This window comes from Grammomys surdaster, unplaced genomic scaffold (genome assembly GCF_004785775.1).
Source record: "Grammomys surdaster isolate TR1022 unplaced genomic scaffold, NIH_TR_1.0 126048, whole genome shotgun sequence".
NCBI lineage: Eukaryota > Metazoa > Chordata > Mammalia > Rodentia > Muridae > Grammomys > Grammomys surdaster.
Genome location: NW_021620860.1, coordinates 2311967 through 2374490, shown reverse-complemented (window position 1 = coordinate 2374490; position 62524 = coordinate 2311967). Strand labels below are relative to the sequence as shown.

General features: G+C 48.6%; 1 protein-coding gene across 1 annotated transcript; it reads left to right on the top strand.

Moving 5' to 3' along the window:
* The first annotated feature begins 5268 nt into the window (after positions 1–5268).
* On the top strand, positions 5269–41551 carry Socs7 (suppressor of cytokine signaling 7). Its single transcript, XM_028755133.1, has 10 exons — positions 5269–6239; positions 15832–15896; positions 18740–18844; positions 19281–19382; positions 20198–20328; positions 20699–20867; positions 23556–23684; positions 32609–32744; positions 33313–33462; positions 37847–41551. Exons 1-9 carry the CDS (start codon positions 5269–5271, stop codon positions 33431–33433), a joined length of 1929 nt encoding a protein of 642 aa, XP_028610966.1. The 3' UTR covers positions 33434–33462; positions 37847–41551.
* Positions 41552–62524: the final 20973 nt, after the last annotated feature.

The following is a 62524-nucleotide window of genomic DNA, read 5'->3' as shown; positions in this document are numbered from 1 at the left end:
CACACACACACACACACACACACACACACACAAGTGCTCCATCTGCCTATACATCTGAATACCAGAAGAGGACACCAGATCTCATAATAGATGGTTATGAACCACCACATGATTGGTGGAATTGAACTCTGGACCTCTGGAAGAGCAACCAGAGCCATCTCTCCAGCCCCCTCTTGTATATCTTCTAACAAAAGAGATGTGAAGGTGTGATGGTTGCTTTTAAAGTTGACTTGTCACAAATCAGAATCACCATGCAGGAGCCTCACCCAAGGAGTTATCCAGATTGCTGCAACTGATATGGGAGAGAAGCAGCCCACCCACCAGAATGTGGTGTGGCTGTTTCAGGTAGCAGTCCATGGCTGAATGAAGAGTGGGTTTTACTCAGTTGACCTTCTCTGGAGTTCGTTTACTCTGTTGCTGCAGCTGCTCCTGTCCCTTGACTGATTTTGAACTAGCATTTGTAGGCTTTCATCATTGACCGGTCAACAGCTAATCCGGTTTTTGGTGCGAGATTGGGACTGCTCATGTACCCAGGCCCAGGGACCGAGCAGCTATGCGGTTCTCAGCCTTTCAGGTGTGAGACAACTGTTGTTACTATTTCACTATAAGCTTATTTAATAAATTCTTTTTTTTTTTCCGAGACAGTGTTTCTCTGTATAGCCTGGGCTGTCCTGGAACTCACTCTGTAGACCAGGCTGGCCTCGAACTCAGAAATCCGCCTGCCTCTGCCTCCCAAGTGCTGGGATTAAAGGCGTGCGCCACCACCACCCGGCTAAATTCTTTATATATACATATATGATGTATATTTGATATTACACACACATATATACATATAATTTTAAAAATTATATTGGTTCTGTTCCTCTAGAGAACCCTGGCAAGGCACTTCAAGCTGGGGGTCTTAGAGGCAGGAGGATCAAAGGTTCCATGCCAGTCTTAGATGCATGGGGAAACCTGTCTCAAAACAAAGCCCAACTTAACTGTAATCAAAATCACACAAAAGTTTCTTTTAAATTTATTTCTCTACTTTTTTTTTTTTTTTTGGTTTTTTGAGACAGGGTTTCTCTGTATAGCCCTGGCTGTCCTGGCCTCGAACTCAGAAATCCACCTGCCTCTGCCTCCCAAGTGCTGGGATTAAAGGCATGCGCCACCACTGCCCGGCTTCTCTACTTATTTTTGATACAGGGTCTCACTATGTATCCGTGGTCATCCTGGAACTCAAACTCACAAAAATTCTTGAGTGCTAGGATTAAATTAAGGTTCCTTTCAAAATACTTTCCCCAGACAAGGGATATAGTCCTGAACTATTAAGGAAGTAGAGAGAGGTGATATTTCTTTTCTCTGTTCCCCCCCACCACCAAGAACTGTAAAACCCCAATTACCCCATGGCTGACACAGGCAGCCTCTTGGGGTGCAAACAAATAAGATGGACAGCAGAGGGTGCTGTAGAACTGTGGTCCTTGCCTTCACAGACTGCTCTCTCTCTTGCCTGAGCCAGGGATCCTGGTTTTTATTTTAGGCAGCTAGTGTTCTGGGGTTTTATAGCACCTAACATTCTTTCCTTTTCTTTCTCTCTCAATCTTCTTTCTGTTTTCTTTTCTTTCCTTCCCGTCTAGAAATCTTGAGTGAGATGAGAAGTAGCTGAGGGAGCAAGGGTAGAGAAGAAAATCTTTGCAGTCAGACGACTAGCTGTAAACTCCACTGCATTCTTTTGAACTGATTGACTATAGCTGAATACGTCCCTACGTGTCAGTTTATTTCTTCATTTACAAGAGTGGCTGCTAATTCTGTTGTTCAGAATCCGAGGTGGGTCTGAATCATGGGTCGCTCATGAGGCTTAAGGTTGTCCAACAATTCTGTATTTTTATATCCAGGGCCTACTCCATGTCAGTCATTGGCATGACACTCTGCCATTAGAGAGTACATGAGGTACAGAGACAAACATATCCTTCTGGAACTTATATTTTACTAGGGGAGGCAGATTTTTATTTTTAAGATTTTTTTTTTTGTGTGTGTGTTTTTTGTTTGTTTGTTTTTCGAGACAGGGTTTCTCTGTATAGCCCTTGCTGTCCTGGAACTCACTCTGTAGACCAGGCTGGCCTCAAACTCAGAAATCCACCTGCCTCTGCCTCCCAAGTGCTGGGATTAAAGGCATGCGCCACCACTGCCCGGCTTAAGATTTATTTTTTATTATTGTTATTTTTGGTTTGTTTGAGACATGGTCTCACTATGTAGCTCAGGCTGTCCTGGAACTCACTATGTAGACCAGGCTGGCTTTCAATGGACAGAAATCCACCTGCCTCTGCCTCCTGAGTGCTGAGATTAAAGACGTGCATTACCATACCCTGTTGGTTTTTTTCCCCCCTAAATCCTTTTTATGCTTATGATAGCTATTGTATTTTTTTTTTTTTTTTGGTTTGGTTTTTTGAGACAGGGTTTCTCTGTGTAGCCCTGGCTGTCCTGGAACTCACTCTGTAGACCAGGCTAGCCTCGAACTCTCGAACTCAGAAATCTGCCTGCCTCTGCCTCCCAAGTGCTGGGATTAAAGATGTGCGCCACCACCGCCTGGCTTGATAGCTATTGTATTTGCTTGTCTATTTACCATGTGTGAGTCTGGTGCTAAAGGAGTCCAGAAGAGGGCATCTGATCCCATGGAGCTGGAATTAGACCTTTGTGAGTGTAGGTGGTGAGAATTGAACTGTGATCCACAAGAAGAGTAAGTAGTGCTCTGAACTGAGCCATCTCTCCAGCTCCGGGACTCCAGCTCCGGGACTCCAGCTCCGGGACTCCAGCTCCGGGACTCCAGCTCCGGGACTTACTTTATTTTCATTACCTTTGTGTGGGTAAGCCCATGTGAAAGCTAGAGGGAACTGGGGTCACAGGCGGCTGGCTGTGAGTTGCCTGGTGTGGGAGCCGGGAATTGAACTTGGGTCTTCTGGTAGAGCAGTTTGTGCTCCTAACTGCTGAGCCATCTCTCTAGTCTGGACAGAATTTTAAATCAAATTACACATGTGCAATTAAGTGTAACAAAGACTTGGTCTTCAAGTTCAGAGAGAAGGTACATCTTCCTGGTGTCGTGAGGAGAGAGTTCAATCTGAAGGCTGGCCAGTTCGCCAAGCACGCAAAGAGGAGAAAGTGATCTGAGAAAGGCGATTAGTTAGACAGGATGTGTTGCTCACTGGTCGAGCTACAGTTTTGCTTTGGAAGTATAAACACTGGATTTGCTTCCTGACACTGCAGAAAAAAAAACGGTGTGGCAAATAACAGATGAAATGCCTATCTATGTTGAAAATGGCGGTCAGTGTCAGCGGAACTGAACTGCAGGGGATAGACAAGATACAGCTTGGTGGGCAATGTGTAAGACATAGGCAGTGGGGAGACCATCAGGGCCTATATGTCCCACAGAGGAGCTTTCTCTCTATCCTAAGCATGCACAGTTACAATTACAGGTTGTGGGGCTGGAGGGATGGCTTAGTGGTTAAGAGTGCTGGCTGTTCTTCCTAGAGGTCCTGAGTTCAATTCCCAGCATGCCACGTGACAGCTCACAACCATCTATAATGGGTCTGATGCTGTCTTTGGTGTGCAGAGAAATATATGTAAATAAATCTTTACAATCACAGGCTGTGAGCAAACTTCTATTTCAAAGTGGCCCCATGGGCTGGGAAGACAGCTCTGTAATGTGCCTGTTCCTCATTCTGGAGCTCATCAGTTTGACTAGGTTGGCTGGTCATCGAGCTCCAGGTGATCCACCCCACCGCAAGTGCCAAGCTCACAGACATGTGCTGCTCTGCCTGGCTTTTATCCTGTGCTGGGGATCCAAACTCAAGTCCTTATACTTGTGAGAGTCCCTGTCTTAAAAACAAGAGGAGTGTAGGGAGCTGAGTGGTGATGGCACACAGCTTTATTCCCAGCACAGACATGTTTCTGAGTTCGAGGCCAGCCTGATCTACAGAGTACAGCTATGCAGAGAAACCCTGTCCATAAACAAATTCAGCAGACAGCAGCTTGTCCTGCTCTAGCAGAGGGTCAGAACTCAGTTCACACCCATGTCCAGTGACTTACGGCCGCTAATAATTACAGTTCTAGGGGATCTGATGCCTTTCTGGGGTTCTGCACACACATGTGCAAACACATACATTTTCTAAGTGATGGAGATTATGAGGGCGGTTCTGATTTACATCTCCTGTATAATCTGTAGGTGTTACATTAGGAAAAGCACAAAACGTTGAAGAAACTCTCCCAGTCACTGAAACCAATTCTGACTCAGCAAAGTTGCCCCCATGATTGACGATTTGATCAGGTTTTGCTTTTTTCACTGTCCTCTTGCATCAACAAAGGAAAATATTAGTAAAAATTCTGGTTACAATTACACTCTTTGGTCACTCACTTGTCACCAGTTTGGGAAGGGCTGGGAATGAGGTCTGGTGGTCCAATTGCTGCTTAGCACGAGCCACGTCTTGGAGTCTATCCTTAACATGACACATGCACTATGACAACAGCCAGTGTAAGTAGCATCTGGCAACCCGTTATACAGAATTGGCTATTGTATATTTTTATTTCTTGGAACCTATGTACTCTACATCCTTTATTTCAGTCAAATTCATGGTGAGATTATGTTAACTGTATACACACTCTGTCTTCCCCCAAAGAACCAGTTGTTTTAGCATGGAAGAGCACACTGCAGGACCTACAACACATTTTTATGTAGTCATTCCACAATTCATCGGATGCTAGCAAAGAAGATTCAGATTTATGAAATGACTTGGCCAAGGTCACACACCCCAGGCAGCGTAGATGGGACAAGACCCACAGACAGTGCCAAGGGCCGCGACCCTCTTCCAGGTCCAGACCCGGGTCCCAAGGCCTGCACTGCTCTACACAGGAGGGTGGACAGGGCCTGGGCGCCCAGGAAGTGAAAAGGCAGGGGTCGGTGCCGGAGACCAAGGAGGCCACAGAAGCAGCAGACGGCCAATAGCTACCAGGCCCGAGAGCAACGTCAGGCATAGTGGAGACCGACGCTGCGTACCCTGGGGAAGGGGGCGGGACCTGGGCAGGAAGTGACGTCTCGGGGCGGTCCTCGGCGGCGGCGGCGCGCGGCCTGGGCTCGCGCTGGGCTCCGCGCGCCCCCCGCCCCCTCTATGAGGCAGAGGCCGCGGCGGCCGTTAGCGCTGTCGCTCCGGGGGCCGCGGCGGGCGGGGCTCCGGCGGGGCCCGGCCTAGTCCCCACCCAGCCCGGCTCCCAGCCGCCCGCCCTCCCTCCCTCACCCCGATGCAGGGGGCCGAGCTCCGGGACGGCGAGGCGGCGGCGGCGGCCGCTTCGTACCGGGTCCTGAGCCGCCTCCTCGGCTATGGAGAGGCGGCCCCTGAGCCAGGCCCGCCGCCGCCGCCCCCGGGCCATGGCCCGTCGCCGCCACCCTTCCTCGCACGGCCCGGCTCGCGGGGCGCCCGGCCGCCGCAGCTGATGGTGTTCCGCAACGTGGGGCGGCCGCCGGAGGAGGAGGACGCGGAGGCGGCCCCGGAGCCGGGACCCTCGGAACTGCTGTGTCCCCGGCACCGCTGTGCGCTGGATCCCAAGGCCCTCCCGCCGGGCTTGGCGCTCGAGCGGACCTGGGGTCCGGTGGCTGGACTAGAGGCGCAGCTGGCGGCCCTGGGGCTCGGACAGCCGGCCGGGCCGGGGATCAAGACTGCCGGCGGAGGCTGCTGTCCGTGCCCGTGCCCCCCGCAGCCGCCGCCGCCGCAACCCCCGCCGCCTGCTGCCGCCCCGCAGGCCGGGGAGGACCCCACGGAGACGAGCGACGCGCTGCTGGTCCTGGAAGGCTTGGAATCGGAGGCCGAGAGCCTGGAGACTAACAGCTGCTCGGAAGAGGAGCTCAGCAGCCCGGGCCGTGGAGGAGGAGGAGTGGGTGGCCGGCTGCTGCTGCAGCCTCCGGGCCCCGAACTACCCCCGGTGCCCTTTCCGCTGCAGGACTTGGTCCCTCCAGGGCGCCTGAGCCGAGGGGAGCAGCAGCAGCAACCTCCCCCACCGCCGCCGCCTCCCGGGCCCCTCCGGCCCCTGGCAGGCCCTTCTCGGAAGGGTTCCTTCAAAATCCGCCTCAGTCGCCTGTTTCGCACGAAGAGCTGCAACGGCGGCTCGGGCGGTGGGGATGGGTCCGGCAAGAGGCCTTCGGGAGATCTGGCAGCTTCAGCTTCGAGCCTGACAGACATGGGAGGCTCTGCGGTCCGGGAGCTGGATGCGGGGAGGTGAGATTGGCTTAGCGGGGGTGGGGGCGGGGGGGGTGGCCAGGCGACAAAGTTCCATTTCTTGTTTCGTTTCCCTCGTTTCCCCTACTGCTAACACGATGCTATCAGTTCTCAAGCTGTGGACTTCAGGAGGAGGCAGACACTTGGGACTAAAGGTGGTGACATCTCGCATTAGATCAGAGCTAATTGTGGAAACAGCTTTCACTCTTGGAGAGTTCACACTCTGTGACACTTCTCAGTGGGTTAGCGTCTCTTGCTGGGGATGATTTGAAGCCCGGCCTCACCTTTCATCCCTGGACTGGCCCCACTTTTTAAGCACCCCCTCCCATGTCTGTTATTACTAACGTTGCTGGGAGGTTGCTGGAAATGTGTAGCCTTGGGGCGAAAAGCTGGTGTCAATCACCTGCCTGTTATTATCTTGATCATCTTGCTTGTTCTCCCTGTGCACCTGCCTCCACTCTCTTCACAAGTACATGCATGCAAATAGCCTGAGGAATCTGGCCAGCGATTAGCTGGGCACCTCCTTTCTTATTCTCCTGGTTGTTCCTAGATATTTGCTGTCTGAAGCCTGTGTGCTGACCACTTTGTGAGAAGGGCTTTATGCTTACTGTCTCACAGATGTGAGCATTCTAGGGGAGGTAGACCCATTGACTTCTAGGCCAATTAATGGCAATTCCAAACTTAAATGTTGAGTTGTTTCCTCTGAATTTCTAAGAAGTGGCTAGACTTTTGACTGGAGCATAGTTCTGTAATGTCAGTTTAGAAAGCTGTCAGGTTTTGCAGCCATGAATGAGTCTTACCTTGTGGTATAACATTGTGAATTGTAGTTCTGAATCTGCTTAGACTTGAATTGGTGGCTTTTGTTTTGTTTTTTAGACAAGGTTTTATTATGTTGATCAGGCTTGCTTTTAATTCACTAAGTAGCACAGACTGGTCTGGATCTCTCGATCTTTCTTCCTACCTCCTCCCAAGGGCCAGGATTACAGGCCTGCTGCCATTGTGCCTGACTGGAATTGGTCTTGGTATGGTTATGTGATGTATTCTTGAAACATACAGAGACAGACTAAGGGCAAAGGGCAGACAAGTTGATAACTTTACTGAGCACTAGACTCTTGGAGGGTAGGGGGAACGTTGAAAGATAAGTATGGCTGGGCCCAGTCTTAATTTTTTTAAAGCTCCCTAGTTTATCCTCCTTCACAAACCATCCATTCTTGGACATGGATTCTCAAGGGAACTTGAATACTCCAAGATAAGATATTTTGGCTTTGTTGTCATTTCTGAACATCTGTGCCGTGGGCCAAACCACATCCCTGGTTGTTTGCCCCCATGTGTACCCCTTTTGGTAGGGCCTGTTTTATTTTTATTATTTGTGTGTGATGTGTGTGATGTGTGTGTGTGATGTGTGTGTGTAAATTCCTGCTGAGAGCTCAGGTCTTGAAAAGTGTGTGGTTACTGAAACAGTTCCCTGTGCCCCCGGGCCCCCCCCCCCCCCAGTAGGTTCTGTATCTGAGCTCCACTTCTCAGTGTGGATGACATGTGCACTCACTGAGGGTGAGGGCAGGCCTGGAGCTGTGGGGAAGGGCATAGGATGGATTGATCATTTTCTTGTGGTTTGTCTTGCCTTTGTTCCACATTGACCAAGACTTGCTCTAAGATTCCCGAGATGACAAGTATGAGGTGTGGCGTGAAATTAGCTGCTACATATAATAGATTAGGAAGTGGAAAAGGCATATACCATTATATAGAATGTAATGGTCATTGGCTGCTCTGTCACCAACCCTTACTCTAAGCGCAATACAGGTTTCTGCTGCAGAGCAAATTTGGCTGTACCTCTGCAAAGAAGCTTAGTTCAGGGCAGTGGAGAAATACATTTTTTGGTCCAAGAGCTTTTTCTGATGAATTGGAGAAGAGCTAGGTATTTGTGTGTAAACATTTGGTTGACTGCTATTTGCAGGCAGCATGCTGTATAGAGAATTAGGAAAGTCTGGGTTCTGTTTGGAAGTTGAGCATTAGCTGTGGTATGGAGGGCAGACTTGTCATCTTTGTCTTCCCCTTTCATCTGTGAAGTGGGACAGCTGTGAATTGTCCTGTTCATGTCCTTACAGGAGCAGAGGGAAGATGTGAAAACTGCATGGAATATTTTATGCTTTTTGGAAGAGAAGTAATAAGATTGAATTGGGGCTTTTTTCTCTGCTGAGCTTTGGTGCTGCTTCTGTCTTCTCCACACTTACTGTGCCAGTCTTGTTGGCAGCCTCTAGGCTGTGAGAACCCTGTAAGTCTGGCCAGGGTAGTTGTGATTTCTGTGGATCTGTGTCTCCTAAGCAAGTCCTCTCTTGTTGGGAAGAACAGGGGCCTGGAGTTTGCACTTGTTCTCTTGCTTTAAATGGTAGCACCTGAAGCTCTGAGGAGACTCAGCTCTTTGCCAGTTACGAGGCTTCTGTGTCTGCACTGCTTGAAGGTAATTATGGGTCTCTGCTGTGTTTGCTATGTAATTTGGGGCATTTATGGTAACCTCTAGGCATAATTCTCTCTGCTTTACTCAACCTCTACCTTCCCAGCTACAGGTTTCCCACAGCTGTCAATTTCAATGAGAATTTCCTAACAGTCATTTTTATAAGGCTTAGCAGTCAAAATTCTATTGGTGAACAACTCAACTTCCTTTTGAGTTCCTTAAGTGGAACTGCCCAGATATACAAGTCCTAAGAGTAGAACAGGGGTGGGGGGACGGAATGAGGACAGGACTGTAGAGATGGCTTAGAAGATTCGAGCACTTGCTGATCTTGTAGAAGCTCAGAGTTTGATTCCCACATACCCAGGTTGGGCACCCAGGTCAGGTAGCTCCTGACCGTCTGTAACTCCACCTTCAGGAGATCAAATGCCCTTTTTTGATCTCCCATGTACACATGTCTACACACACACACACACACGTAAAATCTATAAATCTTTAAAAGCAAAAGAGTAGTATGAGGGTCAGCAAGATAGCTTAACAGATAAAGGTGTTTTCTGCAAGGCCAGATGGCTTTGAGTTGGAACCATTTTGGGACTTACATGGTGGAAGGGGAGCACTGACCCTCACAGGTTGTCCTTTGACCTCCACATGCCTGCATCCACCCCCAATTTTTTTTTATAAATAAATAAATGAATGAATGAACGAATGTAGCTGGGCATGATGGCACACATACCTTTAACCCCAGGACCCAGGAGGCAGAGATGAGCAGATCTCTGAGTTGGAAGCTAGCTTGGTCTGTATAACAAGTTCCAGGCTAGCCACAAATACATAGAAAAATCCTGTCTCAAATTTTTTTTCTATTAAAAAAAATAATAGTATGAGTTCACTTTGAGAACTCTTTAAAGTGAAGTAAGATTGAGCTTGCCAACTAATCAGCTTTCTGTTCTTGTGAGCTGGGCTAGGCCTTATACCACACATATGTCAAAATTCAGAAAGCTGGGCTTCATGCCTGTGGGCCTTGGTATAATATAGAACTTTGCTATTTCAGGAAAAACAGTGGAGTTTCCTTGTCTGTTTCACATATGTTGAGCTGATTGTCTTTCTTCAGATTCGGTGAAGAATAGCATGTATCTGCCCTGTTTGAATCATCACATAATACACGCTCAGTTGGGAATAGGTGCCTTGTTACAGGGTTTGTTTACTGAGTTTAACAGTTGAGGCTGTTCCTGGCAGTCTTCATGGTTGTGTAGTGGAGAAATGGAAGCAATTCTGTAGTGATTTTTGATTTGTTTGTGGAAAAAAGGTGCAATTCTGGATGGTGAGGCTGCTTTGGCATGAGTTTGGGGCCCTGCTGTCATGGATAGACTTGGCCGACAGCAGAGACTTAACTGTTTCTTTGGGTCTTGAGAGCTGGGGGAGGGGTGTATTTTATTGCTGTTATTTTGTTTCTTTATTCTTACTTTTGGTTTTATTAAACAAGATTTAAAAATGTGTCTGTCTGTATGTACTTGCAAACACAATAGGTGTCTGATGAGGTCAGACGAGGACATTGGGTCTCAAGGGTGGGTCTGCTGTCACAGGCAGTTGTGAGCCTGACTTGGGTGCTGGAACCAAACATATCCTCTGGAAGAGCAGCAAGTGACAGCCGATCCATCCTCAGCCCCTTTTCTTCCCTCCACCCCACTGTCCTTTTGAGATACAGTCTCACAATTTCAGTCTGGACTGGCCAGTTTATCTTCCTGTCTCAGCTTCCTGAGCTCTGAGATTATAGATGTGTATACCATTATGCCTGGTCTTGTATAGCTCAGGATGGCTTCAAACTTACTCTGTATGTGCTCAAGACTAGTCTCGAACTGAATCTCCTGCTTCCATCTCCCAAGTGCTGGAATCACAGGCATGTGTTGCCATAGCAGCTAGGCTCAAACGGGCCTAGAGTCATAACATGACATGCTGAAAGCAAGGTGATACTGTAGTGTTGTAAGCTGTGTTTGGGGTTTTGTTTCATGTTCTGTTGGCCTTTCAGACTACCTTTTTACAAACTACGTGTGGTTGTCAGCTCTCACAGAATAAGTTCTCTGGCTTTAAATTTTTTTGTCTCTCCAGTTGATTCTTGCGCCTTTAAGGTTCTCCTTGCCAAAGTCATTCCTGAGGTTTTCGGATTAGACTGTGGCCCTTGGCTTTTCCCTAGGAGTTCCTCTATCGCTTTTGTAGTTGGTTTACAACAGAGTTTTGGATCTGACCTTGCTGCACAGATGTCTGTGTATTGGAAGTAAAAATGAACACATGGTTTTTGTGCCTGTAGCACATGAACAGACACTGGCTTATGATGTGCTGGAAATGGCACAGGCTGCCTGACTTGGCACTGAGTGCCTTAGCAGGGGCAGAGGTGTATTGGAGCCGCAGAGTCTAGTGTTTGGGCATCTTAGTTTGTAAGGTGCTTTGGGAAAGGATACATGTAAGTTTTAGGGATAGAGGGATTTATGGACAGGGGTGGTATACAGTATGATTCATTGTTTGTATTTTAGGTTCCAAGGAATTTGAAAACTGGCCAGTGGTTACATCTGTGTGCTATTGTCCTGTTTAGTCTAACGCTTCTAACTCCTTATCTCATGAATCTGTTGCAATGCAGATCACTTGCAGAGTGGAAATGGATAGTGTTGTTCTCTTACCTACAGTTCAGGCAATGACACGCCTGACTCAAAGCAGGACAGCAAGCTCCCCAAAGACCTCTGTCTAAAGTCCCACTCACTTAAGTCACCTACCAAATCCTCCTTAGCCTACCTCTCCAATAAGTCTGTTCTAAGATGAAAGTGGCCCACTGGCAAAGTTAAAGTACTTTAATTTTATTCCCCAGTGTTTTCAACTTGATGTGGGAAGTCGTTACTAACCCATGAATATAATAGTATGGAGGGTTAATTTGAAATGTTTATTTGGGCTAGGGATGTAGCTTAATCGGTAGAGTGCTTGTCTCGATTGCTCAGAGCCCTGGGTTAAATTCCCAGCACTGCCAAATATGTGTATTTGGAGGCCTAGGATATATGTAGTTTAGCTGGTAGAGTGCTTGCCTTTAATGAATGAAGCCTTGAGTTTAATCCCCAGTGCTTCATAAACCAGGCATATTGCACCTCATAAACGTGTATAGTGGTACATGCTTGTAACCCTAGCCCTGAGGAGATCAGGCAGAAGGGTCAGAAGTAGCTTAGAAATGAGTTTTTATCATCCTAGATATTTACTATATAAAAAAGGGGATACAGAAAATATTTGTACTAAAGTAATAACTACATACCGAGACAGGCACTCATCATTAAGCTTGGTAAATAGGTACAGTATTAGCTCTGCTTTATCTGGACTCAAGTGTTGCTGTCCTCAGTCTGTGTTGTCCCCAAGGAACTGCCATCCTCAAGTCTGTGTTATCACTTCATTGCTTTGTGTTTCAGTCATCTAGATAGACTTCCAGATAGTCAGTGAGTGGCTGACATTACAGTGCTCCCAGGGTCCTTGAGAAAGTGGGCTTTCGGTTAGGCAGCATCTCCCTAAAGAGAGAAGGAAGTACACAGTTATTGTCCACCATGCAACCCCTTCTACCTTCTACCTTTTAGCTTCAAGTCACAAAGCACCCATCTTTACCAGGAAAACCATCTAGTACTTTCAGATGGGTTTGCCTGGGTTTAAATTCAGATGTTTTTCTTTTTCTAGATCCTAGAAACTATGATTTTTTTTTTCTTTTTCAAAATGTCGGGGGTGGGAGAGAAGATGAGCTCAAGTGAGAGGCCCCCGCAAGACTGCTTGGATACTGCCCTTCCTCAGAGCTTGGCACAAGGAGACTCGTCCCTGCGTGGGCAGATGGCAGAGTGATGCAGTTTCCTTTGAGAAGAGGCAAACTGCCAAGTGGCTGAGGTGTGAACCTTTGAAAGGCCAGTGCTTTGGGTTTCTGCTTGCTGAGTTTAATGTTGTACCTACAAGTTATCAAATAAAAGTCAGCTTGGAAGCTCCTCAGATGCTGTAAGTTCATGTCCAGTGGGCTTAACTTTCCTTTGGGTTGTTGGCGCTAAGCTGTAGTCATGAGCAACTTTTATAAATGGAGACCATGTGTGGTTGTATCTTGCTTTTATGTGGCCATGTCTGCTGTGTGGGCTGCAGCTATATTCCAGTGTGGATTGGTAGATCTCTTAGAAGGAGGCTGCCTGTGGCTCGTCTCTGTGAGACGTCTCTGTAGCTGTGGCCAGCCTGGGACCCATTCCACAGATGAGGCCAGTTTGAAGTCAGAGGTCTGTGTCTGCATCACTAAAGATGTGTGGGGTTGGTTTTTTTTGTTTGTTTTTTGTTTTTTTGTTTTTTGTTTTTTTGTTTTTTGTTACGCAGCCCAGACTGAACCTTGGACTTGAGGTAGCCCTCCGGCCTCTGTTTCACAAGTGCTGCCTGGACTAAGTACACAGCACCACATCCAGCTGGACTCAGTACACAGCACCACATCCAGCTCGCAGCTTTCTGACTCATCTCGTCATAGTCTGGTTTTGAAATTGTGTTTTGCGAATTCAGGCATCTACATTAAAACATAAAAGCAGGAGTGGGAGAGACGGCTCTCTGTAGTTAAGAGCACAAGACCCGAGTTCATTCCAGCACCCAAGTCAGGAATCTCACAATTACCTGAAACTCCAGCCCCAGGGGATCTGATACCTCTGGCCTCCAATGATGTCTGTATTTACATGTGCAAACACATGCACAGACACACATAATTAAAATGAATAAAATTTAATCTAAAAAAGTTAAGAAAAGCCGGGCGGTGGTGGCGCACGCCTTTAATCCCAGCACTTGGGAGGCAGAGACAGGGGGATTTCTGAGTTCGAGGCCAGCCTGGTCTACAGAGTGAGTTCCAGGACAGCCAGGGCTACACAGAGAAACCCTGTCTCGAAAAAAAAAAAAAAAGTAAAACTGGGCCTACTGTCGTGGATCTGTGGTCCCAGTTCTTGAAAGGTAGAGGCAAAGGGAGGTCAAGCTCATCTTCACCTACTTAGTGAGTTAGAGGCTAGCCTGGGCTACATGAAATTCTGTTTCAAACAAAACCAAAAAGCATAAATACGGTTTTTGGTTTTGTATTGAGGCTGGAGAGATGACTCAAAGAGTTGCGAGCACGTGATGCTCCTCCAGATCACTGAGTTCAGACCGCAGCACCCGTAGGAGCCTGTAACTGCACTCACTTCCAGGGTCCCATCTCCTTCTCTGGCTTCAATGAATACCCACATAATGTGACACACAAACACACACGCATATGATAAAAACAGATACATAGGTTTAAAAATATGGTGATGCTGGCGGGGAGTTGACTCAGAGCATTGTGTATGATAGGCAGGCACTTGACTAATGAGGCTGTGTGTGGGCCCTAAAAAGCAAATGGTTTTATGTTTTGTTTGGTTTCTCAAGACAGGGTTTCTGCCGGGCGTTGGTGGCGCATGCCTTTAATCCCAGCACTTGGGAGGCAGAGGCAGGCGGATTTCTGAGTTCGAGGCCAGCCTGGTCTACAGAGTGAGTTCCAGGACAGCCAGGGCTATACAGAGAAACCTTGTCTCGAAAAACCAAAAAAAAAAAAAAAAAAAAAAAAAAAAAAGACCGGGTTTCTCTGTGTAGCCCTGGCTGTCCTGGAACTCACTCTGTAGACTAGGTTGACCTTGAACTTGAACTCATAGAGATCCACCTGCCTCTGCCCTGAGTGCAGAGACTAAAGCCATGCACCACCACTGCCAGCTGAGGTATAAGTTTTATGTCACAAAATTTACCTTTTTTAGGTGTCCACATGTATTGATTTTTTTTTTTGACCCTTTTTGTTTTGTCTCAGACAGGGTCTGACTTTGAAGCTTTAACTACCTGGAACTCACCATATAGATCAGGCTAGCCTGGAACTCTGCCTCCAGAATGTTGATATTAAAGGTGTATGTCTTTGTGCCCACCTGCTTTTTTTCTTTTTCTTTTCTATTATGTAGTCCTGGCTATTGGCTATCGTGGAATTCATTATATAGACTAGGCTGGCCTGTCTCAGTCTACTGAGTACTGAGATTAAAGGTGTGCATCACCATACCTGGCCTGACTGATTTATTTTAAAAGATTATCTATCTATCTATCTATCTATCTATCTATCTATCTATCTATCTATGAATACACTGTCAGTGTCTTCAGACACACCAGAATAAGGCATTGGATCTCATTACAGATGGTTGTGAACCACCATGTGGTTGCTGGGAATTAAACATAGGACCTCTGGGAGAGCAGCCAGTGCTCTTAACCACTGAGCCATCTCTCCAGTCTGGCCTGACTGATTTTTGACAGATTTATGTAGTCATCAGAACTTACCCCTCACCCTTTGTGAGCATGAGCCTATTCCTACCACCTCTGTAAAATCTTTGTCATCTTGAGGTGAATGAGAATACATTTCCACACATTTCTGGCTGGAAAGTCTGTGTTAGCATCTTTTGTTCTTCACTGTTTGCTGAAAAACTACTTGAAACAGATAAATTGTTACCTTGGTGTGTAATGGAAGGTGGTTTCTGGAGAACAAGAAAGCAGAGCTGTGTGACTCAGGAGTAGGGGAGGGTATACTTGGGTGCCGGGTAGAGCTACCCTAAGACGACCCTGTTAGCCATGGCCTAGGGTCACATCTCAGGGCCATGAGCAGAGAGGTGCTCATGATTGAAGATGGCAGTGTATCCTTTAGTGCCCTTCCCTACCCAGGGCGTGCTCTCTGCCTCTTGACTGACTCCGTATGGAACCGTCTTGTCTTAAAGTCAACCCTTTGCTCCAGGTTGGCAGCTGCTCAGGCCTAAAGGCTTTTGGTTGGCGTTCAGATGAAAATCAACTCCGCATCCAAACTCTTCCTTGTGAAATAGACTTAGTAATTACCACTCAAGGTGTTTCATTCCTCTGTGCTGGGCATGTCAGGACCCAAGGGACTGCTATTGTAGCTATTGTAGGCTGGTGAATTTAGAAGCCAAATCTATTTAAGGAATTGCCTTAATTATTTCATCCTCCTTTAAATTTTAGGCTTTATTACAGAAGTGTTGCCAATATGTCTGTAATAAAGGGTATTATTTCAGGACATCTGGAATCCAGTGTTCTAGTGATTTAAGTGCATATGTGTTCATTTCTCCCTAGGAAACCCAGGTTGACAAGAACTCAAAGTGCCTTTTCTCCGGTCTCCTTCAGCCCCTTGTTCACAGGTAAGGATTCTGTCTTTCTCTCTACTCTGACAACTGAAAGAGTGTCCTGAGACTTCTCAGGAAGCACCCTTTCATATGTGTTGCTGGAGGAGCTCTTGTCTCCTCTCTGGCTGTCTGCAATAATTTCCTTCATCCCATGCCCCTGGGTTTGGGGATGTTTTTCTGGCATGTGGAGTGTGTGCTTTGATTTCAGATCCACTACACTGGAAGGTAAAGGCGGCTTGGTAATAGGATAGCCCTAGCAGTTACATAGTTCAGAGTTATTACATATAAATTAAAGGCAGGAATTACTACGATATAAGCTTGCAATGCATAAAAGACTCTCCTGAAGTCGTAATTCCTGTCCCAGCTTCCAAGGAAGTTCATAGATTATCTAATAAAAATGACCCATGAGCATCTGGTCTGGTTTAAAGACTTAGGGCACTGGCGACTGTGTGAGCTCTTGTCTTACCATTTTAGGGGCTGGCAGTTCTGGCAGCTGTTAGTGCTCTTCACTGTGTCTAATTTAAGGCTGTCCTCTTGGAGCGGGCACACAGTGGCTAAAGTAAGAAGGCTGTTGAGTGTCTTGGTAATGGGTCACTGCCATACCATCTCATATGGGAAACTCTTCAGAGAGGGACTTGTTCTGTCAGTCATGTGTAAAGCTCCTGCTTGAGTAGAAGCTGTAAAAGGTCTTTTTCACATTGTCTCAAGTGTGAGAAGCCCTTTATAAAATAGTCTTTTGGTTGGGTGTGGTAACCTACCCCTGTAATTCCACCACCTGGGAGGCAGAGGGAGGAGGATTGCAAAGTTTAAAGCCAGTGTAGTCTATGTAGAGAGTTTCGGCCAATCAGAGCTACATAGTGAGACTCTATCTAAAAAACTAATTAACCAAATTTAAAATGCTAATCTTTAACTCCTTTGGATATTATGGCCCCTATAAAGGTGATTTAGAGGAATTATGATTTAGAATGGACATTTCCAGGCCAGTGGGTCCCCAACTGTATAGGTTCCAGTGAGTTGTTAAAACAAACGACATCTTGTAGACATTTACTGTAGTGGGTCCCCATAAACAGAACTGCTTATCTTATTGGTTACATACTTTTCTAGTTAATAGTTGCTTCCTCTTTAGGAGCATGTAGATTTTAGTTTCAGGTTAAGGCAGAGCCTTAGCACACCTGTAAGTGATATCCTAGACTTTCTAACATGGATTCTTGTCCATGCCGGTTGGACACTCACTGTTCAAGGCAGTGAGACTGACAGCAGTCCATAGCCTGCGTCCTAAAACTTCCACAGATGACTTCAGTTCTGTTTAAGGTCCAAGCAGGCTTCAAATGTGTGGCAGAGGCTGACCTTGACCTCCTCCCATCTCCATCCCCTTCTTGTCTGGTTTAAAGACATAGACAGCCGTGCTACCCAGCGTTCTTTCTTAAACACTCATTTAGTTAGTTAGTTAGTTAGTTAGTTAGTTAGTTAGTTTTTTGAGACAGGGTTTCTCTGTGTAGCCCTGGGTGTCCTGGAACTCAACTCTGTAGACCAGGCTGGCCTCGAACTCAGAAATCCGCCTGCCTCTGCCTCCCAAGTGCTGGGATTGAAGGCGTGTGCCACCACTGCCCAGCTTTTCTTAAACATTTAATGCATGTGCATGCATATGTGTAAGTCACAACACACATATGAGGAAGCCAGAAGACAACTGTAGGAGTTGAACTTGGGTCTTCTGGTTTGGAGGCAGGCACTTTGTATGTCGAACCTCCTCCCTGGCCCAGCACTTAGCATGGTTTTATTTGATAAAAAAAAAGATTCCTTTTCAGAACTAGAGCCCCTATTCAAGGTAAGTCAGTAGCAGAAAGAGCACTGGACAGTGTTCTCACTGTCAGGCTCACAGTGAGAATGAGTGTGGCACATCATGCATTTGGAGCTCAGGGGACACTTATCAAGAATCAGGTTTTTTTCTGCCATACAGGACTTGGCATTGAAATTAGATTATCAGAAAATAAAAACAAAAACAAAAACCCAAAAAACAAAACAAAACCAAAAAACAAAACAAAACAGCCGGGCGGTGGTGGCGCATGCCTTTAATCCCAGCACTTGGGAGGCAGAGGCAGGTGGATTTCTGAGTTCGAGGCCAGGCTGGTCTACAGAGTGAGTTCCAGGACAGCCAGAACTACACAGAGAAACCCTGTCTCGAAAAACCAAAAAAAAAAAAGAAGATTATCAGATTTGTTAGCAAGCCTCTTTTTCTATTGAGCCATCCTACCCTTTCTATTTTTCTTTATGTAGATGAGTTGTTTTGCCTAAGTGTGTATACTGTGTGTGTGCCTGGTGCCTGCAGAGGGCAGAAGAGGGCACTAAATGTCTTGGCACTGGAGTTTAGGGTGGTTATGAGCCACTGTGTGGGTGTGGGGAACAAATGTGGATCTGCGCAAGAATAGCAAGGCTCCTGACCTCTGAGCCCCTTGCTAACCCAGAACAGCTGAGCTTTTTTTTCCTTTTGTTTTTTTGAGACAAATCTTGTCTCTGTGTAGCCCTGGCTGTCCTGAAACTCTGTAGACCAAGCTGACAGTCTAGAACTCAGAGATCCACCTGTCTCTGCCTCCCAAGTACTGGGATTAAAGGTGTGTGCACCACAACCCAGCAACAACTAGATTTTAAGACAATTGGTGTTCAGGGTAATTCCAGCTTGGAGAGTTTAGGGAACCTCTGCCCTCTGGCCTCCCTTGCTTAGGGACCCTCTGCCTTCTGGCCTCCCTTGCTTAGGGACCCTCTGCCCTCTGGCCTCCCTTGCTTGCCCTTTGTTACCCTTTCCTTTTGGCTTCAGCTTTGGACATTGCTTCTGTAACATGCTTGCTATGTGAATCCCTCAGGTGAGACAGTGTCGCTTGTGGACGTGGACATTTCTCAGCGGGGCCTGACCTCTCCACACCCTCCAACTCCCCCTCCTCCTCCAAGAAGAAGCCTCAGCCTCCTAGGTATAGTCTCTAACCCACCCGTTTGCCATCTTGCCCTGTAGGGAGGGTGAGCTCTTTGGTCATGGACCAGATAAGGTCAAGGGTTTCTGTTGATGACCCAATTATTTTCCATCCCTTTCTCCACACCCCTGTCATGTCTGTAGGCCCCTGAATGGGTGGGCATCTTATTTGCATGAAGCAAGTGTCCATGTGTTGAGTAGCGTCACCATGTCCCTGCCCTCAGTCTGTTGCTCCTGAGCTGCTTTAGGAGCAGCCTCACTCTCCTGCTTTCTAAGCAAAGCCAAGCTGATTAGGAAGACTTGCCCGTGCGTAAAGATAGCATGAAGGCCAGGCTACCTTGCCCCAGAGGGCAGCCTGACAGCCTCTCCTCCTCTGCCTGCACCTCGCGGGTATGTGCTCATTTTGCTGAACCTTTTGCTTTTGTTCTCTCTTGTAGATGATATCAGTGGGACGCTGCCTACATCTGTCCTTGTGGCTCCGATGGGGTCTTCCTTGCAGTCTTTCCCCCTACCTCCGCCTCCTCCACCCCACGCCCCAGGTTAGCTTAGCTTAGAGCCAAGGCTCATAAGAGTGGAAGGACGGGAGAAGTCTGCTTATGGAAAGCCTCAGCCTTTATCCTCTTGCTTGGACTAGAACTTGAAAATGAGTCTGAGAACTTTCTTTTCTAACCTGTTTCCTTATGGAAGTAAATCTTTTCTTAGAAATAAAAGCCTGGGATTTCTGGTTCCTGCTTCTGGGGCTGCAGTCAGTCCCTGAGGAGATATCACTTAAGAAATTGCCTTGATGTCAGTTCAGTGGAGAGGTTTACTGTGTTGCTGGTTATCAAAGTTGTGTGGTTTTTCCCCTAAGCTTTTGGTATTGACTGCAGCCTTGTAAATAAGTACCAAGCATTTAGTAGCCCGTACCTGCTTTGCCAGCCTCCAGTACCCAAGGAATAAAACGAATGAAATCAGCATTCTTTTCTACTTGCCTGGCAAAATCATTACTCTCCCTGGGCAAGTAAACGAGTCACTATTTCCAAGGCTGCTTTACCGGCACTTCACTTCGAGGTGGGAGAAGTTGGAACCGCTCTAGGCTGGTGAAGGCCCTGAAGTAGTCACCTTAGTCAGGTTAGTGAGCAGCTCCCTACTGCTGTCCTGGGGTTGGATGCCCCCTCATCCTTCACAGCTTACATGAGCTCATACAGCTTTGTGTTCCAGCCCATCAGCTCTTTCCCACTGCTTTGGCTCCACCCTCCCAGCTTAGCTTCTAACGCCTTGCCCCTCTTCAGTTAGCATCTTCTGGGGAAGGGAAGTCTGCCTGTGGGTTGGTGCAGTGTGGATAAACAGTGGTCTCCGTTCTTTTGCCCTGCAGATGCATTTCCCCGAATTGCTCCCATCAGAGCATCAGAATCTCTGCACAGCCAGCCCCCCCAGCACCTCCAGTGTCCTCTCTACCGGCCAGACTCAAGCAGCTTTGCAGCCAGTCTTCGAGAGCTGGAAAAGGTAGGCGCTTGAGGGCTAGCAGCTCTGTCTGTGCTGTCCTCGATGTTTTTAGAGGAAGAAGAGTTTCTGTGTCTCCATATTCACAGTGGCTGGACAGATATTTGGAATAGTGTAAGGTGGTGGTTTTACTAGGTAGACAGCCCAGTTCCTTCTGGTCCTTACGGACCACTGGTAATGAGATGGATTGGTCCTCTGGTACCGAGTCAGGGTGTAAGGAGCTGGTGCTCTCGGCTATGGTTGGCACAGGTGTTAATGGCTTTTATCTTCTCAGACATTTTGGAGGATGAGGGAAATCTCCCCTGGTAAGACAGATTGTGCCCAGGATGTTGCCATTTCTGTTAACTACTTTAGTATTTCCTATCTTTTATAGTGTGGCTGGTATTGGGGACCTATGAATTGGGAAGATGCAGAGATGAAACTGAAAGGGAAGCCAGATGGTTCTTTCCTGGTACGAGACAGCTCTGACCCTCGTTACATCCTGAGCCTCAGCTTTCGATCACAGGGTATCACCCATCACACTAGGATGGAGCACTACAGAGGTAAGCTGCTGCCCCAGGAAAGCTGTTCTTCTGATTTGCCTTTTCCTACCTTTGCTGAGGTAGTCCCTGCCCTCCTTTTAAAATTTTATTATTTTGTGGGTGGGCCTGAGTGTCTGTTTATGTACCACTTGAAGAAGGGATTAAGTCTCCTGGAGTTGGATTATCAGCAGTTATGATGTGAGTGCTAGGCATCAATCCTGCAAAAATAGTGAGTGCTCTTAACTTCTAAGACAGCTCTCCAGTCAGTCTGTCAGTCTGTCAGTCTGTCTGTGGATATGTGTGGGGGGGTGCTGTGTGTGTGAGGAGGGTGGATAAGTACAGGGATGTGCCCTGCAGGGTGCCTGTAAAGTTAGAGGACACCATGGATGTCTTGAATGTCGGTCCGTACCTCTTACCTTACGACAGGCGCTCTCGTTCTGGTGCAGCATACACCAGCATAGTTGGCCTGAGCTTCTAGGGAGTTTCTTACCCCAACCTCCCATCTTGCCATAGGAGTGCTGGAAACATGGACGTGTGATACCATTCTCAGCTTTACAAGGATTCTGGGGATCCAAACTCTGGTCCTTGTGTTTGCACTGATCCATCTCCCTAACCCTTGTTTGTTTGTTTGTTTGTTTGTTTGAGGCAGGATCTCGTGTAGCCTAGACTTGCCAAGACTGGATTTGAACTGATTCTTATCCCTGCCATGCACCACTATGACCAGCCCCAAGATTTAATTCTTTATGTAAAAGTAGCAGGCATATTCATCGGAGCATGCAAATTTGTTTTCATCTTTTTTTTTTTTTTTGGTTTTTCGAGACAGGGTTTCTCTGTGTAGCCCTGGCTGTCCTGGAACTCACAGGGTAGTCCAGGCTGGCCTCGAACTCAGAAATCCGCCTGCCTCTGCCTCCCGAGTGCTGGGATTAAAGGCGTGCGCCACCACGGCCCGGCTGTTTTCATCTTTAATAAATAGTAAAATTATATATGATCTACATAATTAAAAAAAATAAAAGCAGGGTATGTTGGTACATACTTCTAATCTTATCACTCAGGAGGCAGAATCAGGTGGGCCTCTGAGTTTTAGCCTCGCCTAGTCTACAGAGAGAAACGCTGTCTCACAGAATGAAAAATAAATAAATCAAAAAACAAAAAAACAATAAAAAAAACCCAAACAAAACAAAAAACAAAAAAAGCCGGGCAGTGGTGGTGCACGCCTTTAATCCCAGCACTTGGGAGGCAGAGGCAAGCGGATTTCTGAGTTCGAGAGTTCAAGGCCAGCCTGGTCTACAGAGTGAGTTCCAGGACAGCCAGGGCTACACAGAGAAACCCTGTCTCGAAAAACAAAAAACAAACAAACAAAAAAAAGAGGGTTTGTTTCAGGTACTTGGTGGCAGTGGGATACGCCCTCATCACTTTTGGTGACACTGTAAGGATAGCTGCAGAGACTTTAGTCTGCAGTCCCCTGCAGTGATTAGGTCCAAATTGTATTCTTTTGTAGGCCATTCTTTCGGAACCTAGTATTAAGTCACAGGAGGTCAGATTCCCTCTTGCCTTTGGAACTCTGGAGTTTGAGGTAGAAATTCATAACGTTCTGGGCATGGGAAGGAAGGGAATACTTAGTTTAGTTTGCTTTCCCCGTGCCTGTCATGCAAGAGTGAGTGCCTGAAGGGTGACTGGTATGCACACTGGAAGGTTTAGGTCAGAGACCACTTGCTTTCACTATGGTCCTCTCACATCCTTTATAGTATGTGCGTCTTCATTATATGACAGGTGAATGTAGCATTTATAAATACAAATGTGGGAAGTAAGTCATTTAAGAAGTAGTATACATATGGAAAAATCCTTATTCTTCTAATGATTTGGTTTTTTAAATTATTTTTAATTCATGCATTTTGTAAATGCATGTGTTCAAACGTGTATAGGCCACTACATGTGTATGGTAGGCAGGGAATCTGTGGGACTCGGTTCTTTCTTCCTACTTTGTTGGTTCTAGGGCGAGGACTCGGATATCATCTTTGCTGGCAAGCACCCGAGTCATCTGCTGGCCCCTCTAAACTTTTTTTTTTGATATCTTTATTTTTCTTTTGTTGGTTTGTTTTCTGTTTTGGCTTTTCAAGACAGGATGTCTCTGTGTATCCTTGGCTGTCCTAGAACTCAGTCTATAGACCAAGCTGGCCTTGAACTCACAGAGATATACTTACCTTTGTCTACAGAGTGCTTTGGGATTAAAGGTGTGTGCCACCACCATACCCCCAAAAAATGAGTTAAAAATATTGTTTAAAATTTAATTAAGAATTTAGTTATTAAAAAAAAATAAGATGTTCAGTTAGGGAGTGGTGATGCATGTCTTTAATCTCAGTACTAGGAAGGCAGAAGCAGGCTGATATCTGTGAGTTCGAGGCCAGTTTGGTCTACAGAACAAGTTCCAGGACAGCCAAAGCTACTCAGAGAAACCAGGTCTCAAAAAAACCAAACAACAACAAAACACAAACAAAAAATTAAAATGTTCAAAGCAGCCTCTCAGATCATTTGAGGTTTTTTGTTTGCTTTGTTTTCTTTTTTTCTTTTTTTCTTTTTTAATTTCTAGAGTTTTGCTACCTAGCCCGATCTGTGCGCTAGTTCTCTAGTTGAGATCTTCCTACCTTAGACTCTTGAGCACCACACCCCACCAAAAGAGTTTGTCAATTTCCTCTGCATTTTCCATTCCAGGAACTTTCAGCTTATGGTGCCATCCCAAGTTTGAAGATCGCTGCCAGTCGGTGGTGGAGTTCATTAAGAGAGCCATCATGCACTCCAAGAATGGGAAATTTCTCTATTTCCTGAGGTCCAGGGTCCCAGGTAAAAATGTAGTTACAGTAATTATTATTGTTGTTGCTTTTTTTTAAACAGGCCCTTAGACTTGTATTTTAGGGTGGCCTTGTATTTCTAGGTAGCCCAGGCTGTCCTCTTACCTCAGCCTCCTGCTAGTTATGTTCATTATTACACCCAACTAGGATATGATGTCCTACTAGAATGTTCCAGTTCCCAAACAAAAGGCCACACCTAAAACTGGCCTGGCTACTGGAGCAGCCACTTCTCCTGCAGAGTCCAGTGACTAATGGTGGACCTTGAACATTAATCCTACAATGTTCTATTTTGTTTGTTTGTTTGTTTTGGTTTTTCGAGACAGGGTTTTTTTTTTTTTTGTGTACCTCTGGCTGTCCTGTAACTCACTCTGTAGACCAGGCTGGCCTTGAACTCAGAAATCCGCCTGTCTCTGCCTCCCAAGTGCTGGGATTAAAGACGTGCGCCACCACTGCCCAGCTAATCCTACAATGTTCTAAAGAATGGTTTCTGCTTCTCTGACCACATGAATAAGAAAATCGTTTCCATCTCTGAAGCCCAGGCATTGTGTAGCATTTGACATTGAGATTGTTTCTTGCTGCTGTTATGGGCTTTTTACCTCTTACTTGTGAAACAGGGCAGTGTGAGCTCTCCTGGCATTTCCCCAGGGACAGGGATGTGAGAGTAGTATCACCAGAAAGGCAGTGGTGAGAGTCCACAGGCTAGGGGCAGTTGTAGTTTATTAAGAGATGCCTGCTATGGGTTTGTCCTCTTTGACTAACTGCCAAAGAGGAGTGGTTTGTTATTGTTTGGTATTTTGACATCTCCACTGTGTTGAAAAATAAAGACTTCTCTCAGTGTAGAAGCACTGCCCTAATCTTGGCTTCACTAGTGTGATCACTCAAGAAGGAATCTGCCTGGTCACTATTAGAGGAGGTGAAGGAATGGTTTAGAAGAACTTGGTTTTTAGCATTAGGTAAGGAAAGCTGACAAGCACATTTATGAGAGGAATCTGTGGGATGCAAACAGAACTTAAAGTGAGAGCTTCATGCTTTCACTTTGAATCAAATTAGCTTCCTATGCAGGGTGCCAAGAAATTGCTCTAAAATGTAGGAGTTGCTGGGGAGCCTTGGGCAGAACATCGGGAACAGGATTGGGCCAGGTGACAGTGATGTTTGTATAATGCTGGTGATTTAAATAAGGCACGACAGGGTGTGAACTGTATTAATTCTCACTTCATTTGGTATTTGCTGCAGTACTGCCAACACCATTGGGGCTCATGTGTTTGTCTTAGTTGAAGGAAAATGTTAGAATTCTTCATATGATTGACTCTGCTTAGCAATTTTTAACATTTGTGGATATGATGGATATTTATTTAACAAACATTTATTTGTAACTCAGTATAAAAAGTAAGCTAGTTGATGCCCTGAGGGAACTCATAGCCTTAAGGAAGGGATTGTAGAAAGACAAAGTGATTTGCAGGGACAAGGGCATGAGCTCTGCTTGTTGGTAATCTGGCCAACTCTCAGTAAGATGTCTTGTTACTCTGCAGCATCTCTGCTTGCAGAATACTGAGAGACTCGATGGAGTCTTAGGCTCCGTCAGTGTAGCTCTTCTTATCCCGCAAATGTACTGTAACTTCAGACATTGCAGCTAAGATTTCTAATATTGTACATGGGTTGCAGAGTTTGTAGTATTGGCTGCTGTTTATTGAATGCCTGTTATATAATAAGTAGAAGGTCAGGTTTCTAATTTAAATAACTCTTAATTTTTATAAAGAACTCAAAGTTAGCTAATTGATTAATTAGTCTATTAAAATTTTAGCTAATTGGGACTGAGCATTTAGCTTAGTTCCCCAGATTCAGTCCCCACACAACCCAGGGTCTTGGGCAAGCTCTAGAGTGGAACCCCATTCTTGGCTATCTGTCTGTCTGTTTCTTTCTCTCTGTATATTTATTTGCTTTGGGAAGTGCTCAGGTATCCCAGGGTGGCTTCAAGTATACTCCCTAGGTGACAGTGAACTTCTGATCTCAGCACTTAATATGTAACCTAGACTAGTTCTGAACTTGTGGCAATTCCCCTGTCTTAGCCTCCTAAGTACTGGAATTATAGGTGTAAGCTGCTATATTTTGCAGTGACAAAATTTTAAATATATCCAGTTCAGCGCTATCAAATGAGATCCTGTCTCAAGAATATTTTTAAATAAAATATTGTCCTGCCTGGAATTTACCTATCGTGACCTCCATGGTTACAGTATGGTTCTCTGAATTTGCTGTAAAATGATTGTTCTATCCAAAGGCTTGGCTGATCCAGTTTGGATTTTGTGGAAAAGGAGGTAACCATACCAGTTTCTAGTATAAGGTGAAGCTGTGCTGGCGGCACTGAGCACTGCTGGCTCTGCACTCTTCCAGCAAGACTGCCGTTGATTGCTCGGTTTTTCTAGGCAATGTCGTGAAGCCCTTACTGGCCTCAGACTGACTGTATAGCTGAGGGAGACCTTGAACTCCTGATTATCCTGCCTCCACCTCTCCAGTGCTGGCATAAGTATGCATTTTTCATTTTTCTATTATCAACACTGGGATTATTGAAATACCTTTCCCTATACTCTAAAGTTTAGTCTTACCCCAGTTTTCAATTTGATTTCTTTTAAATCTCTAAGTGAAGGTCTTTCTACAGCCCTGGCTCTCCTAGAACTCACTAGACCAAGCTGGCCTCTCAAACTCAGAGATTTACCAGCCTCTGTGCCACCCTACTCCCAGCAGCCGTGTCCACAATTTTGGTATTAGAGGCATGCACCACTGTGCCAAGTTTTAAATCTCTCTTTAATCTGTAACTGTTTTTGGCTGGTTTTATTAATCTTTAGATTTATTCATTTGTGTCAGTGTTTACCTGAATGAGTCTTCCTGCCTCAGCTAAAACCATCACGTTTCCTCTACCCAGCCGTGCTCAAGGCTGATCACAGAGCTGTTGAAACAATGGTGCTGACTGTCACAGCTCCACCTCCTGCCCCTTAGAGGCTCATGGCCATGTTATAATATAGAATGTATATTATATATTATATATTCCAACTGACTTTAAAGGTCCCCATTGTCTTTAACAATTTCATCTTTTTTTGTTTTTTTCAAGACAGGGTTTCTCTAGGTATCTCTGGCTGTTCTGGAGCTCATTCTGTAGACCAGGCTGGCCTCCAACTCAGAGATCCACTGCTTCTGTGAGTGCTGGGGTTAAAGGTGTGCACTACTGCCCAGCCAATTTCATCTTCTTTTTAATTAAAAAATACTGCATTTATTTATTTGTGCATATATGTGTACATCTGTATGCTTAGTGCTCATGAATGGTCAGTGGACAACTTACTGGAGTTGACTCTCTCCTTCTACCATATGGGCTCTGGGGCTGTCAGGCTTGGATTCAAGTGCGTTTACCCACTGAGCCACTTTGCTGACCCATCAGCAGCTTTTTAAAAAAGTCCAAGGTCTTAACTGTGAGTTCCTGTAGAATCAGACAAGCCATACACTTCCAACTTCCAAGGGTCCCCAGCCTGTGAGCTTAGATTCTTTTAAAATGAACCCAGGTCTTCACAAGATGGGCCTCTAAGGGCTGAGCTTGTCCCTCAGGGTTCCTTTCCTGTTGTGCTAGTGCCGATAGGAGATCTCTCTTCGGGGTGCTGGTCTCTTTACCATTACAGCTGCTTTCTCAGCACCACCCTGGATGCTCTCTTGGTTTGAAATTCCCTTTGCCAAACAAATTAGTCCATTAGCTTTCCACTTTCTCAGGCTCTCTAGATGTAAACAGAATGAAGACACATTCTTGGCTGAATAGTACATTAATGGCCTCTAGCCCAGTTACTGATAGAATCTTGTTCCCTCTGGACCCTCATGAGTAGGTCCCTACTGTCCCAAGTTTCCTCAGTATTTGTGTAGTGTAAGTCCACACAAGAATGGCCATTTAAGCTTGGCTTCCAACACTCACAAACTTGTTAAATGTACTGCTCCAGATTCTTCTACATTTTAGCCACAAAATAGTTTTAGTGGCCTAAGAGCCATATAATCAGGTTTATCAGTGTCCCTACTCCTGGTACCAATTTCTACCTTAGGTTCTTCTTTTGTTGCTCTAGCAGAGAACCTAGGTTCCATTTTCAGCACCTACAAGACATTTAACAGTTGTCTGTAAATTCTGATTCTGAGGGATCCAGTTCTGTCTTCTGGCCTCCTCAGGTCAGAAGTGCATGCAGTGCCCTTACATACATGTAGGCAAAACACCCAGCACATAAAATACAACTGAATAAATGTGTTAAAGAAGATGGCATGCTGCCCTTGCAGAGGACTCACTTGGTTCCTAGCACCCACGTCAGGTGGCTCCCAGCTGCCTAGCACTCCATCTTTGGGATCCAGTACTGTTGTATGGGTTCTCTGGGTTAGTGCGGACATGCGTACAGTTAAATAACCAAAAATGAGTTCTAGACCAGCCAGGGCTATACAGTGAGACCCTGGCTCAAAATAAACAAACAAACCACCCAAACTAAATGAAAATACTATAAAGTAAAAAAACAACTTAAGAGAGAAAAGGCTTATTTTTATTTTCTCTGTGAAAGATTTATTTTTATGTTATATGTATCTTAGTTAGGTGATTATTGCTGTGATAAAACACCATGATCAAAAACAACTTGGGGAGGAAAGGGTTACCTATCCTGAGTCACATAGTCCATTGAAGGAAGCCAAGGCAGGATTTAAACCAGGTGAGACCCTGGAGGTAGGGGCCAACGCAGAGGCTGTGGAGGAGCACTGCTGACTGACTTTCTCCCTGTAGCTTACTCAGCCTGATTTCTTATAGAACCCAGGACCACCAACACTGGCATCAATGCCCCCCAACCCCCAGTCACTAATTGAGATGATGCCCTACAGACAAAATGGCCTGCCTACAGCAGTCACACAGGAGCTCCTTTCTCTCATATTACTCTAGCTTGTGTCAAGTTGACATGAAACTGTCCAGCACCGTGTGATGGGTGTTTTGCTTGCATATATGTTTGTGTACCACATGTATACCTGGCATCTGAGGGGGCCAGAAGAAGATGATTCTCTGAAACTGGAGTCACAAAAGGTTGTGAGCTGCCATGTAGGTGCTGGAAAATTGGTCCTGTGGAAGAGCAGCCATTGGCTCTACTGAGCCATCTCTCCAGCCAGAGAAAAGGTTTATTTGAGCTCACAGTTGAGAGTCCAGGAGTACAGTCCATCATGGTGGGGAAGTCAAGTTAGCAGAGGCTTGAAGCAGCTGGTCACATTTATCCATAACTGGAAACAGCAATTAACTCAAGCAGCTGCTCAGCTCTTCTCTGTGTTTGTACTAACTAGTGGTTGGATCTTCCCTCCTTAGTAATCCCCCATGAGCAGGGTCAGGGCCCATTTCCTAAGTGACTCTAGATGTGGATAGTGTAGAGTTAACAATAACCAGCACAGCTCTATACTCAGCACTTTTGCCTAGTTTTTTGTTTGTTTTTTTGGTTTTTGGTTTTTCAAGACAGGGTTTCTCTGTGTAGCCCTGGCAGTCTGGAATTCACTCTGTAGACCAGGCTGGCCTCGAACTCAGAAATCCGCCTGCCTCTGCCTCCCAAGTGCTGGGATTAAAGGTGTGAGCCACCGCCGCCCAGCTTAGATTTTTTATTTTAAACTTTGTTCATTTTCTTCGAGGTGCTGGGTATTGTTAAGCAAGGGCTCTACCGCATGCCCGCACTTTGCTCATTGTTCAGCTGGATTATAGTGTTTTTATTACTGAGTTTTTAGGGTTCTTATCCATTCTTGATATAAATCTCTCACCACATCTACAAATAAATATAGCCTCTCATTTTGTGTTGTTTTTATTTTTTGTTTGTTTGTTTTCCATATAGGGTTTCTTTGTGTAGTCCTAGCTGTCCTGGAACTCACTCTGTAGACCAGGCTGGCCTCAAACTCAGAGATTCTCCTGCCTCTGCCTGAGGAGGGCTGTGATTAAAGGCATGTGCCTCCACCGCCTGGCTTGATTGATTTGATTTATATCAGGGCCTCACTGGATAGGCTGTGCTGGCCTCCAGCTCAAGACAAACCTACCTCTGTGTCCTGAGTCGGTGCATTGCCATGCCTGGGTTCCAGCTGTGGTTTCCTTCCCTGGTGATATCCTTTGAAATTCAGAAGTTTTTGTGGCACCCTCCTCTGGTCTCTGCATTGCCGTCTCATTCTACATGGCCGTAGGATTAGGCAAAGGGAACTGGGCGGAAGAAAATCCTTTCTCTTTAAAACACTGACTATCTTGTGTTAATGATCTTTCATTGATCCTGTCCCTTCTCCCATGCCTCCCTCCTTTTTTCCCCTTCCTCCCTCCCTCCCTCCCTCCCTCCCACCCTCCTTTCTTCCTCCGTCCCTCAAGCTACCTAGCTTGCTTACTTTCCAGCGCTTGGGAGGTAGGGGCAGAAGGAGCCCAGCCTGGACTATGTGAGACCTCATCTCAAAAACAAAGACACTTAAAGAAAGGGGCCGGAGTGATGGCTGAGTAGTTTAAGAGTGTTTGTTGTGGGGCTGGAGAGGTGGCTCAGAGGTTAAGAGCTGTTCTTCCAGAGGTTCTGACTGAGATCAGTTCCCAGAATCCACATGGTGGCTCACAACCGTCTAAGATGGGATCTGATGCCCGTCTTTTGACCTGCAGGTGTAACATGCAGACAGAGCACTCATATACATCATAAATTTTTTAAAAAAAAGTATTTGTTGTTCTTTAGAGGTTTCTCTTCCCAGTGGCTCACAAATGCTTGTACCTCCAGCTCCACGGGATCTGACATTCACCTCTGGCCTCCTAGGAGTGGGGGCCGTAGACACGCATACACACAGACACGCATACACACAGACATGCACGCACACGCGCGCATGGACACATACATAGACCACACACTAAAAACTAAAACTTAAGTTAAGAAAAAACCACCTGGATGGGGGAAGAAGAGTGAAGGCTTTCAGAATAGGAGCCTTAGTCTGACTGGTGAGGTGTCTAGCAGAAGTTGGTCATACATAAGTCAGTCAGTACTGGTTGTCATGGGTCATCTTTATCAGCAGGCCCGTGCTCAGAGTCACCTAACAAGGGAATTTCCTCAGAGGTTTCCAGTGCTGTGCTCTGGTGCTTGGAGCAGGTCTTCTGAATGCAAAGGTACCTAGTGTCTTCATGTATGGAGTGGAGGTAGGGACATTTCTTTAAGTATGGTTTTGAGTTAAATGTTTCTTAAGGTAAACAGAAAAGTTTTCTTGTTTGCTAACAGTGCAGTGTGGCTGTTTTGTGACCGACTGTCTCTTGGAGAATGTCAGCTGTCAAAAACAGTGACATGGCTTTTGCAGACAACCTACAAGCTTCACTTCCCTTTTTCCTCAGGCCTTCAATCAAAAATTTTAAAACTGTTTGAAACCCCAGAAATGGTAGAATTTTATTTTCTAACCAGTTGTGTTTGTAGTATTTCTTGGGATAGGACAATGGCTAAGAAAATAATTCCTAACTGGGTGTGGCATCACACACCTTTAGTCCCAGCACTCAGGAGGCAAAAGCAGGTGGATCTGTGAGTTCAAATCCAGCCTGGAGCCTGGTCTACAGAGCAAGTTCCAGGGGAGCCAGGGCTACACAGAAAAAATGCTATCTTGAAAAAAACCAAATGTGAGTACACTGTCCTTCAGACATACCAGAAGAGGGCATCGGATCCCATTACAGATGGTTGTGAAGCACCATGTGGTTGCTGGAAATTGAACTCAGGACCTCTGGAAGAGCAGTCAGTTCTCTTAACTGCTGAGCCATCTCTCCAGCCCACTTCTCAGTCCTTTTAGTTTGCTTCTCTTACTTTCCATGGTCCCTTCATTTGTGGAAACCAGAACATTGTTAGTTCATTTGAATGTGTTTTAGTCCTGGCCATCCTTGGTGGCTGTTTGTTCTGTGACATTAATTGGGGGGTGGGAAGGTTGGGCTTCCCTAGCACAGGAGCTCTGATCCATGTAGGGGTGTTTGCTTGGAGGCACACATGAGCAGGCACTTGAGCACTGTTACACTAGGCCCAGCCTGTGCAAGCTGCTATAGTTGTCTTTCAGAAGCAAGATCATTCTTGTTCCTGTAACCCAGCCTAAGCTCCCGTAGTAGAGAGAGAGTAATGAGGGAAGACAAGTACCAGGCTGGCCCGGCCCGCATAGACAGGTGCAGGAGTGGCAGCCTTGATGCCAGCTCCGCCATCGACCTGCCCTTCCTGCTCACTAGCTGAAATGTTCTGGGGCCTTTAAGAGCTTGAATGTTCTGTACCAATATTGCCATAGAGAGGACTGACCTTTTAACACCTGACCCTGTCTGGTAATAACAGCTATTCAAACCACTGCACTTCTGAACATCCTGAGCCCTGATCTTTAAGACACTGCTAGATAAATCTGAACAAGTGTCTCTCATTGCCAACAGGGAGGCTTTAGGTTATTGTCCTTCCCTGAGAACCTTAGGCTTGGGTTTGATTCCTTGGCTCTAAGCAGTCTCTAGTTTGGTCTTGTTCATTGGGTTATTCTCCACAATTAAGAGTGATTCTGGAAGCCAAGTGTTGGGGCTCAACATCTATGGTCCCAGTTCTCAGGAGACTAAGGCAAGGGGATCGCTTTAGGTGGAGGCTAGCCTGTCTACGTAGTGTAGTGAGTTTCATGAAATGCTATGCTATGTAACAAGACCCTGTATGGAAAAAAATAAACCAAATTGTTGCTGGGGAGGTTATCAGAGGACACAAAATTCCCTTGAGTAAAATATGGTAGCGGTGCTCTCACAAATGACTATCAACAGCACTTTGTGAGGGGCTTTAGCACAGAGTCTATACAGGACTCCAAAGTAGCCCCATGACACCCCAGAGCTCTTCCTCCGGGAGCTGTAGTTAGCTTCATTATTCTGAGTATTTTCCTTTGGTTTTATTCTTGAAGGACTGCCACCAACTCCAGTACAGCTGCTCTATCCAGTGTCCAGATTCAGCAATGTCAAGTCCCTCCAGCATCTTTGCAGATTCCGGATCCGGCAGCTTGTCCGAATAGATCATATCCCGGATCTGCCACTGCCTAAGTACAATGGGGTTGGCAGGGTTTAGGGTGGGGATGGGTGAACTAGAAATAGAAGTGCCTTTGGAGCTTGCAAGTTGCTCCCAGAGGCAAAGCCTGGCAGAAAACCTTTGTCTTAGCACTTAACTCTAGGGCTGCGACATTGCAGCTCCCTCTGCAGGCCGTGGGCAGAGTGTGCTGCAGTAGAGGGAGAGACACAAGTGTGTAAGGATGGAGGGTGGGAAGTCTGTCACGTTGGCAGAGGCTGCTCAGGAGTCATGCAGCATACAGGATGGAGAAGGGAGGAGGGCTCAGCATGAGATGGCTTCTTTTTTTTTTTTTTTTTTTTGTTTTTTGGTTTTTGGTTTTTCGAGACAGGGTTTTTCTGTGTAGCCCTGGCTGTCCTGGAACTCACTCTGTAGACCAGGCTGGCCTCGAACTCAGAAATCCACCTGTCTCTGCCTCCCAAGTGCTGGGATTAAAGGCGTGCGCCACCACCGCCCGGCATGAGATGGCTTCTTAAAGGAAACAGCAGTCACAGTTCTGAGAAATGTCACTAAATGATGTACTCCCTGTCTCCTTGTTTTTCACAGACCTCTGATCTCTTACATTCGAAAGTTCTACTACTATGATCCTCAGGAAGAGGTGTACCTGTCCCTAAAGGAAGCGCAGCTCATTTCCAAACAGAAACAAGAGATGGAGCCTTCCACGTAGCAGCTAGAGCCCTGCTGGTCAACATGAAGGTAGGAACCCCCGCCTCTTTGTCAAGCCTGGGCACTAGGTCACTTCCTGACTCACAGACTTGTCTGTAATTGATTCCGTAGTAGGTACATCACTTCATTTGAAGAAAAACACAGCAGTCATGGAGGCTTTAAACCAGTGGTTCTCGACCTTCCCAGTGCTACAGCCCGTAACACAGTTTCTCAGGATGCTCTGCTGACCACTGACCGTAACATCAGTTTGTTGCTGCTTCATAATTGTAAATTTGTTACTGTTAAGAATCATGATAAAAATATTTCTGGAGATAGAGGTCACAACCCACAGTTTGAGAACTGCAGCCTTACAGAGTATTTATTTGCAAGGCCAAGCTTTTCTGAGCTACAGAGTGGATTCCATTCATTTATTAGTCAGACCCTATCTCAGAGTAAAAAGTAAAAAGAGAGCTGGGGATAGATTTCAGTAGGACACTACTTGCCTAGCGCTCATGAGATCCTAAGGTTTGGTACCTAGTTACTACTAAAAAATATTCTTTTCTTTACCAAGCTGAACATGATCCATGGGACCCATGATCCTAGCACTTGGGGGGTTGGCAGCAAAGAGAACCATGAACTCAGGACATCGATAAGCAGTGTGCAAGCTTCTCACTGAGGATGAGTAAGGCAGACACAGGTGACTGTGGTGCAAGCTTCTCACTGAGCATGAGTAAGGCAGACACAGGTGACTGCACATTTGCTTTGGCTGTTTAGGATACTGCATGTATGATACAGAAAACAAGATCCCAGTGGGGAGATGAACTTAAAGGACTAATGAACGCCTTTGTTTTCAAAAGGCGAGCACTGCAGTAAGAGTTTCTCCAAGGCTCACAGCTTGAGATGGGGACGAGAAAAAGCAGCCTTCCTTTTCTCAGCCACTGCAAAGGAAATGTTCAAAAGAAAACTTAGACTGGGGATGGTGGCACACACCTGTAATCCCCGAATTGAGGAAGTGGAGGCCATAGGATCAGAATTCAAGGTTGGCCTTAGCACCATAGCAAGTTTGAAGTCAGCTTCATGAGACCCTGTTTCAACCATCCCCCACACCACAAAAACAAAATGGGGTGGGGGGAGAGAGGAAGGAAGAGAAAGGAAGAGAGAGGGGTGGGGGAGAATGAATGAATGAATAGTATCTGGAGAAGGGCTCAGCAGCAGGGAAGAGCACACACTGCTTTTGCCCAGGACCTGAGTTCATGCTCAGCATCCATGTGTAGCATCTTACAGCCTTCTGTTAACTCGGGGACTCAGCACTCTTTCCTGGTGTCTGAAGGCACTGTACTCGTGTACAAATGCACACAGACACATGCACGTAATAAAAAATGAAAAGAATGAGGAATTAAATTGTCCAAGTCAGAGGCATCTCCCCCCTGCCCTGCTGAGGCCTACTCGGGTCTGTAGTTTGTCCTGAGACTGGTCTGAGTTGGGAATTCTGTCACTGTCGTTGCAGTGGTGTGTGAATGTGGAGGTCAGGACGGCCTCGGAGTCAGTTCGCTCCGTCCACTTGTACGTGGATTCTGGCCATCAAACTCAAGTCACCAGACTCTCCAGGCAATGCCTGAAACCACTTCTGGAGCCACCATGCAACTCTCTCTGTTGGTTTATGTTTGACAGCATCTGATGAGCTCCTGATTGTCCTGCCTGCATCTCCTACGTCCTGGGGTTGCAAGCATACATCACCACACCTCTGTGCTGGCAGAGCCTAGCTAGTTTTTGTTTTCTAAGTTTTTGTTTTGTTCTGTTTTTAGTTTTGTGTTGGTGTATGTGTGTGCATATATAAGCACAGGCGCCTATATAGTCAAGAAAAGTCAGATCCACAAAACCAAATTGAGGTTCTATACAGTACATGAAATGTACACTGCATCTCTGTTTTGACTCTAGCTAGAGTGTCACTGTGTCACTGTACACCACGCCTGATCTAATTAGTTTTTGTTTTGCTTTGGGTCTTTTTTTTTTTAAGATTTATTTTATGTATATGAGTACACTGTAGTTGTCTTCAGACACACCAGAAGAGGGCATCAGATCCAATTACAGATGGTTGTGAGCCATCATGTGGTAGCTGGGAATTGAACTCGGGACCTCTGGAAGAGCCGTCTGGAAGAGCGCTTGACCGCTGAGCCATCTCTCCAGCCCTTGTTTTTGTTTTTTGAGATAGATTCTCACTATGTAACTTTGGCTGGTCTGGTATTCAAGTTGGCTTCAAACTCACAGAGCTTTGTTTGCTTCTGTTTCCCAACCTCTGGGATTAAAAAACACTACCATACCTGGCGTAGTTAGTCCTCAAGTGACCATTTAAAGGTTGACCTGAGACAGGAGCAGCATTGAGGAGCTGGAGTCTGTGGCTGTGCCAGCTACAAGGTCATGCTCACTTCCATGCCGGTGTCATGCCAGGTCCGTGTTAGCACTGTGTCCCCTTATTCTGGACCTTGTTTCTAAGCACTGACTACTTGTGCTTCTCTCGTGTCCTTGGTCCTGTTGACACACACAGCTACAGGAGCAGCAGTCTAGTGGAGTGGAAGCTCTGCTTTCCTGGCCCCGTTGCTCTACTTCCAAAGGCGTGGGACAGCTAGGGAGTTGCTGTGCTCCATGCTTTCTTTCTTTTTTTTTAAAACAAAAACAACTCTTTTATGCATACAGGTATTTTGCCTGTGTGTATCTGTGTACCATTGCAACTGCCCATGGAGGCCAGAAGAGGGCATCGAATTTCCTGGAACTGGGTTACAGATAGTTGTGAACTGCCATGCTCATGCTGGGAAGAGTAGCCAGTGTTCTCAAAGGCTAAGCATCCTCTCCAGCCCGCCCACCATTTGTTCTCTTAGGTTAGGTAAATTTCCTGTGTCTCCTCTGGGCCCTGGGAGTCGTAGATCCTGTGCTGTAAGGGGAAAGCAGATGGACCATACTAGTGACTGTTAACAAGGGCAGAGGGACAGCCAGAGACCAAGGAACGATGGCTCTGGAACGCTGCCGAGCTCTGACTGAAAGATTCCAAACTGGATGTAAAACTGTTCAGATCTTCAGTTACATGCAAGTTGTGTGCCTTGGAAGTGGTTCCTAGCATATCCAAGGACTTAAACATATAGGAAGATTTCTCCTGTGTGGTTTTACATAGAACGTTAGGACAGGAGCTGGGTTTGATGACACATGTCTGTAATCACAACACCTCAAAAGATAAAAGTAGTAGGGTGTTTCCTTTTCCTCTTCCTCCTCCTTCTTCTCTTCCTCCTCCTCCTCCTCCTCCTCCTCTTCTTCTTCTTCTTAATGGTTTTATTATGTTATTGTGTGGGAGTGTGTAGACTTGAGTGTGGGGCCTTGGAAGGCCTGAGAAGGGAGTCAGCCTCCCTGGAGCTAGAGTTGCAGGTACTTGTGACCCACCAGAGCAGTGCTCTGAACAGCCATCTCTGTTCCTGTGGAGCCACCCTGGGCTTTGGAGCAGGCATCTTTAGTCACTGAGCCATCTCACCAGCCCAAAAAACTTTTCTTTTAGAGATGAGAGCAGGATCTATGTAGCTCTGGCTGGCTTGGAACTCATAAAGACCTCTCTACCTCTGCCTTTTGAGTCCTGGAATTAAAGGTTAGGCGCCACTTTGCCACCCTGCTTTTTATACCAAGATCCTGTCTCAAAAACAAAGCGATCATGATGGGAGGGAGGTAGTAGGGAACTAGAAGGTGCATCTACTGGCTCATGCTCCTTTCTAAAGTCTCTGTCTCTGCATGTGTGTGTGTGTGTCTGTGCCTTCGTGATTTAATGTACACCATGCGTGCAGGATATGTATGTGTGTCTGTGCCTTCGTGATTTAATGTACACCCATCCATCCAGGAGCCTGAAGAGGCCAGAAGAGGGCACTGGGTCCTCTGGAACCAGCTACAGGGCTTCATAGGACATTTTCTGGGTGCTGGGAACCACACCCAGTTCCTCTGCAAAGGTGGTGAGGGCTCTTAGCCTCCGCGCTGACCGTTGGCTCCCTACTTCCATTAGAGCGTGGTTCCGTGAGTGCTGTGTCCTGGAGGAAGCCCACATCAGTAGGAGCACATTCAGAAGGCCTTGGGTCAGGGCTGCAAACAGCATCGTATGGGAGGGCACTATTGGACTGAAAATACATATGCTAACTCGGGGCAGCTGAGAAAAGTCCTTAGGAGATTTCCCCATGGAAGAGTATTTATGTTCTTTGTGACTTTGTAAGATAGAACAAGGACCAAAATGAACAGGCAACTGGCACATGTCCTGCTGTTCAGTATCTGTGGAAGCATGTGGTTGTCCAGCGGCAGTTATGCTTTGGAGCTGATCTTCTCCCACCCGCAGTGGCTAGTCGGTTCTTTCTTCCCTCCCTGTGGGTCTACTACTATTTGAACTGTTTTATTTTCTTTCCCTTTTACCTAGGCATTTGATCGCCAGGCTCCAGTTTGAAGAAGCAAATGAAGCTACCACAAAAGAAGACTCTGGCAGAAAGGGAAGAGCGGGTTGTGATTCCTGGCACAGACTTTGGTTCCCCTGTATCCCTGGGGCTTGGAAGAAGCACACAACCATCCTCCAAGTGGGGCTCCCCATTCCCCAACCCCATGAACCCCAGGGCTGGATGAGCTCCTTGGAAAACTGGAAGAAGTCTTAACACTGTTTCTTTTCAGAAGTTATGTTTTAGTATTTACATTTCTCAGTGGAAGGCAGCTGGAGTCTATACCCTTTGGATTGAAGGTGGTGTTAGGGATGAGCAGGTCAGGGGAGTGCCGAGGAGGGCTGCTTGTTCAGCTGGCGCCAAAGGCAGTATTGAAGCTCTTTTCCATGATCCTGGAGGAAGGGCGGGGGAAGCCAGAGAAGTACAGAAGAATGAGACTGGAAGTTTCTGGGAAAGGTGTCTGAGTCTCCTCTCCAGCTTCCGCAGGAGAGGAGAGAGGGTGGTGAGTGAAAGGGACTGCTAGCTCTGTTTGCTGAGGAAGTGCTTGCTCCCTCTGCTTTCCTTCCAAGGTTGACAGCCCTGATTGCAGAACTCTCTCTTATGAAATTGGTGTGCATTTTGTTGACTAAATTCCTTAAGCTCAGTGACCTGAGGCAAATCCAGTTCTCCCTCTCCTCAGCCCCTTCCCCTCAGGAACTGTGGATTCCACTTTGGTCAATCCAGTGCTTCTATTGCTTCTGCCAGCTGTGCAGGCAGTGGTGTTTCTCTTCACGTGGGAGTTTAGACCTTCAGTCCTGGGCTGCCAGGGCTCACCCCGACTATCAGCAACCCCACGCCTGGAGCATGCTTCCAGATTCTTTGTGGCAAAGCATACCCACAGCTAAGGAGTCATTGTTACCCCGTCTGTCAGCTAGTGAGAGGAAGTGTGGAGGAAGTGAGAAACAGCTACTGTGCTCCTAGAGGAGCCCGTGTGTCTCAGCCTTAACGGGATTTCTGTAGTGCAGAAAAGGCATGGCGTCTCATGATCATAGGCTTATCAGTGTTGTCATCCCACCCCTGAGGTGAAGGTGGCAAAGGGCTTCTTCATTTCTCCATGTTCATTCTCGAAACCCGCACATTTCCTGAGTCAGACCCCGTTGCCTTTCATCACTGGGAACCTGTCAGATGCTAGTTTGAAAGTTGCCTTTCAGATGGATGTGGAGGGAGGGAAGAACTTTGATGCTTGAGTAGTCTGTGTCTGAAGCTGGCCACGTCCAGCCATGGGCCACATAAGTTTGCTGTCCTACAGGGCTACTCAAGATGGAAAGTGGAGCTGTTGGGTCTTCATTACACTTAACCATGTAGTATTCCATATGATGGCCTTTTTAGTTCCCTCTGCCTGTGTCTGCCTCAGATGACAAAGTAAAGATCGTCAGTCTTGGGGTTCCTGATGGTGTGGGTGAAGCCCTGTGTCTAGGTAACTTAGAAAATTGTCTTATCTGGAAAGTGACCTGTGGGCTCCCACTGTGCATGGAGTCACCTTCCTCCTCCTTGAACTAAACACAGAAATGTGCTTTCTCAGCTGGCTGTGCAATAGTCCAGCTCAGTGCTGACTCGCCTCATGATCATCCTAAGATGATGATTCAGAGATTGGCACCTGTAAGTTCTGCCTCTGGAGGGTACAGGCCACTTGCCGTCCTGTAGTAGGGCCATTCTATAATGGAGCCCAAACTGTAGAGTCCATAGAGTCCTCAAGTGGTTAATATTTGCAGTTGAGAGAGACTTTCTCCCATTTCGGCCACCCATGATATAAAAATTTGTTTTCAGCCCGTGTTTGCATTGTTTGAGGGCTCTGAGCTAGGTATTGTGAAAGGACATGAGGTAGAAGACCCCGGCCCTGAGGGGACTGTAAAGGGACTGTTGCCCAGGAAGGAATTGGAGCGTTACTCGTTGCGGCAGAAAATCAAGGCCCATCTTTAAAGACCAAGTGGGCATGATCGGGGTAGACCAGATGGGTTGGGGAAGCTCTGGTGTAAGGCTTTGAGTTGTAGGCGAGGACACTGACAGACTCAGGACAGACAGAGCAGAAATGTGTGGCAAGTGTGCAGCTGCCTTAGATCAACAGCAGAGTCCTACTTGACCATAAAGGTCTAGATGGAAACTTCCCAGTCGTTGGACAGCTCTGAAGGCTAGGGGCAGTGAGGGTGTGGTGGAAGGCAAAGCCAGCAGTCAGCAGACACCTCTCTGGTCCTGGGGTTACCCATGGAAAATTTCTATACTCGGGTGCAAACTAGATGTGCTCCAGAGCATGGCAGCCTCACCCTTTCTGTCCTGGGAAAGTGTGGGGCGCTGTACTTCGGAGCTTCAATGTTCCAGTCACAACTGGTCTGACCCTTCCTCAGCAGGATGGGCTGCAAAACAGCAGTGTGGGAGATAGCTCTAGGAGGCCTGGCAGCCAGGAGGCCTTGTTAGAAGGGAAGGAACGACTAGGGAGAGCCGTTGAGCCTGTTGACTGACTGTACTGTAGGCTGGAGAAGGGAGAAGGCCAGAAGGCCTTGGCCTTCGTCTTTTGTTGATGGTGGGGCAGTGCTAATGGAAATGCAGTCCTCAGAGGGAACTCCACTTGTCCTTGGTGGTTATGTGCCAGTCACAAACTGGGAAAGGCAGTCACGTCTAGAGACCTGCTGTGGTTTTCTGAGTTGTGGTTGGAGGTGTCACTACTCTCAGATGCAGCCTGTATAACCTTCACCCGTTATATACTGATCTACTGTAACCTGCCTCAAGACGGGTATGTTGGTATAAGCTAGTGACAACTACTGCTGCAACCTGTAGTTACTTGAAATGTGTGTCTGTGCTGGCAGTTTAGGCATGGGGGAGCAGGAGCTTGGCTGTGGGTCCAACTGTCCTGATTTGATCATGGCTTAGTACCAAGGTGAAGTAAATGTGGGTAACAGAGCTATCCTCTTGAAAACAAGGGCTTGCAAGTGTCTCATAGCTCCTGTTTTACCTGTCCCACTGTCACTTGGACTAAGCCTCTGAGGCCAAGCAGGAAGTGATGGGATGGCTACACATACCCTCTGATGCACGTCCCCTGAGGACTAGGAAATAGATCAGAGTATAGCCCCAGGAAGCCACCCTTTCAGCCTTGCCTCGTGCTCCTAGGAGGGCATGGCCTGCTTGAAGCCCCTAACCCGATGGGAAGTAGGGACAAGAAAAACTTGCCCAGATAAGAGCTTCCTTCTCTTCCTTGTTGCTTTTCTCTTACCTTTGAGCCCAAGAGTGAGATGGAAAGAGCCACCACAGGTCTAGAATTCTGCCTGAGCGAGCGTGTACCCTCATTTGTCTAAGTCTTGTCTGTGGTTGGGGTGATGGGAACATCTCCACTAGCGGGGGACTAGGATTTGTTTTCCACTTTAAGAGAATGGCATGCCCACTGTGTGAGGGAGGAGCTTCGAGTTAGACATTTTCCCTATGGGAATCCTCTTGGTTTGGTTTGTGGGGAGAGGGGAGTGGATCCATGGTTTTTCTTTGTAGTCATCAACACAGCTGTCCTTACACTGAATCTGTGCTATTGCATACATGTAGCCATCTTTCTTTTCACTGCAGCAGTGTTTATCAGTAGTTCAAAATGATTTATTTGCTCCTGGGGAGTAAAACCTTTTTTATTAAAAAAGAAAAAAAAAAAAAAAAGAAAGGTGTGCCCATTATGATTGCTGTAGAATTATTGGGCCACAAGAGTCATGTCTGCAAGTCCCCCACGGTCCATCTGTTTGGCATTGGGGCCCTCATGCTCAGAACATGTGACAGGGGGCCCCTCCTTGAAAAAATGGAGAACATTTTGGGAGTGAGATTGGGTTGAATCACTGAGAGGGCTCTGGGGACGTGGTACTGCAGTTGAAAATAGAATATTGATTCTGTAATCTGCCAGAGAAAGGGACCTTTCTCTACATGCAGGTTTCATGTGTCCTTGATCTTTCATTGCTTCCTGGTGTCCTGGGTAGGGGTCACCTAGTTTCTTCTGGTGTCCCTCTGTCTTTTCTGTCCTTTGTTTGTCCTGACCCTTCCCACTTCATCTACCTCCCAGAAAGCCAATCCTGCATGCTGAGTTTGTGACATGCTTTCACTCCATTTCATCTTGAGAGGGTTTTAGAGGGTCCCTGGAGTTGCTCCCTGCCCCACGGATCCCTCCTCATAGTGCCAAGAGGCATCAAGGGGCAGACCAGCAGCCGGGCAGACAGCAACATTGGATCGCAGCTGGACTGCGACGGCAGCTGCTCCTGGAGACAGATAGGGAAAACAAGATACTCTTCTTCAGCCCACTTGCTGTGCTCAGTGGACAGTGGGCTGATCTGACCACTCCTCCATCCCTGGTGCTCCCAAGAGGGACAGGCAAGATCCAGGCACCGCTCTGGGCAGGCTAGACATCAGGATGCCTGCACTGGTGCTGCATGGCACGGGTACTGCTGTGCATTCTGGCGGGTTTTCAGAAACTCCGTGCTGAGGGGTGTCATTCTGGACTCAGTGGTTGGGGGTTCTTCTCCACCGGGGAGCCATACCCCACTACCACTCTGTCCTGCTTAGCCACCCGTGCCCTCCAAGCCAAAGTGTGGCCTGGCTTTTGTCTTCCCATTTAGTTTCCCTCCTTTATTCTCCCTTTTTGTGCTTAATTTATTAAAATAGTTGCTGTATAATTTATTTTCATAAAGTATAAAAATAACTAAATGGTTAAAATAGACTTGCAGGCCAATCTTAAATGGGGGTGGGTCTGGGGCGGGATGGGGAGAGGGAAAGATGTTTTGATATAAACAAAATAAATGCACTTTGGGTGTGTTTTGGTATTTTTCTGGGCATAGAGGGGTGGGTGTTGGGATGTCCCTGTAGATTAGTTTCAGAGTGGGGTGTCTGTAAATACTGTACTAATAGGCATGTGTGACTCTTGTAAAGGGACATTAGTAGCTGCTGCAGGTCCTGTTTGGAAATTCTGTGTATAATTCCCGGTTTTTTGTAAGTGTCAGTGCGGGAGACATTTGGCTCTTGTGTTTGTATCTCCTTTTTATGATTGCTGTACCGACCCATGTCTTTTTGGGGAGGGATGAAAAGAGATTTGAAATAAAAATGTTTAGAAATGATCTGTTACTTGGCTTTGTTTTTACTCTCTCCCCTGACTCTTCACCCTCGGTCAGGCATGGGGTCCTTCTTTAGAGACACCAGTACTGTCTCTAAAGCAGGGGTATTGGAAAATTTCTAATTTTCCACTGCCCAGAGCTGCCCTTGGAAGTGCAGTAGCATTCCCGATAGCCTTCCTGTCTAGATGGGCAGTGGTACATACAGTCTGGACTGGCACATTTCACTGGCAGTGCCATCCTGGTGACGCTGGCTGTGAGGCTTCCTTGCTGCTCTTTCAGCTTTGCCCTCCCAGCTCTTGGACAAGGCCTGTTGCTTTTCTTAATACCCTGGGTGTGTTCTGGGAACCACTTTAATCCCTACCTGCCCTCTCCCTCTTACTCTGCTTCCTGCTTCAGGGGCCAGTGTGCCACCTAGAAACTGTCTGCAGGTTTCCTGCTGAGTTTTCTGGGAAGCTGCTTCTGCAGATTAATCAGAGGGACCTCTAGGAATCTCCATGTAGTCCTGGCTGTCCTGGGACTTGCTCTATAGGCCAGGCTGGTCTCGAACTCATATCTGCCTGCTTCTGCCTCCATGAAGGTGTGCACCATCACCACCTGGCCAGGTATTCCACTTCTTTTTTTTCATTGTATGTGACAAGTACACTGTAGCTGTCTTCAGACACACCAGAAAATGGCATCAGATCTCATTACAGATGGCTGTGAGCCACCATGTGGCTGCTGGGAATTGAACTCAGGACCTCTGGAAGAGCAATCAGTGCTCTTAACCTCTGAGCCATCTCTCTGGCCCTGGTATTCCACTTTTTATCCAAACAGTTTCAGCAATTCAAGAGGTATTGTCTCCTGTTTCCTCCCTCCATTCTTTCCAAAAATAAATAAATAAATAAATAAATAAAATTCTAGGGGCTGGAAAGATGGCTCAGTGGCCGACAGCACTTGTTTTTGCAGAGGACCTAGGTTTGGGTTCTCAGCACCCAAATGGTAGCTCTCAGCCATCTATAACTCTAGTTCCAGGGTGTCTGATTCTTCTGGCCTCCATGGACACCAGACACAGCTGGTATAGGTACATACATGCAGATAAACATTCATATACATAAATCTTAAAAAATGAAATTCCTTCTAGCCAGGCATAGTGGCGCATGCCTTTAATCCTAGCACTCAGAATGCAGAGGTCTCTGTGAGTTGAAGACCAACCAGAGCTACACAGTGACACAGTGACTTCCTATCTAAAAAATACCCCACCCCCCCCCAAACCAAACCTCCTAAAACCACATGTAAGGGCCTGTGAAAAGGTTTAGCAGGTAAAGGTACTTGTTGCCAAGGCAACCTGAGTTCAATCCTTGGAATCTATATGGCGGACTTGGTGGACCTGGTACCTGGAGCCCACATGACTTAAAGGAGAAAACTGACTTCTGAAAATTCCCCTCTGACGCCACCCCGCCTCCCCAGCACGCCAGCACACACACACATCCCACAGAGTACAAGTCAGACCGAGAGAGAATGGAGCTGGAATGGAAATCATGTTGAACTGGAAGCAAGCACAGGAAGGGTTCTGGGCCCTTCTGACCAGAGGAGAGCCCAGCATGTGTGAGGAGGCTGGAAGAGAGGAAGCGGAGTGTGGCAAGACAGGTCTCAGGCTGGACAGGAGCTCTAGGCTGCAATCATACTGCCAACCCCTGAACCCCTGACACCGGGTTGTTTTTCCCAGGTAGTCAGAGAGAGGCAGGGCACGCCCTTCTCTGATGCACCTAGTGGATGCCAGGGTCTACCTGTAACAATCCAGGCTGTGGTTGGCCAAACTGAAGTGGGCAGTGAGCCCTCGACAGGGAAGGGAATTCCGAGGCGACGTCCTACTGGATGCCGAACAGGAACTTCGCGTCACCTGGTTCTGGGGCTTGGACTGGGGGCGTGGAGGCGGAAAGTCGCGGCGGGAGTTGTGGGGCGACGGCGAGGTTGCGAGGGAAGAAGAGTGGGCGTAGCCGAGTGAGTCTTCGAGCTTTTTCTGCCACCTAGTGGCTGCTCTGAGCCAGGCCACCCAGCTGCACTCTGGGATGGGTGAAGCTGGGATATTCACAAACAGCATCTCCATCCAGTCCTCTTTTATGGCCGGATTTCTCCTTAGCTAGTTGGGGACCCCAGCTCGTCCGAATTCTCTCCCTGACGCAAGGGATTAAATCCCTTTCTAAGATGCAGGAAGAGCCGTGTTTTTTAGACTCACTGGCGATATATAGAACTGAGACTGACAACCCTACCCCGTGGTGGGTGCCACCCTCACAGCCCCCCCCCCATTTCCCGGGGGGCAATTCTGGGACCCTGCCCGGCTTGGTGTCATCTTAGGGTTCCGTGTAATTCTCTAAATATGTGTTGTTCTGTGCAGACCCTTGGGTCTCCCCCAACCTCCCCTCCTCCTCTGGAGGATTTACCCTCTTGTCTCAAGGATGACAAGAGACAGCAGGCACCAGAGGCCTGCTGGGGAAGGCCAATTAATAGTGCCTGTGCAACTCCTGGGTCTCTTGTCTAGCCTTCGCCTAGGGGAGACAGCGGCTTGTACTGAGGTCTTCATTGCGTCATTTCAGGCCTTCTGCCTGGGAGGCAGATGCAAGGATTTGGGGAGGGGCCAGGAAAGTGAAGAGCTTCAGGAGGGATCCGGTAGTCAAATGAAGGGGGCAGGGCTCAGGATGGGCTGTGAATCCCGAGTCAGGCGTCCAGGGACACCTGTGTACACTTTGGTGCCTGCCACCTTCCCCGACTGACACCCACTTCGCTCTCCAGGCCTGGCAGCCTCAGCTGCACCCGGCCAGATTGCATCATGCCTGGCTTTGTTCTCAAAGAGAGCAGGTGCAGGAGCGCAGCCTCTTCCCTCTCATCCTTTCCACTCCCAGGCTGCCCTTCCTCCCTTCAGGGCTCTCAACTCCCCATTAGAGGAAAGAAGGCAGAGTAGGCTATATCACTGTGGTCCTCAAAAAAGCAACACCGGGTGGCACAACAGGATACGGACTATCAGAACTAAGTGACAAGGTCAGAAACGTTCTCTTGCTTCTAAAGCTAAAAATAACATATGCTGAATTAATTCAACCCTTGTAGGAAGTATGAAGTGTATGTGGCTCATTCTTGTGGGCCTAGAGCTTCCTGCCCATATTTTTGTATAATCTTTTCTGGAATCTTGTGAGACGGTTGCCACTGTCACCTGTTTTCTGCCAGAGTGCAGACAGGTGACAATACAAGACCACAGGGCCACTCAGGCAGCCCTTGGACTTGAATCTTGCTCTGTTTTGTTTTTGTTTTTTGTTTGTTTGTTTGTTTGTTTGTTTTTGAGACAGGGTTTCTCTGTGTAGCCCTGGCTGTCCTGGAACTCACTCTGTAGACCAGGCTGGCCTCAAACTCAGAAATCCACCTGTCTCTGCCTCCCAAGTGCTGGGATTAAAGGCATGTGCCACCACCGCCTGGCGCTCTGTTTTCCTTTAGACAGACTTGATGCATGACCAAGAGAGGGCTGGAAAATTCCAAGCTGACCGAACCTGAACATTTTGTTTAAAGGGGGGCTTGAAACTGGGAATAGTGACTCATGCCTGCATTCCTAACACTCAGAGCTGCAGGAGGAGGTGCCACGAGTTCAAGACCAACCTGAGCTTCATATAGTAAGTTTATGGCTAGCTTGGGTTACAGAGTGAGACCTTGTCTAAAAAATGTAAGAAAGCTAAAGGGGTGGCGGAGTGCCCAGTACACTTTTCAGGAGTCAAGGGTGCCTTCTTGTCTCTTAATCTGAGCAAAGAACTAATGTAAGCTACCTACTGAGAAACCTGGCTGTGCCAGCCCGGTTGCCCACTGCTCCATCCCTCTGGTGGTGCTTAGGCAAGGTGTGAAAGGATTGAGTGTGTCCAGAGGTGCACTCCCACCTCACCCCTGCCACACCTCCCCCGCCTCCACCCCTGCCTCCACTGCCTCTGCCAGGGAGGTTAGTTGCATTAGTAGGACTGTATATAATGACCCCAATGGCTGGGCAGAGATGGTAGATGGTATCCATTCCTTCTCTTTGTAAGGACTACTTGTAAATCTTTCTATGGTGTTCAGACTGTGTGGGGGAGGGCTGGGAGGTCGTTTGCTTGTCTTCCCCACAACATGACGGAGTTCCTCTGCGTAGTTCTCTGGAACTTGCTTTGTAGACCAGGCTGGCTTCAAACTCAGAGATCTGCCTGCTTCTGCCTCCCAAGCGCTGGGATTAAAGGCGTGCGCCACCACTGCCATGCCTGGCTTTGGAGTGTGGTGAGAATTTGACACTGGGCTTGCACAACCAAGCTGGCATGCATGTGGCTAACAGGACTCCATTTGTCAGGGCCACACCTGTGCATTTAGGGATGGAGCTTGCAGAGGGCGGCGGGCCAAGCAGCATTAGTCATTTCAGCAGCTTGGAGATGGGTGGCTACTGCTACTCTGCTTTCATTTTCCGGCCATTTAAAAAGAACGAGAGGGAAGCCCATGGGAAAGAACACAGTCTGACTTCTGCAACCATAGTCAAGCTCCTCCAGGGTCTGGGAGAGGCCAGTTTGGAGGGTGAGGGGGGTGCGAGCATGCTTGCTCGCTGACACTCCTGTCTTTTTAGGCCAGGACAGACTTCATATAAAGGGACAAAGGATCCATTGACCTCATAGCCTTGTGACACTACCCAAGATTGCCCTCTCTCCCCAGGCAGCCAGCAGGGACCTCGGGTGGCAGACAGGGGCTATGAGGCCACCTAGATGGCATGGCAGTGAAGCTGAGAGAGACCACAGTCAGCTCGGTGGTGAAAGTGGGGAGTACCTGGGGGGTTGCCAGGGCTAGCCAGGAATTGGGGTGCTTCTGGTACTCTCCTGCAATCTCTGAAGCCAATCTCCTCATATACTGCAGTATGGAAGCATGGGAGGGGCTGGAGAGTCCAACTGAAATACCAAATAAACCAGCTGAATGCTCGCTCGGGTCTCCCTGCCCCCATAGGCCCTCCACACCCCAGCCTATAAAGCCCCCTTTGTCTGGTAGGCTGAGGTCTTAAAGTCTCCATTTTAGCTTCCCACTCCCTTATCCCTCACCCTCTGGTGCCTGACACAGAGAGGAGGACTGGGTGAGAAACGTGAGGCCAATTTCTTGTCGGCCTGGATGCCGGCTTGGTCGTCATTAGCCGGCTCCTGCATCTGAATGTTGGAAACCCCTCTACTGCACTCAGGGCAGGGGACCAGCCACCCTGTCCTCTCTGGACTCCACTTTTGCCTTGGAGCAGAACACCCACATTTATGCCTATTCATGTGATATCTGTCTAAGTTTGGTCTTGCTCCGTCCGTCGTGACAAGGGACACCTTGGTTTTGGTTGCCAAAGAGAGGAGTCCCTTTGGCACTCTTCACCAGGGTTGGTGGGCATTGTACTTTCATCATCTGGGGTTCAAAAACCCCTTCTTGGTAGAGGGTAAACAGGTCATCATCCGGGTAGGCACACAGCTGGGGCATGGCATGTTGGGTGGGCGACAGGAATCTCCAGCCATCCCTGCTCCCCACCCCCATACCCCAGCCAAAGTCCCTTGGGCATATTTGCAGAAAGGCTAGGCCTTGGCAACAAGGAACTACCCCTGCCAGCTGCCTGTTCTCACTGCCATCACCCCGTGGAGTGGCATAGTGCCTCCTTGTGTTCCGCAACCCGTGGGTATGTCGGCAGGCTCTCAATCTCTGTAAGTGGCCCACTGCCATTTGGGCCATCGGGTCAGCTCTGCCACCAAGCTTCTTGGTTCCCTTGGCCAAACTCCTGTCTGCAGCCTGTGAAAGAAGAGGTGGAGTCCTCTTGACTAGCCTCAGGAAAGTGGCAAGAGTCTTCACTTGGAGCGGAGTCTTCTCCCCACTGACCTCAGGACAGGCAGCTGTGGATGTAGAGGCAGGAGAAACCCCTGGATGTGTGAGGCCCCGGGATGCACTGTGTGTGTGTGTGTGTGTGTGTGTGACTCCGCGCAGCTGTGAGGCCCCGGGATGCACTGTGTGTGTGTGTGTGTGTGTGTGTGTGTGTGTGTGTGTGACTCCGCGCAGCTGGCAGCCGGTGCCTGCGGGTGCGAAGTGTGAGCTCGTGGAACGCGGCCCCCACCCGGGCTGGGGGAGACGGCGGAGCCCGCGGAGGGGCGGAGTCTGCGGCGGGGCGGAGCCCGGGGCGGGGAGGGCTGGGCGGTGGAGTCCAGGCGCTCCTGGCGTGGCTCGTGGTCGCCGGGTGCAGCTGCCCGGCCAGAGTGCATGGAGGGGGCGCCGCCCCCTGCGCCCCTTGGGGCCGGCACGCGGAGGACGGCATAGCGGTCACAGCATGGAGCAGGTCAGCGGATGCCGGATACGGGCGCGTGTCTGAAAACCAGGGCAGCGGGCGCGGTGACCCAGCGAGGGTGGGCGAGGCGGGAGCGAGGGCCGGACCACGAGGGAGGGGTGCGGGCGCGGGAGCTCGGGGCGGGGCTGAGCTGCAGGAGAGGGATGGGGCCGAGCGACACCGAGCTGGTGCACACAAGCACACGGCGCGCTCTCGGGGCACTCCCCCATCGCTGATAACCAGGGAAGCAAGCGTAGAGGGTGCACTTTGCACCCCCTCCCTACATTTAGAAGCCCCCTTCTCCAGTTGGGAAAGGAAGCCCCTAGACCTTGCTTGCTAGACCTAGGACTGAGGGGACACGGGCTCTACAGAATGAAGGGGTGGCCGTACAACTCCGTTGTCCCCCAGGTCCCCACCCTCCAGTGGGACTTCAGCGGCCCTTCCCCCTACGTGTCAAGGGACTTCTCCCAGCCTGTCTGCCTCTTCTCCCAGTTACAGCAGCTGCAGCAACTGCTGCCACCATTTCGTGACAGGGAGAAGATGGGGTGGGCTAGAAGGCTCGCCACATGCGCCCCAAATGCAGCACTGCAGCTCTGGCCAGGGGGGCGGCTGCTTGCGTCTTACCCAGGTTCCGAGCATGGAACTGGGGTGTGAGCTAGGCTCAGTGGCCAGGGAAAGACCCCTTGCTAGAGCTGTCACTCTTCAAGGAGCTCTGCATAACCCCCTCCAGTCCCCCACCTCCCGAGTCTGGCCACTCAGGCCAGTGAGTAGGAGGCTCAGATTTTGGCTCACAGCCCTGACTCTAAGAGGGGTAGCAAAGGGTAGGAGTGGAGTGCCCACGATGCTCCCAGCGATGGGGTCCTTGGGTGGGGTTTGGAGTGGTAGAGTTGTCTTTTCTATCACTAGATGTGCCGAGAAATGCTGAACCTGTCCGTATAATCATCTTGTCCCTGCTCTGGGCTCCATGCAGCTGCTTGGTGTGGGTGTGGGGTCTTGGCCTCTTAAGGTCTCTCCCCTCCCAGTGAGCTCAGGCTCCCAACACTGTTGCAGAGAGGGGTTCAGGCATGGGCTACCTATGATGGTGAAGAGTCAGCAGATGGTTGACCCTAAATTCTGGGAGGGTTGGCAGGCATCCTGTGCTCTGGTTTTCTTTCTCCGGTCTGGGCTGTGAGGTTTGGGGCGGGGTCATGAGTTGCTCCAGTCTCTAGGCCTGTTTGGTATCTTGGCCTTAATTTAAATGGCCATTGGCAGCTCCCCAAGCACCAGGCCTGGTAGGGGGAAGGGGGACACAGCCCCTTGGTTTTTGCTGCTGAGTACTGATGGAAGCCCAGAGGGGAGTCACTAAACGCTGCTGAGTTCTTTAGTATAAAATCAGTTTTATGTTATATGAATTTCACCTCCATGGTTTTCTTAAGGGAGGAAGGCTAGGGCCACTACTACTTCCTGTCTCTTGCAGCCCCACCCAATTACTCTTCCAGGTGACCTATTTGCTCCAGCATCTACATGCTCTACCTCACCAGGCCTGCAGCCACCACCCTGGGAATGGGGCAGGATGCTGGACTTTTATTCTTCTCCTCATCCTCCTCTTTGGTGTCACCCTGGGCTTGGGTTCCCTAGTGCTGGTGTTACGGGAGTGTATGCGTAAACCTGGCTTTAGGCCATTGGGACTCCTAGCTTGGCCCCACAGAGTGCTGCTGGCAGGCCTGGGATGTATGTCTCCAGGCCACTGTGAGAGCTGCCAGCTGCAGGGAGGGATGGGCTCTGTGGAAGAACAAGGCTACTCAGCCTGGAGCCTTCCAAATGTAAGCACACTCTTGTGATGGGTGTGGTGTGCTGTGATTCGTGGTTCAGAGTGGAGGTGCCAGCTGGACATATCCAAGACCTTGGAGTACACCCAGTGCCCTGTCAGCCCCTCTGTCAATGGCTGGTGTTCAAAGCTGCCGGAAGCCTGGTTCCTAAGGGGTGTTTCCGAAACCAGAGCTGCAGCAGCTCCTATTTTAAGTTTCCCATGTGCTGAGCCCTCTTGTAAAGCAGAGAATCCTTTTATAGTGCAAGAGCCTCCCTGGTGTGTCTGCTTGGTATGTGTGGATTCTGGCATGTAGGGTTTCCTAAAGGGGAGCCTGTCTGGAATCTCCCCCAGGGGCTAGATTTGCCAGGTTCCCCCAATCTTGTGGCCAGCCCCACCCCCTTTCCTCTCCAGTGGACTCCTCTCTTGCCACTCAGGGCTGGCTCAGCGCCAGACAAAGGGGAGAGGGGCAGCTGCTGGGGATTTCCAGAGCGTCTGGGGGTGGAGAGACAGTTAGGAGTCACCCACCCCTTTCCTCCTCTCTCCTTCCCTCCCTCTCTTTCCTTTTTCCTTGTCCCCTGTCCCCTCTACTCTCTTTGCTTCCCTGAGAGTGGAACAGGCCCCTCCTAGGTGTGTGTGTTGGGGGCAGAATCTGGGTCTCATATGGAACTTCAGTAGAACAGGAAGGGTTCGGCTGGCTGGATACCCCTCAGCCCCCACTGTGCCCTACAATGGAGAGCAAGGTCAGACTTTGCTTGAGTCCTGAATCTGAGCTGGGATAACTTCTTAGATTACTTAACCTCTCTGATCCTGTTTTATCATTCACACAGTGGACCTAATTATATCCATTTTACAGTGTTCTCATGGGGGTTAAGTGAAATTAAATGGAAAATGCCGTCGGACGTCATTGGCACTCAGCATAGTTCAATCCCTTTCCCACCATCTTGGTGTTCCAAAGCCCTGCTAGCAGGTACCACGACCTTTGGGAGCCATTGTTTAGCATAATGCGTGTGCTCAGCCACTCAGTACATGGCCCAGGGGCTTCACTGGCCTATGACATACAGTTAGGACCTACTGTAGGGCAGAGTCCCCACCGACACCTCATCTCTCTGTGCCACCTGATAGGCTTTCCTAGCAGGCAGGCAGTTCTGATGGAGCAGGAAATCACTTCCTGCTGTGACACGTGCCCAGGTTCCATGTGACTACTCTCAACCCAGGAAAACTGCAGCCTCCTGCTCCTGTTCCAAGCCTCTGCTACCCAGGGTTGCTGGGCTACCCCAGCTGTTCGACAAGTCCCTAATGCCTTTGGCCCCAACCTAGCCAGAGGTCTTCAGCTTCCTTCTCAAGGTGTGTTCACCCTGCGATTTCTGCCACAGGGACGGATAGCAGGGATGAAGTGGGGGCTGGCATCTCTTCGAATGAATAATATCCCCACTGACCCCTTTAAAAATACTTTGTGGTGTCCCTCGCCTTTAATCCCAGCACTCGGGAGGCAACAGCAGGCTGTTCTCTGTCAGTTCAAGGTCACCCCCTAGTCTATATAGCAAGCTCCAGGCTAGCCAAGGGTACATGGTGAGGCTGTCTCAAGAAATAAAACCAACCAACCAAACCACCAAAGGTTGTGAGTTTGCTGAGTGGGTACGTGGGTTTGCTCCGGCCTGTGTCCCATCCCTTTACTCCTCCCTCTGCCCTTTGTCAAAGGCCTTCAAGGGTCTAAGCTTACCCCAAGGCCATTTCCTCTCTTCTCAGTACCCAGTACTCTTGTTTTGCTCAGGACTGTTTGCCCCTCTATTTCAGCACCATCCTAAAACATCCTTTGTGGGTCCATTACCCTCCCTGAAATAAGGGTTCCTTGAGAGAGCACATCTTCTGTTTAATCAAACTGCCCCCACCCCTCCATCACATGCTACCCCATGTGCTTTGGAGATGCAAACTGGCAGGTGGTGTCCATGGCAGTGTTTCCTTTGAGAGACTTCAGAGCATCTAGGAGGTGAAAGCCAGGGGCGGTGCCAAAACCAGCTTTCCCATCTAGCCTTGCCTTTCTTTCTTTCTTTCTCCACCAGGGGGCACTCGTTTTCCTATATTGGAAAGACTGCTGCAGAGGCCAAGTTCAGGGCCCTTTGGTCTGTCCCATTTTACAGACAGTTCCCGACATATGGTAGCTTGAGAGACGGCTTCTTAATTTTTTTTTGAGACAAGGTCTTGTTATGTAGCCAAGGTTGACCTGGTACTTGAAGTGTTGACCAGACTAGCTTTAAACTAATGACAACCATTGTCCTACATCAGCCTCCTGTGTGTTGGATTAAAGATATGTGCCAGCGCACCTAACTCAGTTTACAAGGTTTTGACTTCACCATAGTGTAAAAGCAATACAAATTCAGCAGAAGCCACATTCAATTTTTTTTTAAAAAAAGGTCTCATGTAGCCCAGGCTAGCCTAGAACTCTGTATACAGCTGGAGATGACTTTAAACTTCTGACCATCTTCCCTCTACTTTCTCAGACCTGGGATTATAGATATGCACTACCATGCCCAGCTTACACAGATGGAATACAGGAATTGATGGGTGTTAGGGGAACACTCTTCTACCAACCGAGGTACACACTCCACTGTTGTCGTTTTGCTTTTGAACTCTGACCCTATCCTGGGGTGATGCTGTATGACCCTGTCCTCTGTGGCAGTGGGGCACAATTTGAAGCCCTCAACCTAGGGGGAATCAATCTGGAATCTGCACTGTTTGACTCAATCAGGGTATTCTGCAGGATGGGCCTGGAATGAGCTATGTAGACCAGGCTAGCCTGGAATAAGCAATGTAGACAGGATGGCTCAGAACTCACAGAGATCCGAAAGCTTCTGCCTCCCAAGTGCTGGGATTTGACACAGAATTTAGGTTTTGTTGGAAGTGAAGTTGCACCTGAGTGAGGTGTTTTCCTTACAGCTCCAGGGTTCTCCAAGCCTGTCACTGAATGAGAACCTCCCTCCCACTCTCACTCACAGCCGGAGAGAGAAGGCCTTACTGTTTCATGTTAAAGGATAAAGTGGAAGTTCACAGAATGTACCAGTCCTCAAAGTCAGATGGCTGCCTGTTGAGAGGGACTCGGCATCTCATCTCAGGGCTCCTTGCCAACACAGGCCCAGGCCCAACATCAGGAGTCAGCCCTATGGCCAACCCTGTGCTGTCTTCCTGGTCTCTGCAGCCCTGAACTGCTTTCCTCCATCCACTCAGTCTCCTCCTGTGTGCCTTCAGTCTCTCCCAGGCCTCTGCTTTCAAATGCTTGGTTTACTTTTTAATTATATTGTATATGAGTGGGTGTTTTGCCTGAATGTGTGTCCATGTGTGTCTATGTACCCTGTGTGTGCCTGGTGCCGGTGGACACCAGAAGAAGCCATTCAGTCCCCAGGAGCTGGAGTTACAGATGGTTGTGAGCCACCATGTGGTTGCTGGGAATTGAACTCAGGACCTCTGGAAGAGCAGCCAGTGCTCTTAGCCACTGAGCCATCGCTCCAGCCTCCCAATGTTGTTGCTTTCTTAACAAAACAGTTATTGATTGATGTGTGTGTGTGTATTTGCGCACACAGGCATGCATACCTGCTTTTGTGTGCCTGTGGAAGTCAAAAGACAAGTTTGTTCTCGATTTTCGCCATAAGAATTCTGTGGATTAAACTCAGGCATTAGCTTTGGTGGCATGTGTCTTAACCAGCCACACCATTTTGCTTGGCCCTGTATTTAAAACCACAACAACATCGTTTTAAAGATATATTTATTACATGCATATGGGTGTTTTGTCTGCACTCTTGTCTGTGCACTCATTACATATGCGCCTGGTCCCTGTGGAGATCAGAAAAGTACGTCAGACCCCCTTGAACTGTACTTGTAGATGGGTGTAAGCTGCCACGTGGGTGCTTGGAGCTGAACTTGGATCCTCTGTAAGAGCTGCTGACACCTCTCTCCAGCCACCCTTGAAATACATGGTCTAAAGATTTATTCATTTACTTACTGAGACAGGGTCTCACTGTGTAGCCCTGGCTGTCCCAGAACTGCATCTGTAGATCAGACTGGCTTCAAACTCACAGAGATCCTCCTGCCTCTGCCTCCTGGGTGCTGAGATTTAAGGTGTGCACCACTACACCAGGCTGTTTATTTTTATTTTCAGTGGATGAATGTTTTCCTAAAGCAGCAGGTGCTTTTTACCTGACAAACCATTGCTCCAGCCCCTCCCCCTCAACTTTTTTTTGAGGCAGGGTCTCATTATGCAGCCCAGGCTATGCTCAGACTTGCTGCCTAGACTATGATGACTTCTGACTTGTGATCCTCCTGCCTCAGCTTCCCAGATGCTGAGATCACAGGCCTGGGCCACCAGGTCTGGCTCAGGATTCCTGTCCCCATGCCTTCCCAGGTACCTGCTGTCATCTGAGCTATCTCATCATCCCACTCAAGCAGCTGCCTGCCATGCCCAAGGCGCAGCACTTGGATTGTCAGGTAGCCTGCCCTGCCCCCGCCCACCCCATCACCTCCCTGCTCAGCCTCGTACTCCCGCCGGCTCAGCCTGTCTGCACAGTTTGACCTCCACTGGCTCCCAGTAACTTACTAAGAGTTGTCTCTGACCCACACGATGCCACTTTCCTGTATTTCTCTTCTGTCAGTCTCTAAAGGCTGGTGTCCCTGCAGGGACTGTCCTGCATATGGTTACCTCATTCCTTTTTCTCTCTAGGGACTCTTGAGCTGCTTCCCTGTCTCACTAGACTTCCACAGTCAAGATTCTAACTCAAGCCTGCCTTCCAGAGAGGGACCAGACCCAGGGTTTAAGCAGCCAGTAAATATTCCACCAAGAGTGGGTTAAGTATGTAGACTCTGGAACCCAAATGCCTGGGTTCAAATCCTGTGTGGGTTTGCATAAGATGCTTACTTAGGTGTCAGTGCATGACTATAATCTGATATTATACTTGAGAAGCTTAAGCAAGCGGATCGTGAGTTCAAGGGTAGCATCGGCTACCTTAATGAGCTCCAGGGTACACTAAGCTTATAGGTTTCGTGAGTTCAAGGGTAGCATCGGCTACCTTAATGAGCTCCTGGGTAGACTAAGCTTATAGGCTGAGGACCTGTCTGAAAACTAAAAAGCAAAGACAAAGTAAAAGGATTCTGGGGAGGTGACTCAGTTAAGTGCTTGCCACGCACGTGTGGGGTCGTGAATTCAGATTCCCAGTGCTCATGGGATCTAGGTGCAGCTGGTGTAGCAGCTCACACAGCAGCTCACATCTGTAATCCAAGTGCTAGGGGAGCAGAGTCGGGAGGATCTCCAGGGTTCTGGGTTCAGTGAGAGATCTCAGGAAACGCGTATGCACGCATGCGCGTGCACACACACACACACACACACACACACACACAGGCACGCACACACGCACGCACACACAAACACAGCATACACACTCACCACCCACAAAACAAACAAAAAAAATCACAAATGTATTTAAGTTGGTCGAACCCTAGTTTCCTTATCCACTAAACAAAATAGTAAATACTCTGCATGGCAAGGCCTTCCTAAGTGCTAACTAAAGCATTAACTCAGGATTTGGTGCCTGGCCTGGTCACTCTCCTGAGAACATCCTACACAATGGTCTAGTAGTCTAAGCCTTGAAGAAGTTCTAGATTCTTCCATCTCCCTCCCCCTTCACCTAGTAGGTTACCAAATCCCAAAGCCTCTGGTATTTGTTGCTCCCTGCCCCTTATTCTGCTAAAGCCCAACCCCATCCCTAACCTCCTTTCTTACCGTCTTCAGTTCCTGTCCTCACTGTGTGCCAGAGAGAACACTGTTACCTCAAGTTTCTGCCAGGCCAGGCCAAAACCTAAGTGCCTGAGCCCAGTCTCTCTCATCCTCCTGTTTCCTTCCTCATCCCTCCACACTTCCTGTCCACGCACCACCGGAGCCCTCCCGGCCTTTGTCCGTGGGGAACCTTCTCCCCAGCCTGCCTCTCTCTCTCCATTCTCCTCATCCAGGTCAGTTCAGCCTCAAAACCCCACATTGCTGGGGGCGGCTCCTACAGACAGCCCTCAGGTTCCTCCAGCCCTCCGTGGTTGCTCTGGGGGTCTCACCATGGAATCATGCTTAAGGATGACCAAACTTCCACTGAAGGGAAGGAGCAGGGCTGGATCTCTACAGTATCCCCAGTGCTACCTGCCACACCCTTGCAGGTCCCTGCCCCCTGGGGTAGGAACTGAGTCAACAGTGGTGGTGACCGGGCTGGTGGAGGGGTTTAGATAGATGAATATAAAGGGGATTCCCCGGAAAATCATCATCCACTCAGTGGGAGCGCCCCTGTCCCAAACCCCATAGGACATACAAGGAAGAAAATGGCTCTTCTGACGGATGGAAGGACATGCAGACAGGAGCTGGTTAGCTGGGATAGATGGGGTTGCTGGAGCGTATCAGGGGAAGAAGGCCAGAGGAGATGGATAGGAATGACCGTGGTGTTGGTGGGGGTGCAGGTCAAGGTGCAGGAAGAGGTGGGAGGGGCAGCAGGGTGGAGAGTACCCTTTCTGGGAAGTGGGAGGGGTGGAGGAGGTTCGCGCCATGCATTGTGGAGGGAGGAATTGGCCTGCCGGTCAGCGTGAGCTCACTTCCTCTTACTGCCTCCTGTAGGGTCTGAGGGCATCAGGCTCTGGAAAAAGTGAGCCAGGGGCACCCCAGGGGCCACCACCCTCCTCCCTGCCCCCACAGCCTCAGCTCAAATCAGCTCTCCTTATAGAGACAGCCCTTTGTTCTGGGAGGAAAGGGCCCTGTGCCAGGGGGGCACTATGCCTTGGAACTCTGGAGCTCCAGGCAGAGAGGACAGGAACTGGTGCGTGTCTTGAGATGGAGAAGCTCAAGGTATTGTAGCAGATTACAGTTAGGTGGTAGGAGGAACTTTTTAGTAGAGGGGTAATTCTGTCTTCCGACCTCTGGAAGAAAGAAGTTAGAGAGGTCTTTCTAAGAGAATCGTTTTAAGTGCAAGAGACTCAGAATAAGGCATACAACGTGAGCCTTCAGGCTTTCAGGAGTAGGGGTGACCTGAATGATGTCCCCTTCCCACAGCCTGCACTCCTGAGCCTGAACAAGGCCTGGGGACTTGAGTCGGTCCTGATGGTAGTGTTAAAACAACCATCCTTATGTGTTCTTCTGGCTCAGGGGGCTAGCCTTTATGCTTTGCCTACCTTCTCTGAAAAGTCAATCACTATTTCTTAAGGGTATCTGCTTCTTCCCCATCTCATAATCTGGGGCAAGGAATAAGTCTTTAAAACTGCAAGAAGGAGCCAGGTGTGGTTTCTCATGATTATTGTCCCAATAGTCAGGAAACTGAGGCAGAGGGATAAGGTTCAAGGTCACTCTGCAGTACCCTGTCTCAAAAACATCAAACCAGGGTATACCAAAGAAAACCCCAAATATCACCCTTTTAACCTCAGCACTAGGGAGACAGAGGCAGGTGGATTTGTATGAGTTAGAAGTCAGCCCCGTTTTCATAGTGAGTTCCAGGCCAACCAGTCTACATATTCTATAAAAGAAGAAAGACCCCAAACAAAAAAGAATCCTGTAAAAGGTTTAGGAAGAAGTCTGCATGGGATGGAGAAAAAGGAAGAACGAGAGTTAGATAACAAAAAGAACTTCCCAGCTCCATGAAGGATTGTGTAGGGTTATGTGGGCCGGGGAGCAGGGCTGGGTGCTTTCTGTTGGAGGACTGTGAAGTGAGTGGCTGGCTCAGGCCTGGAATGTCTCTTTAGGGCTAGATCCCAGTGAAGCAGGAAGGCTGTCAAGGGGTGGGGGTGTTTCTTCATAGAGCTGTCTTAGTGGAGTGGATCTTTGCAGCACCAGAGGTCTAAACCATAGTACTCACTGTGACGGGCACTAAAAGTCTGCAGTGCTTATCAGACCCCCTTTCTAACCTTCACTCGGCTGCCACTGTGGGATCCTGTCTAAGATTCTTCCTGGGAGGGGTCTTTTCTAGATGGAGCACACCCCAAACCATATCTGTTGTACCTCCAGTTCCATGACTTTCTAAGGTCCATGGTTCTCTACCTTCCTGAGATTTCAATCCTTTAATACAGTTCTTCATGTTGTGCTTAACTCCAACCATAAAATTATTTCATTGCTACTTTTTCCCTTCCTTTTGAGACATGGTTTCTTTCTGTAACAGCCCTGGCTGTCTTGGAACTCTGTAGACCAGGTTGGCCTCAAACTCGGAGATCTGTCTGCCTCTGCTGGGATTAAAAGTATGTTCCACCACTGCCTGGTTTAGTTGGTACTTGATAACTGTAATTTTGCTACTGTTATGAATCATAATGTAAATATCTGCTATGCTACCCCTGTGAAAGGGTTGTCCATCCCCAAAAGGGTCACGACCCACAGGTTGAAAACCCGTGCTCTAGAGAACTTCCACCAAGCTTTGTCCATTCTTTTCCTGTCTGTAATGAGGTCAGGATTGACCTCACAGGCTTTCTGGACCTCTGGGTCCGTTTCTGTCCCTTTCTGGCTGCCTTTCCCTGTGGTATTTACTGGGTTCGGTGCCCTCATCCTCTTTCGTGCTCACCGATCAACTTCTATCTGGGTAGGTCCCTTGGAAGTCCTCTCCCGAAGCTTCCCCTGAAAACTTGTCTCTGGGTCAGGCTCGGTTCTGACCCATGGCTCCATGGTCCGCGTCGACCCCTGTCTTCATTCCCTTTACTTTTCTGGGGAGCGCGTGGGGAGCGCTGGGTCTGGAGTTTGGCTTCTATGGGCGGGGCGGGCCTGGGGCGGAGCTACGAGGACCCGCCCCCTTCGGGCCCCGCCTCTCTGTTCCCAGTCCCCCGCCCCCTGGGCCCTGGCCCGTGCCCCCAACAGTGCCCTGGCCGCAGAGCCTCCACCGCGGCCCGATGAATGGAGTCGCTTTCTGCCTGGTCGGGATCCCGCCGCGTCCGGAACCCCGGCCCCCCCAGGTGAGGGCTGATCAGGGCCTGGTCAGCTGGGCGGGAGCTGGGACGACGTCCGGGCTGGGGTCACTGCGTCGCCGTCGGTGGGCACTGCCGTGTGAGCTTGGTGTCCCGCTGGAAGAACAGCTGCGCTAGGCAAGGGCTTGGAGGGAGGCGCCGCGCAGGGGCCCCGACGGGCCCGGGGCTACCGAGCCCGGGGCCACACCACAGCTGGTGGTGGTGCCAGGCCCTGGGCGGCCAGGCAGCGGGGGTGGGAGGCCCGCGCGCCTTTTGTCCGGGATTTTCAGGCGGGGCGCCCGCCGCCGTTTCCTCTGCCCAAGTTTTCGTTTTCCGTTGGAGAGGCCCCCGCACAGCTGGAGCCACAGGGAGTGGGGGAGGGGTCCCGGGCGGGACGTCCTTGGCTCTCCCCCTCCGGGTGGAGCTGCGTTGTAGGCTTCAGAGCTCGGGACTGGGACCCCAGCCCTGCCCGACGCTGGTCTCTGTCCGCTTCGGCTGTGGGTGGGTCCGGGAGTGGGGTGCCAGGGGCATTACTCAGCGCTGGGCTGCTCTGCTTGGGTTCTTTCATCTGCCAGCTGCTGAGGCTGGGAGGGGCCTTTACCTTCCCAACAGGGTCAGTCCCCTGCCTTGGAGTCTGGCTGCCGGTGCTGTTTAAGCCCTCCCCCTCCCGCCCCCCCAGCTCACAATGGCAGGGTAAGCTGAAGAGCTGATAAAGTGTCTGACCAATAGTTTTCCTGAGTTTGGAAAAGACGTTCCCTGGGGTCCAGTTTGAGGGTCAAGACCAGGACTGAGCCACTCCCTCTTTTGACTCTCCAGCGGGCTCCTGCCCTTAGGGTGTTGGTCCAGCGGGCATGTACTTTGCAAACTCTTTAGGAGACTCTGAGAGTGTCTGAACTGGATGTATTAAGTTCTCCCTCAGTCGGCTTCTTTACCCCTCCTTCCAGCCAAAGTGTGTTTCCTAATTATAAACTTGAAATTCAGGATGGACAGGGGGCAGGAGTGGAGGCCATTAAGCTTGAGTCTTTCGGATTCTCCCCCCAACCAAGAGCATACTTCATCCCTGTCCCCTTACTACCTCCACCCATACCCCCCTGGGCTTCTGGTGGGTGGCCTTTGATCCCACGTGGTTCTCTCCTCTGCCAGGGCAACAACCCATTTTCAAAATGGTCAGAGCTGACAGGAGGAGATTTGAATCTCCACTGCAAAACTAGTCATTTGGCCTGCAGACTTGGCCCAAAGGCCCCCGGCCCTGGTGGCTTCCTCCAGTTACCCACATGTGGTCGGATCCACCCCCAGTTGGCTGGGAACTCTGAGATCCCGTGTTCCAGGCCCTACCTCAGTGGATCACCTCCATGCTGTGCCGGATTGGAGGCTCTCAAAGTATGTGAGCTTGTGATAAAGGGTTAGTGCCTATTACATCTTTATTTTACTTTATGCTTTTTCAAGATAAGGTTCCCCTATGTAGCCCTGGCTGTCCTGGAACTCTCTCTGTAGACCAGACTTGCTTCCAACTCAGATTCACCTGCCTCTACCTCCCAAGTGCTGGGATTTAAGGTGTACACCACCATGCCTGGCCTATTTAGGGTCTGACCTAAAGGTATGGTGGTATTGTTGGGCTGGAACCTGGTGGTTGTTAGGACAAGAAATAAAGTCGGGGGTAGGGAGCACTGGAGAGATGGCTCAGCAGTTGAGGGCACTGACTGCTCTTCCAAGAGGACCTGGGTTCAATTCCCAGCACCCACATGGTGGCTCACAACCATCTATAACTACAGGATCCATCACCCTCACACAGACACATTCAGGCAAAGCATCAGTGCACATAAAATAAAAATAAATATTATACAAAGGAAGTTTTGGGGGAATGTTTTTAGGAAGACAGTTTGAATTCTGCTGGGGTGGGGGCAGGGTGCGTGGTTCTACGATGAGGCTGAGGGCACTGGACCTGGGGAACAAGCTTTTCATGTGGGAAGTATGGATGAGGCCTTCTCCATCCTTTCCCAGGCAACCCTGAACTCATGGTGAAAGGATGCAGTGGTGTTTGTTGGCAGAGTTTGGAGTGGAGGTGAGGGAGGGTGAGGCAGAACAAAGCAGGGCAGTGTGGGAGTGGGCAGTGGGTTGCCTCATCCCTCATTGCAAGGATACTTTGGAACTTCTTGTGTAAAGTTAAAAGACAGACTACAGCTGGGTGTGCCTTTAATCCCATCAGAAGCAGAGGCACTGGCAGGCAGAGGTCTGAGTTCTAGGCCAACCTGGTCTACAGAGGGAGTTTCAGGGAGTTTCAACCAGGGCTACAGAGAAAACCTGTTGATGATGAGGATGAGGAGGAGGAGGAGGAAGAGGAGGAAGAAGAGGAGGAGGAGGAGGAAGAGGAAGAGAAGAAGAAATAGAAAAGACAGACTACAGAGCAGGTGACTGAACTTACTGTTGGGGTGAAGGATTAGGCCTGGCTATTCAGGAGAACCTTCCAGGGGCAGGTTTGTGAGGTGCAGCACCCCAGAGCAGTCTGCTGCATGGTGTAGGGATGGAATCCTCCAGTAGG

What these genes read in the sequence shown, in the direction of transcription:
- Socs7 (XM_028755133.1), top strand. Translation starts at nt 5,269, where the DNA reads ATGCAGGGGGCCGAGCTCCGGGACGGCGAGGCGGCGGCGGCGGCCGCT. An exon ending in CGGGAGCTGGATGCGGGGAG is followed by an intron (nt 6,240 to 15,831) that starts GTGAGATTGGCT and finishes ATTTCTCCCTAG; the next exon opens with GAAACCCAGGTTGACAAGAA. An exon ending in AAGAAGCCTCAGCCTCCTAG is followed by an intron (nt 18,845 to 19,280) that starts GTATAGTCTCTA and finishes TCTCTCTTGTAG; the next exon opens with ATGATATCAGTGGGACGCTG.